We start from the raw sequence: 69,179 nt of genomic DNA, 5'->3' as shown, positions 1-69,179 counted from the left end.
AGGAACTACCCGTTTGACTACGGCAGATTCAGGCTACTGAAACATCACACTTCTAAACGTAGGTACCTGGGATCCATAAAGAACCGAATTTGGTTAATATTGTAGCTGCTTGAAACTCGTATGACAAACTTAATATCACCTGGTAGAAACAGGTGCCGAAACATGTCGAGATCTAGCCTACATTTGACTACATTCAACTCGCAACGAGTGAAATGGCGAACGCGTCTTCCAGGTGAAACAAAGTAATAGTTAGTCACCTACCATTTTACAAATATAACCGCGATCCGAACGACGTCCTCCGGAGCTAAATATTGTTTTGCGAAATGTATTATAAACCTCTTCGCATTTCGCACAGGTCTGGTAACACGTACGAGGGCATAGTTGCCCTTCCCAGAATCCACTTAACAGAAAGTTATGGAACCTCCTTCTCGCTAAGATCCACAGGGAAATTGCACGGCTTACGTCACGGACTTCCAGTCCCTGGATTGGTCGTGCACCTGTAGAGCAAGGTGTCTCTCGCTTGCCAGGTAGCGGTATCACCGACAATTTTTCGCCCTGTGTTTTGGGCCCAGAGAACCGAACCAGAAGCAGTTGAATCCAAATCTTAGCTACAAATATTTATGTCAAATAGCCGATTAGGGCAATGACACATGTATATCGAGATGCTTTATTGGAGTTAGGTACATTACATTACATTACATTGTAATGTAATGTAAAGGTAATTAGCAATGGTTGTACTAGTTACATCACAAACGAAGTGTACTTGCCTATTCCGAATTATATAACTTACCAGTGTGGTTTCGTCTGAAATTGAAGCAGATTTTATTATTTAGTTATTTTCCTCGAAATATAACAACTTACTAGGTGCCGTCAGATAAATAAATCTCTCTGAAAAGCACAAGCAGTGAGAGGATGTGCTAAGTAAAAGACAATCGAGGTCGCAAGGATCAATTGCGAACCCAGATTTTTTTTGGGTTGTGTAAAACTATATTGATGGTTTTGTGCGGCGCATGAATGTGCCGTGACGTATGCTGTGCTTCTTATGGTCGCTAGATGGCAGCACGCGCCATCCAAATATCGACACGTGACTGGTGGAGAAGCGAGAGAAAAAGGCTGAAGTGTTTGTGGGTGTGCAATGTCTCTTTACAGGAATATAATCAGTTTTTTTAAAGGAATTCATGAATATACAAGGTAAATGAGTTAACCATCCACCTAAGGCGCATTCTTCACTCTTCGTTTCGACCCGGAGTTGCTCTTGTTCTGTAATTGGTAAACTTCATAAAAATGTCTGAGAGCTAGTGCTGTTAGCAAATAAAACTAACGAAGAAAAAGTGCAGAACTTCGGTGTTGCTCTAGTATTTTATTGTTCTAGCACAGTTTCAATCTACAACTTTTGGATCAAAATGTGCTGATGGTGTTTAGAATGAGCAGTCTTACAACGTAAACCAAATAAAATAGCTCATAGCTACAGTTTGGCAAACAAATCAAACATTTCACCAAACGTAGTATAATTATACCCAGTGGCATTTCGATTAGAATTAAGATCAGCGAAACGACACTTAATAACCGGGCTGCTCTACATAACAGCACAAAGAGTGTTTGTATTTAACTAAGAATAATCCACTGGTTGCATTATGAACAGGCGAATGAAATTAGGCAGGGCATTTTGTTTTGTGTGCCAAGTCGATGTGACCTCAAAGAAAAGTGAAACAGAACTCAAAAAGGCAAACTTCACAGAAATAGCATACATCAGTCCGTGTAATTGTCCAGCTATGGGCGAGATGTCGTCAGTCTTCGAATGGAGGCTATCGCGTGAATCGCAAAGCTCTGACATCCTGTCACGCTTGGACCATTCTGCATAACCTCGGATCGACGGCTGTCCTCACTGATTCGCAGAATCAGACGAGGAATTCGCATTCCTCGTCTAGGAATGAGGTCCCCTCTACTGTCTAAGTCTCGGCCGTCATAACTTCCCGAACCGAATAGTAATCATAATGCATGCTCGTTATTTTCGAGTCACAAAACTGAAACCAGTTGGGAGATCCAGGTAAAGTAAAAAAAAAACAACAACTAGAGTGGACAATATCCTTGGCAGTCGCTTTGTTCTTACAAGGAGATCTATGCTGTCTTTACCTCTGATAGTACAAAATCTGGTGAATGCATTTGGTTCTAGTTTGTGTACATTGTCAGTCTGCTGTTTTTTTGGACATCCCCTCGTACAAAGTGTGTCCCCTTCCAGTTTAGGCAGGTATTTGAGGCTTTCTGGTTGCAGGAATGGCTTTGAGACGGCTTCCGCACACTTTGTGGACAGTGACCTGGACGTCTCTGTGGTGGGGAGGTCCTTCATGATCACCGGGGCCAACAGCGGAATCGGAAAGGCCGCGGCTATCGCCATCGCCAAGAGAGGTCTGGGGGTCAGAGGTCACGCTGGGCAGAATGCATGCTGGGGATTGTAGTTGAGGAGCTTGCAGTCATGTGACGTAACTCTTCAGTTCAATTCAACTGTGTTTGTGTAGCGCTTTTTTGAAAAAAATGTTTTACAGAGACTGTCACAAAGATGTTTTACAAACAAACTGCCAAAGCCCCCAACACAGCTATCAGCTACATCAGTTTAAATTCTGCTTTTTGGCATTGTGACATGAAATCATAATAAATTGTTGGCGGTCTGTGTTCTCCCCCCTCCTCCCCCACATCTTCCAGGCGGTACGGTCCACATGGTGTGCAGGAACTGGGAGAGAGCGGAGCAGGCCAGAGAGGATATTTGCCGGGAGACCGGGAACAAAGTCAGTGCAGGGAATTGCCATGGACACACAGGGGTGTTCCCGATTGGCTGAAAGTTGTGCTTTGTTTTCAGGAGGTTTACGTCCATCTCCTGGACATGTCAGAGGCTCAGAAGGTCTGGGAATTTGCCGAGTTGTTCAAGAAGAGGTACAGGTCGCTGAACGTCCTGGTGAGCATCATCGCATAGCACTCCCGTCCTCGGTAAGGAAGGGGTTTCTGGGACATTCTGTCCAGCGTCATGTGACATGCCTAACATAAGAAGTAATGGTAGCTTAAATTATGCAAAAAGTACTGTGCTGTCAGATTGGACTCCCGTGAGTCCCCTTCACAGTTTTCACAAACCATCTCTGACTGAATATGTGTGGGGATTCAGTTCATAATGGGATTCACCTTTCTCTCCCTCTCTTTCTCTCTGTCCTTCTCCCTGCCCATCTCCCTCTCTTTATCTCTGTTCTTCTCCCTCTCTTTATCTCTGTTCTTCTCCCTCTCTTTATCTCTGTTCTTCTCCCTCTCTTTCTCCCTGCCCATCTCCCTCTCTTTCTCTCTGTCCTTCTCCCTCTCTATCTCTGTCCTTCTCCCTCTCTATCTCTGTCCTTCTCCCTCTCTATCTCTGTCCTTCTCTCTTTATCTCTGTCCTTCTCTCTTTATCTCTGTCCTTCTCCCTCTCTCGCTCTCTCTCTCTCTCTCTCTCTCCCTCTCCCTCTCCCTCTCTCTCCCTCTCCCTCTCCCTCCCTCTCTCTCTCTCTCTCCCTCTCTCTCTCTCTCCCTCTCTCTATCCCTCTCCCTCTCCGTATGCTGTGACAGATTAATAATGCCGGCTGTATGGTCACCAGTAGAGAAGTGAGCACTGAGGGCTTTGAGAAGAACTTTGCCACCAACACTCTGGGTAAGCAGCCAGGTCCAGCTTGCCCGTACATGGTCTGAGGCAGGGATGTTGTAAGCAGCCAGGTCCAGCTTGCCCGTACATGGTCTGAGGCAGGGATGTTGTAAGCAGCCAGGTCCAGCTTGCCCGTACATGGTCTGAGGCAGGGATGTTGTAAGCAGCCAGGTCCAGCTTGTCCGTACAGGGCCTGAGGGGATGCTGAAATCTGATGCTTTTCATTCTTCCCTGTTTTGAACCCGACTCACCAGGTTGGTTCAGACCCTGTGACATAAATCTGTGGCATTAATCAATCAATAAAAAAAAATTGCGATTGTGATTCTGTAATTTTATGCTGCTATTTGACCCTATCTTGGCTAGGTCTCATTTGTAAAAAATAAAATAAAAAAATAATAAAAAAGGTGTTAATCACAATGTGACTTCCTAGTCAAATAGAGGTTTATATAAAATGTATTTGTCCTGTGCAAAGATCAACAGTGCAAAAACAGTGTAATGAAAATCACATTTTCCGAGTCTCCCTACAATGTAAAAACTTACAGTCAATAGAAAATGAATACAATACATAAAATGCAAACAATCCATAAAATATGAATACATCAATGAAATGATCTGCATTCCGCCAATGTTGTGGCTGAGTGATGATTGGCTGTGTAACGGCAGCTGTTTGCTGGCTTTGTGAGACTGTGATTGGCTTGTTTCTCCTCAGGGGTATACATTCTGACCAAGGGCCTGTTCCCTTTACTGGAGAGGAGCAGCAACCCCAGGGTGGTGCGTACCCCAAAACTGCTGTTCCACTGCACCCCAACACCACCCACCCCCGAGGTGTCTGTACCCCAACACCACCCACCCCCGAGGTGCCTGTACCCCAACACCACCCACCCCCGAGGTGTCTGTACCCCAAAACTGCTGTTCCACTGCAGGCCAACACCACCCACCCCCGAGGTGTCTGTACCCCAACACCACCCACCCCCGAGGTGTCTGTACCCCAACACCACCCATCCCGCGGTGTCTGTACCCCAACACCACCCATCCCCGCGGTGTCTGTACCCCAACACCACCCACCCCCGAGGTGCCTGTACCCCAACACCACCCACCCCCGAGGTGTCTGTACCCCAAAACTGCTGTTCCACTGCAGGCCAACACCACCCACCCCCGAGGTGTCTGTACCCCAACACCACCCACCCCCGAGGTGCCTGTACCCCAACACCACCCACCCCCGAGGTGTCTGTACCCCAAAACTGCTGTTCCACTGCAGGCCAACACCACCCACCCCCGAGGTGCCTGTACCCCAACACCACCCACCCCCGAGGTGTCTGTACCCCAACACCACCCATCCCCGCGGTGTCTGTACCCCAACACCACCCACACCGAGGTGTCTGTACCCCAACACCACCCAGCCCCGAGGTGTCTGTACCCCAACACCACCCACCGCCGAGGTGTCTGTACCCCAACACCACCCACACCGAGGTGTCTGTACCCCAACACCGCCCACACCGAGGTGTCTGTACCCCAACACCGCCCACACCGAGATGTCTGTACCCCAACACCACCCACACCGAGGTGTCTGTACCCCAACACCACCCAGCCCCGAGGTGTCTGTACCCCAACACCACCCACCGCCGAGGTGTCTGTACCCCAACACCACCCACCGCCGAGGTGTCTGTACCCCAACACCGCCCACACCGAGGTGTCTGTACCCCAACACCACCCACCGCCGAGGTGTCTGTACCCCAACACCACCCACCGCCGAGGTGTCTGTACCCCAACACCACCCACCCCCGAGGTGTCTGTACCCCAAAACGTCTCCCCTTCCAGCTGCTGCCACTGTTTACTTGACCAAATACACAATAATTTGATTGACAGAGAATAGGTTAGACTGTAGTTAAGGTACTGTAAGGTAAGGTACTGAGAATGGCACCAGAGCTGACTTTCCTGATAGTCTGGCTCTTCCCAATTCTCCTGTCCCCCCTCCCCCCAGATCACGGTGTCTGCCGGGGACATGTTGCTTCAGAAGCTGAGAACCACGGACCTCCAGTCAGAAAAGGGTCCCTATGATGCACCCATGGTGTACGCCCAGAATAAGGTAATGGATGAGCACGGTGTGTTTTGCAGTGTGTTTTGGTGGTGTGTTGGTGTGTTTTGCGGTGTGTGTGTTTTGGGGGGGGTGTGTGTGTGTGTTTTGCGGTGTGTGTGTTGTGGCGGTGTGATGGTGTGTTTTGTGGTGTGTTGGTGTGTTTTGCAGTGTGTGTTGGTGTTTTGTGGTGTGTTGGTGTGTTTTGGTGGTGTGTTGGTATGTTTTGGCGGTTGTGTGTGTTTTGAGGTGTGTTGGTGTGTTGTGGCTGTTGGTGTTTTGTGGTGTGTGTGTTTTTGTGGTGTGTTGGTGTGTTGTGGCTGTTGGTGTGTTGTGGTGTGTTGGTGTGTTTTTGTGGTGTGTTGGTATGTTTTGGCGGTTGTGTGTGTTTTGAGGTGTGTGTGTTTTTGTGGTGTGTTGGTGTGTTGTGGCTGTTGGTGTGTTGTGGTGTGTTGGTGTGTTTTGCGGTGTGTGTGTTTTTGTGGTGTGTTGGTGTGTTATGGCTGTTGGTGTGTTGGTGTGTTTTGCGGTGTGTGTTGGTGTGTTGTGGCTGTTGGTGTGTTGGTGTGTGTTGTGGTGTGTGTTGGTGTGTTGGTGTGTTTTGCAGTGTGTGAGTGCTTGGGCCTGACTACCCCCCCCCCTCCCTGGCGCAGAGGCAGCAGGTGGTGATGACGCAGGAGTGGGGCAAAGACCACGCCGGCGTCCATTTCGCCTCCGCCCACCCGGGATGGGCCGACACGGCAGGTACTGCGTCACCGCGGCAACGTAGCGGCACTCAGATTGATAAACGTCGTCTCAGGAAAGCCCCGCTGCACTGCGAATGCCAAAGAATAACAAGCGTCTCTTAGTCTTATGCTGAGATGAGAGATGAGGATATTGAGCGTGTGCGGTCAGGCGGCTGTAATGATCGGCACACGCTGCAGTGACGTGTCTCGTTCCCTCGTTCCCTCTCTCCCTCCCTCCCTCGCTCCGCGGCCAGCGGTCGCCGCGACGACGCCGCGGTTCCACCGCCTGATGCAGGGGAGGCTGCGTACGGCGGAGCAGGGCGCCGACACGCTGGTCTGGCTCGCCGTGTCCAACTCCGCCGGCGCCACGCCCAGCGGGCTGTTCTTCCAGGGTGAGGGAGTGGCCAGGGGGGCTGTGGGAGGGGCCAGGGGGCTGTGGGAGGGGCCATGGGGCTGTGGGAGGGGCCAGGTGTGTCTCGGGAAGGGCCAGGGGGGCTGTGGGAGGGGCCAAGGGGGCTGTGGGAGGGGCCGGGGGTGTGTGGGAGGGGCCGGGGGTGTGTGGGAGGGGCCAGGAGGGCTGTGGGAGGGGCCAGGTGTGTCTGGGGGAGGGGCCAGGGGGGCTGTGGGAGGGGCCGGGGGGGCTGTGGGAGGGGCCAGGGGGCTGTGTGAGGGGCCAGGTGTGTCTGGAGGAGGGGCCAGGGGGGCTGTGGGAGGGGCTAGGTGTGCCTGGGGAAGGGGCCAGGGGGCTGTGGGAGGGACCAGTGGGGATAAAGGGAGGGGCCTGGAGCCTGTGGTTGTGCTGCATCTGCGGTTCTAGCCGTTTCTGTGGTTCTGCTTTTCAGATCGGCAGGCCGTCCCGGCCCACTTGCCCCTGGCCTGGACCCACAGCCCTGCTGAGGAGGAGCTGGCCTTCATGGGTCTGCTGGACGAGCTGGCCGCGTCCTCCCGGCCTCCCGCGGCGGGTCGCTTCAGGCTGTCCGGGCAGTCCGTCGCCCAATCCAGCGTCTGAGCCCGGGCCCCGCCTGACCCGGCATCCAGAGCTCCAAACCCGCATCCCGCGCTCCAAACCCGCATCCCGCGCTCCAAACCCGCATCCAGAGCTCCAAACCCGCATCCAGAGCTCCAAACCCGCATCCAGAGCTCCAAACCCGCATCCCGCGCTCCAAACCCGCATCCAGAGCTCCAAACCCGCATCCCGCGCTCCAAACCCGCATCCAGAGCTCCAAACCCGCATCCCGCGCTCCAAACCCGCATCCAGAGCTCCAAACCCGCATCCAGAGCTCCAAACCCGCATCCAGAGCTCCAAACCCGCATCCCGCGCTCCAAACCCGCATCCCGCGCTCCAAACCCGCATCCAGAGCTCCAAACCCGCATCCAGAGCTCCAAACCCGCATCCCGCGCTCCAAACCCGCATCCAGAGCTCCAAACCCGCATCCCGCGCTCCAAACCCGCATCCAGAGCTCCAAACCCGCATCCAGAGCTCCAAACCCGCATCCAGAGCTCCAAACCCGCATCCCGCGCTCCAAACCCGCATCCCGCGCTCCAAACCCGCATCCCGCGCTCCAAACCCGCATCCCGCACTCCAAACCCGGAGCCAGAGCTCCAAACCCGCATCCCGTGCTCCAAACCCGCAACCCGCGCTCCAAACCCACATCCCGCGCTCCAAACCCACATCCCACGCTCCAAACCCACATCCCGCGCTCCAAAACCGCATCCCGCACTCCAAACCCGTATCCCGCACTCCAAACCCGCATCCAGAGCTCCAAACCCGCATCCAGAGCTCCAAACCCACATCCAGAGCTCCAAACCCGCATCCCGCACTCCAAACCCGTATCCCGCACTCCAAACCCGCATCCAGAGCTCCAAACCCGCATCCAGAGCTCCAAACCCACATCCCGCGCTCCAAACCCGCATCGCGCGCTCCAAACCCGCATCCCGCGCTCCAAACCCGCATCCCGCGCTCCAAACCCGCATCCCGCACTCCAAACCCGCACTGGCACCTACCTCACCCGTTACACACCCGCTGCACTGCAAAAGAAGTCTGTCTGAACGAGAGATTCCAGTCTTGTAATGAGACTTAACATTTTTTCCTTCAAAATATTACCTTGTTACTGTCTGCCTGACGAGTGAAATGTTCTCTTCCCATCTTGAAATGAGTCTGAACTTTCTCACCACATTTCCTAAATAAGAGTGACTATATGACTAAGATACTTGACTAGTTTTTTGTTTTTTTGCAGTGTAAATAACTATTCCAATTCAACTGGCTAAAGGCTAATGCTACACCTTAGAATGGGAGAATTTGCGATTAGAATGTTCTTCTCTCAGCATTCTGATGTTGATGTAACAGTCACTACTAGCAATGGGAAGCTTCCGTCTGCCTTGCCAGTTAAACAGTCAGTGTTAAGCGTGTCGGATTTCAACGGCGAGATGCTAATTGCTTTGGGATTTGTGAAACTACCTACTGCACCGCATTTCCTGGACTAAAATGTTATTTAAAAATGTATTTATAAAAAAATAAAAATAAAAACCAATTCAAAAATACGCCTATCTGTGTTTCCTACTGAGGTGTCATGAGTGGAAAGTAGTGTAACATTACATTACATTACATTACGTGGCATTTAGCAGACGCTCTTATCCAGAGCGACGTACAACAAAGTGCAGATCAAACACAAGTACAAGTGCGAAAGTGGACCTGAGAGGAAATACAGAAATTCAGAACCCTTGAAGAGTACAATCAACTTTCAAACTAGCATACCACAGTTGGCAGCTAGAATACAACAATACAACAGCCAATAAAAACAACAATAGCTATACAAGTAACGATATCTATACATAAGTGCCATTACGGTCTAACACGCAGTGGCTTGCTACCCATAGAGCAGGGGTCGGCAACCCTGGTCCTGGAGAGCCGCAGGGTGTGCTGGTTTTTGTTTTCGCCTTTATACCAGCAACTGCTTCATACCCAAGAAACCAGGTGAGGCCAATTAACTGAGTAATCGACTGCTTTAATTGATCAATTCAGGGCTGAGTAACAACAAAAGCTAGCACACCCTGTGGCTCTCCAGGATCAGGGTTGCTGACCCCTGCCCTAGGGCTTTCTGGCAAGACTAGGTTTGAGGTGAAGTGCTCAACCATGATTCAGATTACACACAATCTGTAAGCTCCATTTTAGGAGCATTTGTTACTGGAAACATAGTTTTTGCTAATTGGGATGAATTGGTGTGCTCCTAAGTAAAATATAAAAAATGTGAAAAGATACGCTAGCATAGGACCCTGTATGTAGAAACAGAAACAAACACGGAACGTCCTGCTGGACACTTTTTACCAGCCTTTAAGTAGTGAGGTCGCATACGTGATAAGAATGTTCTTAAATAAACATTCTAATGCTGATGTCACAATCACTCCTGGATTCCAAAAACAATGAAAAAAGGGTTGGATCCACGGTGAAAGCACAGGAAAGCAGGCTAGTGGGGTGCAGGAGGGTGCCTTAAAAAAGAACCATCTGATACTCTGTCCCTGACATAAACAAGGAATTTCAAAATGCCTTGAAAAAAATAGTAATAATAAATTTATTATTATTAGCATAGTGTAGCATAGTGGTTAAGGTAAATAACTGGGACACCCAAGGTCGGTGGTTCTAATCCCGGTGTAGCCGCAATAAGATCCGCACAGTCCTTGGGCCCTTGAGCAAGGCCCATAACCCTGCATTGCTCCAGGGGAGGATTGTCTCCTGCTTAGTCTCATCAACTGTACGTCGCTCTGGATAAGGGCGTCTGCCAAATGCCTGTAATGTAATGTGCGACTGCATCTGTCTGTTTGTCTGTCTGAAAGAGCAGTGGAGAGCGCAGACTGAAGACGCACCTCTTCAAGCAGCACCTCTCCCCGTCCCTCCCTACCTGTCAACCTTAATTGCTGTCTTTGTGATTTACGTTGTGTTTCGGTAGTTTTAGTTGGCTAGGTAAGCAGTATTTGGATAGTTAAGTTTGGTTACTTTTGCTTTGTTGTTTCTTTGTTTATTTGTTGTTTAAAAAAAAAAAAATAGGCCCTGGTCCTTATCTTTGTTGTACGGGTAGCAGTTGAAATTGTACTTCCCTCTAGGGTCTTTCAGCCAACTTATCCCTGGTTATGGGTATGCACTTTGTTGTACGTCGCTCTGGATAAGAGCGTCTGCCAAATGCCAATAATGTAATGTAATGTAGAGGTGGCAGTGCCAGTCTGTACAGGACGCGTCTCCTGCACTGGAGCTCAGGGCTTGTTGGTCTGACCCATCAACAGAGGAGTCCCTACGAGGCAAGAGGGAGTTTTAATGTTCGGCTGAAAGCATTCGGTTACCGCCGGTACCGCCAGGATTTATCAATTTGGCGTCCCGGAAAGCGGTCTGATGCCAGGCACAAATTGCACACACGGCAGGCACCAGGTTCTCGTTTTTGTCCTTTTGAGAAGGAGATCTGTGGGGCGTATCACACCGCAAGATCACTGGGTTAGCTGGATGAGTTCACCAAGTAAAACCCGGAAAGGCTGTTCTTACTTCAGTCCGTGTTCCAGTTTTGAGTTCCACGTTCCAGGTTTACTCTGTGAACTTATCCAGCTAACTCACTTATCCCGCTTCGTGGTATATCCCCCTGATTGGCTGTGCTTTGTGTGATGTCAAATGGAGTTTTCAGTAACTAGGCGACACAGGGTGTGCCATTTTCTCAGCAGGTGAACGGTGAAGACACAGCCTAGCTGTCACAATATGTCACGACAGATTGAAACCGCAGGTGGTGTCTAGTCATGACATAGAAGAGATAGTCACTGTGATAGTCACTCTCGCCCAGAACATCCCTGTAAATATTAGATACACATGGAGGGAGATGCACAAGCCACACAAGTGAGCAACTGTAACCAAGAGTTCTGACCTGACCTGACACAATGCGTTTGTCTGTATGATTGCATGCGTATTACATGTGTGTACACGATATGAGTGTGTGCGTATTACATGTGTGTACACTATATGAGTGTGTGTTGCACAGTGCGTTTGTCTGTATGATTGTGTGCGTATTACATGTGTGTTACTATAAGGGTGTGTGTTGCTATATGACATGAGAATATACATGATCCATTAGGAACATTTTTACTTTGTTACACCAACTTATTCCTGCGATTATCTAATCAGCCAATCGTGTGGCAGCAGTGCAATGCATGCAATCATGTAGATGCGGGTGAGGAGCTTCAGTTAATGTTCACATCAACCATCAGAATGGGGAGAAAATGTGAGCTAAGTGACATTGTCTGTGGAATGATTGTTGGTGGCAGACTGGATGGTTTGAATATCTCAGAAACTGCAGATCTGCTGGGATTTCCATGCACACCAGTCTCTAGAGTTGCAAAGAATGGTGAAGAGAAAAAAAATCCAGTGAGCAGCAGTTCTGCAGACAGAAATGCCTTGTTAGTGAGAGAGGTCAGAGGACAATGGCCAGACTGGCCAAAGCTGACAGGAAGGTGACAGTAACGCAAATAACCACACATTACAACAGTGGTATGCAGACAAGCATCTCGAAACGCACAACGCATCATAACTCTAAGTGGATGGGCTACAGCAGCAGAAGTCTAAAGATACATAATGAATTGCTCGGTGAGTGTGTTTAACATGAGTGTGTGTATATAACACGAGTGTGACTGTGTCATGAGTGTAATTCATGTCCAGAGATCAGGATCAGGAGACAAGATCAGGCAGATTTGCCGTCGCATTCTTCAATTTCCGCTCAGCTGACCAATCGTATAAGATCCGCACAGCCGTTGGGCCCTTGAGCAATGCCCCTTAACCCTGCATTGCTCCAGGGGAGGATTGTCTCCTGCTTAGTCTAATCAACTGTATGTCGCTCTGGATAAGAGCGTCTGCCAAATGCCATCAATTATGAATGAAGCTGATCACAATTTTTTGATCTCCATGGCATGAAACTGGTTGTATCGATAGAAGTCATAAAAATCCTAGAAATATACAATGAACACAAAAGATGGTTTGGTATTGTCCTGTTTTGAATTGGATTGAAACCACTCCAATATGACACTGATTGATTTTACGTTACCTTTGAGTGACATTCACACTGTACTACAGCTGCTGTCTCCATGGCGATGGCCTTTTATGTGTTACCACGACCCTGCTTAAGACACAACCACACGTCACTGCTTATGATGATGGTTCTGTGTTTCTCAACTGATCTCAGATCAGCTCAAGTGAGTGTGGAATGAACCCAAACCCAGCGTATGAGGGGCGTATTTGTCTCTGTCTGCGTTCATACTGCACCGGAGAGAGAGACTTACCTCATCACACACCTGGGAGACACACTGGTGACGGGTCAGGAAAAGAGCAGCACTCTGGAGTGATTCCACTGGTGTATTTATTACACCCCAACTCATTACACACACACACACCAGTGTACTTACAATACCACCATATACCACAGGAATAACTCATTACACACACACACACACACACACACACACACACACACACCAGTGTACTTACAATACCACCATATACCACAGGAATGACTCATTACACACACACCAGTGTACTTACAATACCACCATATACCACAGGAATTACTCAGTAATAACATTCTGAGGTTATATCAGAGAGATTACACATTTCTCATCAAGCACAATACAATGTTTGTATTTACATTTAAAATAATAGATAATATTTTGTAATAATGTGTTTTTGTTTATAAAATTTGGAGTTAATCTGCACTGAGTTGATCAAATACAGTCCTTTGACTTCAAGTGATGTTTACAAACAATGCCACAGTGCTATTTTACACTTACAGACACCTTCAGTGGGCAGATCCGCACAGTCCCCACAAAGAATGGAAACAGTCTCTCAGTGAAGGAGTGTTTAAAAGTGTAGAGAGGAGTGTTGTCACTGGGGTCAGAGAATGACACCTCCCCCCTGTCCCAGTCCAGCTGCACTCTGACCCTCTGGAGGTCCCTCTGCACAGTGAGGAGTGTGAGTGGGGAGGTCAGGGCACTGTATTTCCCATCGCGCAGGACTATACTCCACACTCCTCCTGCTAGGCTCGCATCCACACCCCCTTTCCTGCTGAAGGACTCTTTAACCACACCCACCAGCCAGGCCACACCCCCCACTTCTACATCCCAGCAGTGTCTCCCTGAGCTGAATCCCTCAGAGCCCAGCACACACCACCCCCAATCAAATCTCTCTGGATTATCAGGAACCTGCTGTCCCTCATCACTGCGTCTCACACTGGTCAGATCCTCAGACAGTGAGTAGTTGGGATGTACTGTGTTTGGGTCCAGAGTCACAGGAGCTGAAGGGACAGAGAATGAGACGTCAGCACTCAGCTGCACAAAGGGAAACCGTCAGTCACAATGGGGTCCTCATGATATAAACTGGGTTTCACAAGAACAACCATTATAACCTCAGATACATGTGTGAGAGAAGCAGCAGAACCAAAAGACAATAATATTTCTGAGAGTCACAAGGATAGTATAATCGTTGTAAGAAGGAGCAAACCCTGTCAGTGTTTCTGTAGCCCCTTAAATACAGCATCACTCTTAAAGCAGCATTTTATTATGAGCATCAGTGAGATTAAGGACTGGTGCTCAGTCTCTTCACTCCAGGGCTCTCACACAGACAGGACCAATATGACTCTGACTGGCTTCATCAGCTTGTGGAAAGGATGCTGAAGATTCCCCCTGTACAGTGACAATGTGGAGCTCCCTGCCCCCAGTACTCACTGTATTGAACAGTCCCCAGCATCTTCTCCCACACTCTGTACTTCAGATTGCCCAGGTGCTTGGCCACATCAATCAGCGCTCCTGAGACCGTCTCTGGATCCCCCAGGGTGCACTGGGCTCTGCAATAATATTCAGGAGTCACTTGTGCTGTGGGCGAGGCTTCATTACCATAGAAGATTATCAGCAGCAACATCAGATCTTCATTCTGTAAGAAAATGGCTCCATCCCTCCCAGCGTTCTGCCACACAGCCCCACTGAGAGACACACACTCACAGCCCCACTGAGAGACACACACTCACAGCCCCAGTGAGAGACACACACTCACAGCCCCACTGAGAAACACACACTCACAGCCCCACTGAGAGACACACACTCACAGCCCCACTGAGAGACACACACTAACAGCCCCACTGAGAGACACACACCCACAGCCCCACTGAGAGACACACACTCACAGCCCCACTGAGAAACACACACTCACAGCCCCACTGAGAAACACACACTCACAGCCCCTCTGAGAGACACTCACAGCCCCACTGAGAAACACACACTCACAGCCCCACTGAGGGACACACACTCACAGCCCCACTGAGGGACACACACTCACAGCCCCACTGAGAGACACACACTCACAGGAGCGTGGGAGGGGGTAAGGGAGGGTATTTATATTTGAGGCAAATAATATTGTAAATACTTTCATATTTTTTAATGTTGCTCCTTAGTCATTATCAAAACTGCAGTATTTATTAGAGAGAGGCATTTCAAACACATTCCACAGTAGCTCACTGATAGAACACTGCAGAGCTAATAAACTACTCTTGATATTTAACCTGATGAGAGAGGATGGAGTTTGTTTACCTGTTTTGTGTGTCCTTGTAGCTCTGAAATAAAGAGAGTGAATTATTATCACCATGTTAGAAACCTCATTAATATCTTTAAATAACTTTAGATATTTTTGACATAGAAAATTAAATTTGCTGCTTGTATGTTGCATGATAAAGTTGATTTAAAAAAACTTTCAATGCTTTCAATAATTCTGCTTGATTAAGTTTTGAGGAGATTGAATGACTTTTGCAAGAATAGAGAATACTATATTGTATAAATGAATGTGTGTGAGCATTAACAGCAGTGTACACAGAGTCCTACAGACACAGAGTGAACAGGTCTTACCTGCAGGAATGAGATGTCTTCAGCTCCCAGCTCCTGTTCTAAGGCTCTGATCTGTTCTGAAAGTGATGATATCTCTTCTGTCATCTTTTCAATCTTCTCCTTCATCATCCGACTCTTCTGCTCCTCTTCCTCCCTCAGTGCAGTGATCCTGGCTGCCTCTTCATCTTTTAGGAACTGCTGAAGTTTCTCAAACTCCATCTTTATCTGTCTCTCTGTGCGCTGGGCCTGGCTCTGGAATAAACATTATTCACCATCATTTCAGCACAATCCAGTGCTGCATTTTCAACACTGTGATTTAAAGGCCTCAGTACAGTACCTTGATGTGCTCTGCTGTTTGATCACAGATTAGCTTCACTGCATTAAAGGCTTCTAGCTTCTCCTGCAGTGGAGCCAGTGCAGTCCTGAGTTTCTCCTGGAAAGAAATGACACAGTCCACACTTTACTGAGGAAACAGACAGACAGTAAACTTCACTGCCTACGGACAGAATGGCTCTATTCTGTTTTCACAGACAAAATTAAATATCCATCCATCCAGCCATCCATTATCTTAACCCGCTTGTTCTGAACAGGGTCACAGGGGGGCTGGAGCCTACCCCAGCATACATTGGGCGAAAAGCCGGAATACACCCTGGACAGGTCGCCAGTCCATTGCAGGGCACACACACCATTCACTCACACACTTATAACCACGGGCGATTTAGACTCTCCAATCAGCCTAAGCTGCATGTCTTTGGACTGTGGGAGGAAAGCGGAGTACCCGGAGGAAACCCACACAAACACGGGGAGAACATGCAAATTCCACACAGAGGCCCCGGCCGACCAGTATTCCAACCCAGGCATTCAATATCCAGAAGTTTTAAAATGAAAATATCCCACAATGTGTACTTAGTCTCTCATGACACATTAACAGTGATCTTCCATCTGAGACCAGATTTATTTGAGCATGAACTTTGACCCCGACTGTCCCATGCTGAGCACTGCTCCCAAACATAGCTCTGAGAACGTCTCCACACTCCTGCCCCTCCCTCCTGTCTCTCTCTGTCAGTCATGTGACACGTAGTGAGGAGCTCCACCTGCAGTCAGGCCTGAGAACTAAAATGGCTCCTTTTGGAGATCATTTCACTTTGGAAATACAATAAATACTTGCATTAGAATGTGAAATCATGTCACATTTTAATATTCAATGTTAATTTTACTTCTGTTTTCAGTTATAGTGATAACCTTCACCAAGGGCTCAGTAAATGACATCAAAACAAATCATTTTTAATCGCCAAGAATTCTCTGATGAAATTAGTGAAATATAAAGTTAATAAAATAAATTATGAATCTGTAAATTGTGTTATAACCAGTTACCTTATACTCTTCTGCAGCCTCCTGAACTGGTCGCACTTTGTGGTTTTCATGTTTTTTTGAAGTCTGACAGATAACACAGATGGGTATTTGATCATCCAAACAGAAGAGTTTGAGTTTCTCACTGTGCAGACTGCAGAGCACTTCAGATCCTGCTTTAGCTCTCTGACTTCTCTCCTTTAAGAACACCTCACAGGTATTTCTCAGAGACAGGTTACTGGGAGGTTGTTCCTTTGAAGATCTTCTCCTGCAAACTGGGCACTCCAGAGATCCCTTCTGATCCCAGTACTGCTGCAGACAGGCCTTACAGAAGCTGTGACTGCAACTCAGGAGAACAGGATCCCTGAAGATTTCAGAGCACACAGGACAGGAGAGCTCCTCTTCCAGGAGAGAAGGAGATCCAGACGCCATTCTGTCTCCGTCTGTTCTGAGCTCAGTAATGGCTTCTGCTAAATCTGCAGTTTAGTTTCACTTTTACTTACTGCTGTAACTGCAGGTAAACTTAATAAATCTATTTAAATGTCTGCTTCTCAGTCTGTTTTTGTTTCTCTACCTTTAGAAATTCCTTAATTTCTGAAGAATATGCAGTGAGATCATATCCTGAGATTCCCAGTGTAACTGAAGCGTCTCTGTGTGTGAGAAACTTGTATTTCGCTCTTCCTTGTAGACACACCTGGTTATCAGAGACACTTCCTGCAGGGGGCAGCATTGTGCCACTGAGATTTGAGTGACTGATCTGCCTGTAGATTTACACCAGTGTCACGAAGTAATAACACATTATTTGATGAAAGTCACTTCCCCAACACTGCAAGAGAGGGAAGGTTCATCAATGTTAGAAAGCCATCGTAGGGCAGCATTTTCTTCCTTATTAAGGTTGATCCTCTGGGAATTACACTGATTTTTAAATAGAAAGTTTATTTTGACATAGAATCTCTCAGTAAAAGTTATTACGAGTAAGAGAAAATGTATATTTAGGCCTAAAACGACTAGCAGAACTAATATAAAGTACAGAATGATGTGTTGTTCCCGAAAGTACATCATAAGGGTTCTGATTGTACGAAACCTTTCGATGTAAACCTCTATAAAATATAAATTAGTGGTTTACATCTTAGTCTATCCATTCAGACGAAGAGATAAAAAGGAGATATAAAGGTTAATATAAATAAATTGAGCTTTTGCAAAGCTCTAACAGGTACACAGCAGCAATGGTGTAGGTAGTAAATTGCTCCACCTTCACCTGACTCCGTTTGCTTTGCACAGAATTTGACGTACGTGCGCAGGTCGGTGAAATCCTATCCACTGAATTCACCCGATTCAACTAAATAACTTACGGTCTTCAGTAAAGATGTAGAGTTTAATCCGGCGTTTTCACACTGCGTTCTCTGTGGTGGCTAACCCCACATTTACCCTGACATTTTGGTATATATACATTTGTGCAAATATTCCAGTGGATGTGCTGCACGGGCTGGCGTTGCTCTGTGGTGTTGCCGGTCACACGTAATTGGCTGCAGTGTCGCCCGGGGCGACCGTGTCTCGTTGCTCTCCGTCGCCCTCTGCAGGTCAGTCGGGTGTTCACGGCCTGGTCACTCAAGCTACGCCAGACGCGTCTTTGCCCGACTCGTCTCAGGTCGTCTCAGGACCGCACACATCTCCAGAAGCAGCAGCAGCTTGACGCTTCGTGTTGGGCCTGCAGAGGGCGCTGCTGCACGTCTATGGTCCGTACAGCAGAAAACCCGTTTACAGTGAACCCACAATTTCGACACAGCAGACAGTGGTGTTAGGGAACTACAGAAAAACGAACCTGCCCTTTAAAAGAAGGGAAATCACAAACAAAAAAACAACCAAGGAGCACTCTTATGCAACCGCAAGAAAATCAACAATAAAATAAAAAAATTAATAAAATCAAAGGAGCGATTTAATTTCCTTTTGTTATATTCACAGTGACCTTCGTGTGGAAGACGCAAATATTTAAAAAAGGAAGAGAAATGTTTTGGGGCTGACCGACTGTACAAGTCACACACACAAGAAATAAAATAAATAAAAAAATTAAATCTATAGCTTTTCCAGAATGATTCCAAATCCAACCAACAACAGTAACTAGCGCATTTACCCCTGCGAAACGGCAAAAAAAACTTTTTATTTCTCTTTTGTATTATTAAAAATAGGACCTTTTTGATGGTAAATTGATCGGTCCACTGATAATATTGTTTAAAAAGTGCACCACTGGGTCTGGGGTTAAAAAAAAAAAAAAATCACTCGTTACCATGACAACACAGTCCGAAATCTGCTTTAGATTTAGGACGTGGAAAGTAGGATATCTAGAGAATTTACAACCTTGCAACAAATGAGGGGTTAAACAACTACATTTTGTAAATTTGCAGTTCTCCAGGGACCAATGAGACACAGTAAGGTAGAATAAGGGGTAATCAGACCTGGGTCAAACACACAACTGTTTCGGATTCAAATACTTATCTACGCTTTACTGAGTTTGTACGGTAAAGACATACTCTCAAAACGGGCAAACCCCACCTTCTGGTGGATCTGGATCAATGGAGCGCAGAACAGCATTTGAATTTAAGAACAATTACCCCTCCGATCGCTCCTGTTCCAGCGGAGCTAGCATGGCGCAACAAATCCTTTTCACATCAGCAGTAGAAGTAGGGGAAAGAGGGGGCGGCCATTTTTAAATTTGTCTACAGAAATCCATGTTTGGCATTTACATTTTTATTCACCTTTTTATTTTCCTGTTTTTTCCTTTTTTATTTTATACAGTATTGAAAACAACAACAAAAAAAAAGAGAAATGCGGAGCGTTCACAGTTTTCCCGAGGAATTCTCTCTGAAGTGGATCTCTACGGGGGCGCCACACTCCGTCCTCCGCTCAGAATCTGCGCTGGGAGTCCATTTTTAAATAATCTACAACACTTCATGGATTGTTTTTTTTACATTTTACATTTATTTTTCATTTTCTTTTGCGTTTTTTTGTTTGTTCTTAATGGAAGGAAGAGTCGGTTTCCCGGTGTTTATAGGTAAAAGGGACTACCCAGTCCATGCGCAAAGCAGTCCAAAGGGATTATTTTTTCCGTTCTTTTTCCCCTTCTCTCTCTCTCTCTCTGCCGGTCCTTCACTCGCTCCGTTCGAGGTGTTCCTTTACGCTACGTAGGTGTAAACTTTGGTCCTCGGGCGTTCGTGCCAAGTATTCTCTCTCTATGAGTCCTTCAATGCGCTTTTTAATGACCACAGGACTGGGGAGGAACCTGGCCCTCAGCTGCTGAGTCACCTGGGAAGACACAAAAGACCTAAATCACAACGTGCACTACTCTCCCATTACAGCCCTGTCAGGTGTGAGGTCACACATAGGCCATTAGCATGTTCTCAGCTGAACATTCTCATGCTGATGTCACAATCACTAACTCATTTGAATAAATTAAGACCTAAATCACAACGTGCACTACTCAACCAATCAGACGCGGGCCTGCCCTAGTTAGGGGCAGACCCAACTGTGGCTGCCACTTGACATTATATGACAAATAATAATTACCTTCGGCTTCCCAGAGATATTACAACAACTTACAAACGATAACATCCTGGTCACTTTGAATTACAAACGAGAGGTACGGTCAAAGAGGCACCCGAATTTAACTTCAGAATTTCACAAGAAGGCAAACTGCCAGCCGTTACCTCCAACTCACACAAGCTTTCACAAACTAGCATGACACTTCAGGTGAGCGATTATGAGGCGAGAAGGGGATCTTCCACCAGTGTTTAGGAGTGTGGGCCCGGGCTACGCCGCTAGGCCTCACCTCTGCTACGAGAACGTTGTGCTGCATCATCTTCCTGGACTTCCTGATGCGGAGGATGGGCGCCTCTATCTCGTGCTTCCGGTCATTGTCCACCTTCTGACGTGTCTCCTTCCTCTCGGGGTCCGACTCGTCCTGTTTAGCAGCTACTGTGTGTGTGTGTGTGTGGGGGGGCAGGCAGGTTAGCAATGGGCAGGCAGCAGATTTAAGCGGTTTTGAAAGACTTCAAATCCTTTACCTTTTTACTAAATGAGACAACAAAAAAAGACAAAAAAAAAAACTCTCAATGGCGAGAGAAGATTTCACTTGTGAAGCAAACAGTGACTACATTACATTACATGAATGGCATTTTGCTGATGCTCTTATCCAGAGCAACGTACAGTTGATTAGACTAAGCAGGAGACAATATTCCCCTGGAGCAATGCAGGGTTAAGAGCCTTGCTCAAAGGCCCAATGGCTGTGCGGATCTTATTGGGGCTACACCGGGGATTGAACCACCGACCTTGCCTGTCATGTCCCAGTCCCAGTGTGCATCGTACAGACAAGCCACTAGCACTAGCTGGTTAACCAGCTACCAGCTCAGACAAATCTGCTGGCTGAGGTCATGGCTGGAAGAAACAAAATGGCAGTACGCCTGGACTTTCCACCTCTGTTCCACACTCAGTGCCAACAAACAGCAGCACACTCTGCGGCTGTCCTGGAGCACAGTCGCAGAGCCCTCTCAAAGGGAAGCCACCTCACCTGTGGCAACTGATGCTTTGGCTCCCTCTTCACTGACCTCCATCTTGGCTCTCTGTAGAGCCTTGGAGACATACAGTGGCTCTAAGCCCAGGGAATAGGAGGAAACCATAGTTAACTGTTACATAATAACGCAGTCTTTGAATTAATTCAAGTGTGCTTGCTGATAGGAGTAATACTTCCATTTAACTTTTCTGCCATGAGGGGGCGCTGGAGTGTCATTTTCATTGCAAAGAGCCAATGAATCAGGACAGGATTTGTAGCAGTGGCTGTTTTTTGAGTTTTTTTTACAAGGTGTAAATTTGATTGATGGATTCTTCACCAGCTTCATCTGCAGTTGAGGGTGTTGGGGCTGGTTCCATGAGAGACATTTCACATTTTTATTGTACCCCTGTATTCATCGCTAGAATGTTTTATTTAACACTTTTTTTTAAGCTCCAATAAAAACACTAAGGACGCACAGACAGAGCTGTGGAACACACAGCACAGGTGTGCAAACTGTGCCTCGGTGAGAGGTGCGTTTCTCACACACGTGTCTGAAGTCGGCTCTGCGTCTGTGGAACATGTCGCTGACACCCCAAGTTAAGAGAGAGGCCGTTTCATGTGGAGCTCTGCCTCGACAGAAAACCTGCAGCACCCGTGCACAGACACGGCGGGAGAGACGCCAGGCAGCGAGGGACACTTCCACATTACACCACCAGGGGGCAGTACAGCAGCTCACAGATCTGTGTGTGATTACACCAACAGGGGGCAGTACAGCAGCTCACAGATCTGCATGTGATTACACCAACAGGGGGCAGTACAGCAGCTCACAGATCTGCATGTGATTACACCAACAGGGGGCAGCACAGCAGCTCACAGATCTGCATGTGATTACACCAACAGGGGGCAGCACAGCAGCTCACAGATCTGTGTGTGATTACACCAACAGGGGGCAGTACAGCAGCTCACAGATCTGCATGTGATTACACCAACAGGGGGCAGCAGCTCACAGATCTGCATGTGATTACACCAACAGGGGGCAGTACAGCAGCTCACAGATCTGCATGTGATTACACCAACAGGGGGCAGCACAGCAGCTCACAGATCTGTGTGTGATTACACCAACAGGGGGCAGCACAGTGTTCCTGAGCTGGAACAGCCTGCTTGTTACACAAAGAAGGACGGCCTGTAGCATAGTGCTTAAGGTAAATGACTGGGACCCACAAGGTCTGTGGTTCTAATCCCAGTATAGCCACAATAAGATCCGCACAGCCGTTGAGCCCTTGAGCAATGCCCCTTAACCCTGCATTGCTCCAGGGGAGGATTGTCTCCTGCTTAGTCTAATCAACTGTATGTCGCTCTGGATAAGAGCGTCTGCCAAATGCCATCAATTATGAATGAAGCTGATCACAATTTTTTGATCTCCATGGCATGAAACTGGTTGTATCGATAGAAGTCATAAAAATCCTAGAAATATACAATGAACACAAAAGATGGTTTGGTATTGTCCTGTTTTGAATTGGATTGAAACCACTCCAATATGACTGATTGATTTTACGTTACCTTTGAGTGACATTCACACTGTACTACAGCTGCTGTCTCCATGGCGATGGCCTTTTATGTGTTACCATGACCCTGCTTAAGACACAACCACACGTCTTTGCTCCTGACGATGGCTCTGTGTTTCTCAACTGATCTCAGATCAGCTCAAGTGAGTGTGGAATGAACCCAAACCCAGCGTATGAGGGGCGTATTTGTCTCTGTCTGCGTTCATACTGCACCGGAGAGAGAGAGACTTACCTCATCACACACCTGGGAGACACACTGGTGACGGGTCAGGAAAAGAGCAGCACTCTGGAGTGATTCCACGGCTGTATTTATTACACCTAAACTCATTACACACACACCAGTGTACTTACAATACCACCATATACCACAGGAATAACTCATTACACACACACCAGTGTACTTACAATACCACCATATACCACAGGAATTACTCCGTAATAACATTCTGAGGTTATATCAGAGAGATTAGACATTTCTCATCAAGCACAATACAATGTTTCTATTTACATATAAAATAATACACAATATTTTGTTGTAAAACCCCACAGCTAACCCAATGACGGAATTTAGCGGGGGCCGAAGGGGATTTTGTGTGCTTGTCCTTCTGGCGTTGCTGGGAGAACATTAGTTGGGTTAATTATTATCCTCCGTACAAGAACAGAGCACAATTATGTTTAAGAATATACTGGGTCCGTTGCCATGGGTCGGATATGGATTGACCTGCCCCATATCCCGCTTATAGCTGGCCAGAAACGGATCAGTACAATTCTTAATATTCTCCGTTCTCAAACGGGGCCGTATTGTACGCTTAGTGGTTACTATAGTTTTACTCGTTTATCTGACTCCATTTAAAATATAATTTAGAAATTTGGTTTTGCAACTTACGCGGACCTCGGGAGTGATTACATTCGACTTGTACCTGCGCCACCATTACTCAATAGATGCTCCCGGGATTAGCATTACTGCTGAAATCTCAGTTCGGTGGAGAACTCAGAGGCTGCGGGTCCAGTCAACACAATACATGCAAACCTGCCATGATAGTTGCGAGCCCAGGGTGGCGTAGCATTAACTGGGCTCCTTAGAGCTAATTTGGCAGGAACCAGCGCCGTAACGCCCAAGGGTTCCCTTCGCACCAAATCACAAGAGCCGTGCGTCACCCGACCCTTTAAGGGACAGAAATTGCTGGCCACACAGCTTAGAACTACCACAGGTATACCGCCCCGCCGATCGGTCGGTCTTTGGCCACCATTTCCCCCTGAGTATTTCAGTTGTAACTTAGGCTGAAAAGGTACAAGATGAATTAGAGTCATGGAGATCACGCAAGTTCCAAACAAAATAGTTTATTCGCAGACAGGTAGGTTATTAGCTTTAGAATATCACAATCAAGTTTAAAATACACAAATTAAGAATAGAGATAGAGTAAATAATCATACCTAGCCTGCTTGGACTACACACAAACACAGAGTATAGAATATGCCGTATGGAAAGTCGAATACGATCTTCCTGATACTTACATGCACGTACAATATGCTGTGTGGGAAGTCGAATACGATCTTCCACTGCTACACATACATACATACATACATACACAAGACATGTTGTGTGGGAAGTCGAATACGATCTTCCCAGATTGGTCTGTCTCCCTTGCTTTTATGCCAAATCATACGTTTGAAACCAGGCGGCAGTGCCATAAATCAACCTGGAGGGGTGGTCAAATCTGGAATTTAGACCCCCACCCTTGGGGGTTGTTGAGTAGGGAAAATGAGATGATTACCAAGAGAGGATGTGTAGGTTTTCCGTTGGGATACTGAAACTATAGTTTATTAAATTCCATTTGGTATGAAATGTATCTCATCCGATTCCTTGATTTTATCAGATCACATCCATACCAAACAGATTACCCTCATGTTTTATTATGTTGCAGTTATCATGAAACTTCCCTCCTGATTATCCATTTTACATGCAATTCCTGTTACCATTACATAAGACTTAATGCAATAATACAAGGATCACATGGGCAATGTTTTCAAGGTGTTACCGGGTCTATTTACTATCTTAATAGCAGTTCTGAATATTTAATCCAAGAGAGCAGTCACCGGTGTAATGACAGCAGTGCCCAAATGAGGGCACTGTGGCATTGTCCGGAGTCTTCCCCCTTGGAAGTGACCAGGTATGGGGTCACAGGGAGGTCACCAATGTTCGGGAGGATTCTTTTCCCATGACCCAACTGGCCTTGGACCACTCATACATCTTAACTCCCCAACAGGTAGTCTAAACAACATTGGAACCCCAGCTCTCAGGCCCCTCACACATGGCAGCCCTTCCTGACCTTAACCACCATGCTACAGGCCGCCCCATCATACCTATGAATGCTGTAGTTGGGAGTTTTCATGATAACTGCATTATGCTGTAAATATGTCTTTGTGCCTCTCATGGTAATATACCTTTTGGATAAACCTGATTTGGGTGAATGAAAGGAAAGGAGACATCCCAGACTTTTTGGTTTCTTCTCCTTATCTCCGAAATCCAGGCCTTAGTTCTTGACTCTAAAAGTGAGTCACCCATCTATAATTTACAGCCAGGCCCACCAGGCAGGGGGCTAAAACACATGGCTTCTACAGAGACAGCTTTTGCCCAGTTTCCCTGAATGGTTATATCAATGGTAGACTGTTACAAAAACTAGACCATTACACCAGTCACACTGAACCAATCAGAATAACACCAAACATCACTATATTCTGACCTGGGATTATCATGAAACATCTTTATACCATCTCCAATATTCCTGTTCTGGAATGTGAGAAAAGGGGGCCCCCAGGGCCCAAGAAGGCACCTCTAAGAATCCTTCTCTAGCTCTCCCCCACAGGCATGTGTGCCAACGGTGGGGGCTAACAATGTATGCTCCAGGAGAGGGAAGTCAGCAAGCTGACCCGCGCATGAGACCAAATGTTACTTATGACTGGCTTACATTGTCATGATGTGTTTTTGTTTCTAACACTTGTAGTAAACCTGCTCTGAGTTGATTAAATACAGTCCTTTGACTTCAACTGATATTTACAAACAGTGCCACAGTGCTATTCTACACTTACAGACAGCTTCACTGTGCAGATCCGCAAAGTCTCCACAGAACTAAAGAATGGAAACAGTCTCTCATTGAAGGAGTGTTTAAAAGTGGAGAGAGGAGTGTTGTCACTGGGGTCAGAGAATGACACCTCCCCCCTGTCCCAGTCCAGCTGCACTCTGACCCTCTGGAGGTCCCCCTGCACAGTGAGGTCTGTAGATGGGGAGGTCAGGGCTGTGTATTTCCCATCACGCAGCCCTATACCCCACACTCCTCCTGCTGGGCTCATATCCACACGCACTTCCCTGCTGATGGACTCTTTAACCACACCCACCCGCCAGAACTCACCCCCCACTTCTACATCCCAGCAGTGTCTCCCTGAGCTGAATCCCTCAGAGCCCAGCACCCAACACCACCCATTAAATCTCTCTGGATTATCAGGAACCTGCTGTCCCTCATCACTGCATCTCACACTGGTCAGATCCTCAGACAGTGAGAGTTTGGGATATGCTGTGTTTGGGTCCAGAGTCACAGGAGCTGAAGGGACAGAGAATGAGACGTCAGCACTGAGCTGCACAAAGGGAAACCGTCAGACACAATGGGGTCCTCATGATATAAACTGGGTTTCACAACAACAACCATTATAGCCTCAGATACATGTGTGAGCATCAGTGAGATTAAGGACTGGTGCTCAGTCTCTTCACTCCAGGGCTCTTACACAGACAGGACCAATATGACTCTGACTGGCTTCATCAGCTTGTGGAAAGGACGCTGAAGATTCCCCCTGTACAGTGACAATGTGGAGCTCCCTGCCCCCAGTACTCACTGTCTTGAACAGTCCCCAGCATCTTCTCCCACACTCTGTACTTCAGATTGCCCAGGTGCTTGGCCACATCAATCAGCGCTCCTGAGACCTTCTCTGGATCCCCCAGGGTGCACTGGGCTCTGCAATAATATTCAGGAGTCACTTGTGCTGTGGGCGGGACTTCATTACCATAGAAGATTATCAGCAGCAACATCAGATCTTCATTCTGTAAGAAAATGGCTCCATCCCTCCCAGCATTCTGCCACACAGCCCCACTGAGAGACACACACTCACAGCCCCACTGAGAAACACACACTCACAGCCCCACTGAGAGACACAAACTCACAGCCCCACTGAGAGACACACACTCACAGCCCCACTGAGAGACACACACTCACAGTCCCACTGAGAGACACACACTCACAGCCCCACTGAGAGACACACACTCACAGGAGTGTGGGAGGGGGGAAGGGCGGTATTTATGTTATAGGTAATTAATATTGTAAATACTTCAATATTTTTAAATGTTCCTCCATCATCATTATTAAAGCTGCAGTAATTATTACAGAGAGAAAGTCATTTCAAACACATTCCACAGTAGCTCAGTGATAGAACACTGCAGAGATAATAAACTACTCTTGATATTTAATCTGATGAGAGAGGATGGAGTTTGTTTTGTCTGTTTTGTATGTCCTTGTAGCTCTGAAATAAAGAGAGTGAATTATTATCACTGTAGCCAATACTCTGTCCATTAACACCATGTTAGAAACCACATTAATATCTTTAAATAACTTTTAATATTACATGACCTAGACAATTAAATGTGCTACTTTAACACTTTTATACATGTGTACAGTGTATGTTGCATGATAACGTTGATTTAAAACACTTTCGCTGTGAGACAATAAATCTTTTGAGGAGATTGAATGACTTTTGTCAGAATAGAGAATACTATATTGTATAAATGAATGTGTGTGAGCATTAACAGCAGTGTACATAGAGTCCTACAGACACAGAGTGAACAGGTCTTACCTGCAGGAATGAGATGTCTTCAGCTCCCAGCTCCTGTTCTATGGCTCTGATCTGTTCTGAAAGGGATGATATCTCTTCTGTCATCTTCTCAATCTTCTCCTTCATCATCTGACTCTTTTGCTCCTCTTCCTCCCTCAGTACAGTGATCCTGGCTGCCTCTTCATCTTTTAGGAACTGCTGAAGTTTCTCAAACTCCATCTTTATCTGTCTCTCTGTGCACTGGGCCTGGCTCTGGAATAAACATTATTCACCATCATTTCAGCATAATCCAGTGCTGCATTTTCAACACTGTGATTTAAAGGACTCAGTTCAGTACCTTGATGTGCTCTGCTGTTTGATCACAGATTAGCTTCACTGTATTAAAGGCTTTTAGCTTCTTCTGCAGTGGAGCCAGTGCAGTCCTGAGTTTCTCCTGGAAAGAAATGACAGAGTCCACACTTTACTGAGGAAACGGACAGACAGTAAACTTCACTGCCTACAGACAGCACAAGAGTCCCTGCTCAGACAGAGGGGAGACAGAATGGCTTTTCACAGGCAAAATTCAATATCCATCCATCCATCCATCTATTATCTTAACCCGCTTATCCTGAACAGGGTCGCAGGGGGGGCTGGAGCCTATCCCAGCATACATTGGGTGAAAGGCAGGAATACACCCTGGACAGGTCGCCAGTCCATCGCAGGGCACACACACCATTCACTCACACACTCATACCCACAGGCAATTTAGACTCTCCAATCAGCCTAACATGCATGTCTTTGGACTGTGGGAGGAAACCGGAGTACCCGGAGGAAACCCACACAAACACGGGGAGAACATGCAAACTCCACACAGAGAGGCCCCAGCCGACGGGGATTCAAAGTCACCTCCTTGCTGTGAGGCATTCAATACCCAGATGTTTTCAAATGAAAATATCCTACGATGTATGCTTAGTCTCTCATGACACATTAACAGTGATCTTCCATCTTAGACCACATTGTGTCAGACACATTTATCTGAGCATGAACTTTGACCCCGACTGTCCCATGCTGAGCACTGCTCCCTAACACAGCTCTGAGAACGTCTCCACACTCCTGCCCCTCCCTCCTGTCTCTCTCTGTCAGTCATGTGAAAAGTAGTGAGGAGCTCCAACTGCAGTCAGGCCTGAGAACTAAAATGGCTCCTTTTGCAGATCATTTCACTTTGGAAATACAATAAATACTTACATTAGAATGTGAAATAATGTCAATTGTTTATATTTAAATGTTAATTATACTTCTGTTTTCAGTCTGATAACCTTCACCAAGGGCTCAGTAAAACAAATCATTTTTAATGATCAAGAATTTTCTGATGAAATTAGTAAAATATGAAGTTAATAAAATAAATTATGAATGTGTAAATTGCGTTATAACCAGTTACCTTATACTCTTCTGCAGCCTCCTGAACTGGTCGCATTTTGTGGTTTTCATGTTTTTTGGAAATTTGACAGATAACACAGATGAGTATTTGGTCATCCAAACAGAAGACTTTGAGTTTCTCACTGTGCAGACTGCAGAGCACTTCAGATCCTGCTTTAGCTCTCTGACTTCTCTCCTTTAAGAACGCCTCACAGGTATTCTTCAGAGACAGGTTAATGGGAGGATGTTTCTTCGAAGATCTCCTGCAAAGTGGGCACTCCCGAGATCCCTTCTGAACCCAGTACTGCTGCAGACAGGCCTTACAGAAGCTGTGACTGCAACTCAGGACAACAGGATCCCTGAAGATTTCAGAGCACACAGGACAGGAGAGCTCCTCTTCCAGGAGAGAAGGAGATCCAGACGCCATTCTGTCTCCGTCTGTTCTGAGCTCAGTAATGGCTTCTGCTAAATCTGCAGTTTAGTTTCACTTTTACTTACTGCTGTAACTGCAGGTAAACTTAATAAATCTTTTTAAATGTCTGCTTCTCAATCTATTTTTGTTTCTCTGTCTTTAGAAGTTCCTTAATTTCTGAAGAATATGCAGTGAGATCATATCCAGAGATTCCCAGGGTAAGTGAAGCGTCTCTATGCGTGAGAAACTTGTGCTTTGATCTTCCGGGAAGACACACCTGGTTATCAGAGACACTTCCTGCAGGGGGCAGCATTGTGCCACTGAGATTTGAGTGGCTGATCTGCCTGCAGATTTACACCAGTGTCACAAAATAATAACACATTATTTGTTGAAAATAACTTCCCCAACACTGCAAGAGTGGGAAGGTTCATCAATGTTAGAAAGCCATCGTAGGGCAGCATTTTCTTCTTATTAAGGTTGATGATCCGGGAATTACATTGGTTTTTAAAGAGAAAGTTTCTTATTAGGTAGAATCTCAAAGTAAAAGTTATTACGAGGAAGAGAAAATGTAAATTTAGGCCTAAAACGACTAACAGAACAGAACCCCATAATGACAACATGAAAGAAGTTTTTTTGAAATTTTTGCACATTTATTAAAAATAAAAAACGAAGAAATCACTTGTACATAAGTATTCACAACCTTTGCCAGGAAGCTCGAAATTGAGCTCAGGTGCATCCTGTTTCCACTGATCAACCTTGAGATGTTTCTACAGCTTAATTGGAGTCCATCTGTGGTAAATTCAGTTGATTGGACATGATTTAGACACACCTGTCTATATAAGGTCCCACAGTTGACAGTGCATGTCGGAGCACCTTCCAGAAGGACAACCATCTCTGCAGCAATCCACCAATCAGGCCTGGATGGTAGAGTGGCCACACGGAAGCCACTCCTTAGTAAAAGGCACATGGCAGCCCGCCTGGAGTTTGCCAAAAGGCACCTGAAGGACTCTCAGACCATGAGAAACAAAATTTTCTGGTCTGATGAGACAAAGATTGAACTCTTTGGCGGGAATGCCAGATGTCATGTTTGGAGGAAACCAGGCACCACTCATCACCTTGCCAATACCATCCCTACAGTGAAGCATGGTGGTGGCAGCATCATGCTGTGGGGATGTTTTTCAGCAGCAGGAACTGGGAGACTAGTCAGGATTGAGGGAAAGATGAATGCAGCAATGTACAGAGACATCCTGGATGAAAACCTGCTCCAGAGCGCTCTTGACCTCAGACTGGGGCGACGGTTCATCTTTCAGCAGGACAACGACCCTAAGCTCACAGCCAAGATATCAAAAGAGTGGTTTCAGGACAACTCTGTGAATGTCCTTGAGTGGCCCAGCCAGAGCCCAGACTTGAATCCGATTGAACATCTCTGGAGAGATCTGAAAATGGCTGTGCACCGACGCTCCCCATCCAACCTGATGGAGCTTGAGAGGTGCTGCAAAGAGGAATGGGCGAAACTGCCCAAAGATAGGTGTGCCATGCTTGTGGCATTATATTCAAAAAGACTTGAGGCTGTAATTGCTGCCAAACAAAATATTGAGCAAAGGCTGTGAATACTTATGTACATGTGATTTCTTTTTTTTCTTTTTTTATAAATTTGCAAAAATTTCAAAAAAACTTCTTTCATGTTGTCATTATGGGGTGTTGCGTGTAGAATTTTGAGGAAAAAAAAGAATTTATTCCATTTTGGAATAAGGCTGTAACAAAACAAAATGTGGGAAAAGTGAAGCGCTGTGAATACTTTCCGGATGCACTGTAATCAGCCAATTGTGTGGCAGCAGTGCAATGCATGCAATCATGTAGATGCGGGTCAGGAGCTTCAACCATCAGAATGGGGAGAAAACGTGAGCTAAGTGACATTGTCCGTGGAATGATTGTTGCTGGCCATCTGCGAACACACAACGCATCATAACTCTAAGTGGATAGGCTACAGCAGTAGAAGTCTAAAAATACATAATGAATTGCTCGGTGAGTGTGTTTAACATGAGTGTGTGTATAGAACACGAGTGTGACTGTGTCATGAGTGTAATTCATGTCCAGAGATCAGGATCAGGAAACAAGATCAGGCAGATTTGCCGTCGCGTTCTTCAATTTCCGCTTAGCTGACCAATCGTGAGCTGAGAATTACAAAGTCATTATAACTATAAGCGCATTCACTTTGGGATCTTTGAAGCTCAATAACTCAAAACAAGATAGAACAGAAAGAGCCTTCAAATACTCACGCAATGCAGTGGCCTAAAACAACCTCACAACACATGGCAAGTGGTGAGCAGTGAACCCATTGCGGACATTTTCATGGAAAGGAAAGGAACGCACGCCCACGTCACGTGGCATATTAGACACGTACATAACAGCCAAACGCACTGGGATCGCCGCAGAACTTTATGAGACAGCCTCAAAACTCGTGGGTCTCCTTTCGCCAGTGTCCGAGAGGAACTCACGCTCACGACTACTGTCTGTTCTGGCTCCACGGTGGTGGAACGAACTCCCCGTTGAGGTCAGAACTATAGAATCTCTCCCCACCTTCAAGCGCAAGCTGAAGACACACCTCTTCAAGCAGCACCTCTCCCCATCCCTCCCTACCTCCCTGTGAACCTTAATTGTTGTCTCTGTGACTTGCTTTGTGTATCGGTATTTTTAGTTGGCTAGGTAAGCAGTGTTTGGATAGTTAACTTTGGTCACTTTTGCTCTGTTTGTTTGTTTGTTTGTTCAAAAAAAAAAAAAAAAAAAAAGGCCCTGGTCCTTATCTTTGTGCAGGTAGCAGTTGAAATTGTACTTCGCTCTAGGGTCTTTTCAGCGAACTTATCCCTGGTTATGGGTATGCACTTTGTTGTACGTCGCTCTGGATAAGAGCGTCTGCCAAATGCCAATAATGTAATGTAATGTAATGTAATGTAACTCTGTGGAACAGTTTTGGCACGACGCGTCCTCTCCTGTCTTTGGATTACAAAAGGTCGACCCAACTCCCAGCCGCCTTTCATGTTTAGTAGTGTACTTCAAGCTCGAGTCAAACTAACAACACATTACAATGACCTTGAGAAGATATAAGCACTATTCTCTTGGTCGGCTTTTATGCGCCTTGTTCCCAGACAACCTTTCACTGATACGAGCAAACAAAAAGAAAAACAATGCTATCCGTCACGCTGTGTCCTGGAACGTGTAAATAGACGCTCAAAGACTTGTCTGCGATCAGTTTGGGTCGTATTAGTGCGATAATAAAATTCATGTTTCAGAGTACCGTCAAGGTCGGCCCTCGCTTTTGGATGGGATGTCTCGCTGTCATTAATGGACCTCACGCTTTAGACGGTTTCAGTCTTGTTTTGGGCATTAGCTTTATGAAGCCGATTTGTATTGCAGTTCTAGGTTTCCATAGGTTAATTTGCATTAAGTGCTTTATTGATTTTGCACTTGAGCGGACTGGTCTGGAGGATGTTATTAGCTGGGTTATTAGCAATTCTGAAGGTGCTGATGTGACTGTAGCTTCACCCATCTCTAGCTCGGTGGTTACTTACCATGTTACCATTTCCATATGACAGGTTTCTGCTCATTTGTATACTGTAATGGTATTGTATAATGGATGTCAGTTTGATTTAAAGTCTTTGTACGCACTAAAGCCGCTGTCTTGGTTATGTCAAGGGACTTCCTGGTTAAATAAATGTTAGAGGGAAATTAAGTCTTTGCTCTATTAGTTAAGCAGCGGCTGTAGTTAGTAAAGTGCTCCACCTTAACCTGACTCCACCTTTGCTCAGTACGCAGGGCGACCGTGTCTCGCTGCTCTCTGGCGCCCTCTGCAGAAACAACTTCCCATCGCTGCTGAAAAACCAGCTCAATCCAGGTCTTCAAACAACTGGTGGCTGGTTGACCAGTACAGACCAGCTCAAGCTATATTTTAAAACAGCTGGTATTGGTATTTTAAGCTGGTCATTTATCCATAGTTTAGCCCACAGACTGCTGTTGTGCTTCCTGTGCTAAGAGTTTAGCCCACAGACTGCTGTTGTGCTACCTGTGTTAAGAGTTTAGCCCACATAGACTGCTGTTGTGCTACCTGTGCTAAGAGTTTAGCCCACAGACTGCTGTTGTGCTTCCTGTGCTAAGAGTTTTGAAAAAGCGTACTCGGTACTGGGACATGGGTATAACCAATTGTAAAAATAATAATAATAATAATAAGATTCCAAGTATTGTATTGCCAAAAGGGCTAGAATAAACATATTGACCGTTTTCAACAGGAAACCCAAAAACCGACAGATGGCCTGTAGTGTAGTGGTTAAGGTAAATGACTGGGACACACAAAGTCTGTGGTTCTAATCCCGGTGTAGCCACAATAAGACCCGCAAAGCCATTGGGCCCTTGAGCAAGGCCCTTAACCCTGCATTGCTCCAGGGGAGGATTGTCTCCTGCTTAGTCTAATCAACTGTACGTCGCTCTGGATCAGAGCATCTGCCAAATGCCATCAATTATGAATGAATCACAATTTCTTGCTCTCCATGCCGTGAAACTGGTTGTAACAATAGATGTCATAAAAATCCTAGAAATATACAATGAACACAAAAGATGGTTTGCTATTGTCCTGTTTTGAATTGGATTGAAACCACTCCAATTTGACACTGATTGATTTTATGTTACCTTTGAGTGACATTCACACTGTACTACAGCTGCTGTCTCCATGGCGATGGCCTTTCATGTGTTACCATGACCCTGCTTAAGACACAACCACACGTCACTGCTTATGATGATGGCTCTGTGTTTCTCAACTGATCTCAGATCAGCTCAAGTGAGTGTGGAATGAACCCAAACCCAGCGTATGAGGGGCGTATTTGTCTCTGTCTGCGTTCATACCGCACCGGAGAGAGAGACTTACTGTCACGTTTCAGGTCTGTCTCGCCTTGTTTTATGTTTATTCATTTTGTATTAGTCTTGTATTGTCTTATCATGTATTATGTTAGTCTAGGTTCGTCATGTTGTTTAGTTATGTTTCGTTACGATTAATTTTCTTGTCATGTTTAGTTATGTCTCGTTACGATTTATTTTCTTGTCATGTCTAGTTATGTTTCGTACTATTATATTACCTTGTTATGTTGAGTGATTATCGTCTTAGTTTCGCTTTATGTCATGTTTTGATTCATGTTTATTGTTATGTTATGCATACACTTTTACATGTTTTTCCGCAAACCTTGGGTTCCGCCTTTTCTCTCTCTCTCTTTCTGTCATTCACTCCCTAATTGTTTCCTATTGTCTATTTACTAAAACTACTTACGCTAGTTCAGGATTGGGTAGAAACTAACAAACTAATCATGTGTTCATGTTACCTTACGTTTCTCGTGCATGTCATTTACTAATTTACTAATGCTAGGGCAGGATAGGTTTATTACTAAGGATTACTAATCTCCTTGTTAAACTTGTCATCCTTCGCACCTGTTTTCCATTTCCTTGCTACGCTCTAACTAATTGTCTGCACCTGTCTACACCCACATTTTTAGCCCAGTCGCGCAACTGCTCACTACGAAATTGTCAGCCTCTGTTTACCACGCAACTCTTGAGCATTTACCACTATTGATTACACGTTACGATCCAAGCCTGTTACCGACCATTGTTTATTGATTTCTGTTTTGTGACCATCGTTTGTTTTTTGACTACGTCCTCGCCTACCGTTTTGTACTTTTGCTTCGCTGATTGTTTCATGGTTTCGACTCCCGCTTCGTCCACGACTACGCCTCTGCCTGCCGTCCGTCTGTTCATCTGCCCCGCTGACAGCTCTCCTGCTACCGGACCTCCCTGCACGCCTACCGACTACGAGATTGCCTCTTCCCTCGGCACCGTGCTTTTTGTTTGTTTTGTATTTGTTTGGCTGGATCTACGTGTATGGACTTTGCTTGTGTTGACTACTCTCCTGGGATTCGTCCCGAATAAAGCCCTGAGGGGTCTTTATATTACTATTGTTTCTGAGTCGTGCATTTTGGGTCCAACCCCCACGCACCCGTCTCACTTACCTCATCACACACCTGGGAGACACACTGGTGACGGGTCAGGAAAACAGCAGCACTCTGGAGTGATTCCACTGGTGTATTTATTACACCCAACTCATTACACACACACCAGTGTACTTACAATACCACCATGTACCACAGGAATTACTCAGCAATACCATTCTGAGGTTATATCAGAGAGATTAGACATTTCTCATCAAGGACAATACAATGTTTGTATTTACATTTAAAAAAATAGACAATATTTTGTTATGTGTTTTTTTCACGACATTTATAGTAAACCTGCTCTGAGTTGATTATACAGTCCTTTGACTTCAACTGATGTTTACAAACAATCCCACAGTGCTATTCTACACTTACAGACACCTTCAGTGGACAGATCCGCACAGTCCCCAGAGTACTAAAGATTGGAAACAGTCTCTCAGTGAAGGAGTGTTTAAAAGTGTAGAGAAGAGTGTTGTCACTGGGGTCAGAGAATGACACCTCCCCCCTGTCCCAGTCCAGCTGCACTCTGACCCTCTGGAGGTTCCTCTGGACAGTGAGGACTGTACGTGGGGAGGTCAGGGCTCTGTTTTCCCCATCGTACAGCTCTATACCCCACACTCCTCCTGCTGGGCTCACATTCACACCCCCTTTCCTGCTGATGGACTCTTTAACCACACCCACCCGCCAGTGCTCACCCCCCACATCTACATCCCAGCAGTGTCTCCCTGAGCTGAATCCCTCAGAGCCCAGCACCCACCACCCCGTATCAACTCTCTCTGGATTATCAGGAACCTGCTGTCCCTCACCACTGCGTCTCACACTGGTCAGATCCTCAGACAGTGAGATGATGGGATGTGCTGTGTTTGGGTCCAGAGTCACAGGAGCTGAAGGGACAGAGAATGAGACGTCAGCACTGAGCTGCACAAAGGGAAACCGTCAGACACAATGGGGTCCTCTTGATCCGAACTGGGTTTCACAACAACAACCATTATAGCCTCAGATACATGTGTGGGAGAAGCACCAGAACCAAAAGACAATAATATTTCTTAAGTCACAAGGATAGTATAATCGCTGTAAGAGGGAGAAAACCCTGTCAGTGTTTCTGTAGCCCCTTAAATACAGTATCACTTAAAGCAGCATTTTATTATGAGCATCAGTGAGATTAAGGACTGGTGCTCCGTCTCTTCACTCCAGGGCTCTTACACAGACAGGACCAATATGACTCTGACTGGCTTCATCAGCTTGTGGAAAGGATGCTGAAGATTCCCCCTGTACAGTGACAATGTGGACCTCCCTGCCCCCAGTACTCACTGTATTGAACAGTCCCCAGCATCTTCTCCCACACTCTGTACTTCAGATTGCCCAAGTGCTTGGCCACATCAATCAGCACTCCTGAGACCGTCTCTGGATCCCCCAGGGTGCACTGGGCTCTGCAATAATATTCAGGAGTCACTTGTGCTGTGGGCGAGGCTTCATTACCATAGAAGATTATCAGCAGCAACATCAGATCTTCATTCTGTAAGAAAATGGCTCCATCCCTCCCAGCGTTCTGCCACACAGCCCCACTGAGAGACACACACTCACAGCCCCACTGAGAGACACACACTCACAGCCCCACTGAGAGACACACACTCACAGCCCCACTGAGAGACACACACTCACAGCCCCACTGAGAGACACACACTCACAGCCCCACTGAGAGACACACAATCACAGCCTCACTGAGAGACACACACTCACAGCCCCACTGAGAGACACACACTCACAGCCCCACTGAGAAACACACACTCACAGCCTGACCCCACTGAGAAACACACTCACAGCCCCACTGAGAGACACACACTCACAACCCCACTGAGAAACACACACTCACAGCCCCACTGAGAAACACACACTCAGAACCCCATTGAGAAACACACACTCACAGGAGTGTGGGAGGGGAGAAGGGGGGTATTCATATGAGAGGCAAATAATATTATAAATACTTCAATATTATTATATATATATATATATGTTCCTCCATCGTCATTGTTAAAGCTGCAGTAATTATTACAGAGAGAGAGGCATTTCAAACACATTCCACAGTAGCTCACTGATAGAACACTGCAGAGCTAATAAACTACTCTTGATATTTAACCTGATGAGAGAGGATGGAGTTTGTTTACCTGTTTTGTGTGTCCTTGTAGCTCTGAAATAAAGAGAGTGAATTATTATCACTGTAGTCAATACTCAGTCCATTAATATCTTTAAATAACTTTTGATATTACATGACATAGAAAATTAAATGTGCTGCTTTAACACTGTTATACATGTGTACAGTGTATGTTGCATGATAACATTGATTTAAAACACTTTCCCTGCAAGACAATAATTCTGCTTGATTAAGTTTTGAGGAGATTGAATGACTTTTGCAAGAATAGAGAATACTATATTGTATAAATGAATGTGTGTGAGCATTAACAGCAGTGTACATAGAGTCCTACGGACACAGAGTGAACAGGTCTTACCTGCAGGAATGAGATGTCTTCAGCTCCCAGCTCCTGTTCTAAGGCTCTGATCTGTTCTGAAAGGGATGATATCTCTTCTGTCATCTTCTCAATCTTCTCCTTCATCATGCGACTCTTCTGCTCCTCTTCCTCCCTCAGTGCAGTGATCCTGGCTGCCTCTTCATCTTTTAGGAACTGCTGAAGTTTCTCAAACTCCATCTTTATCTGTCTCTCTGAGTGCTGGGCCTGGCTCTGGAATAAACATTATTCACCATCATTTCAGCATAATCCAGTGCTGCATTTTCAACACTGTGATTTAAAGGCCTCAGTTCAGTACCTTGATGTGCTCTGCTGTTTGATCACAGATTAGTTTCACTGCAATAAAGGCTTTTAGCTTCTCCTGCAGTGGAGCCAGTGCAGACCTGAGTTTCTCCTGGAAAGAAATGACAGAGTCCACACTTTACTGAGGAAACGGACCCACAGTAAACTTCACTGCCTACAGACAGCACAAGAGTCCCTGCTCAGACAGAGGAAAGACAAAATAGCTCTATTCTGTTTTCACTGGCAAAATTCAATATCCAACCATCCATCCATCCACCCATCCATCCATTATCTTAACCCGCTTATCATGAACAGGGTCGCAGGGGGGCTGGAGCCTATCCCAGCATACATTGGGTGAAAGGCAGGAATACACCCTGGACAGGTCGCCGGTCCATCACAAGGCACACACACCATTCACTCACACCTCATACCTACGGGCAATTTAGACTCTCCAATCAGCCTAACCTTCATGTCTTTGGACTGTGGGAGGAAACCCACGCAAACACGGGGAGAACATGCAAACTCCAAGGAGAGAGGCCCCGGCCGACAGGGATTCGAAGCCAGAACCTCCTTGCTGTGAGGCATTCAATATCCAGATGTTTTAAAATGAAAATATCCTACGATGTATACTTAGTCTCTCATGACACATTAACAGTGATCTTCCATCTTAGACCACATTGTGTCAGACACATGTATTTGAGCATGAACTGTTTTTTTTATTAATTTTTTTTAATCCGATTTTTTCCCCTTTTTCTCCCAATTTGGTAGCCAATTGGACCCCGTCTGATTCAATTAGAGCTAGTATTAGATACACCGCACCCACACCCCGTCCCTCCGCGGCCAACGGGAGAGCAACACGCCTTCTTCAAGCCGTCACGCCTCTCAAGCTGTAACCGTGATTCCAAGGCGCCCAAGGTGCTTGTATTTTTGCAGCGATCAACTAACCCTGCCAAGTCCCTCCCTCTGAAGCAGTGAGCCAATTATTGCTGCTCCACGTGAGCCGGCCAAATTTGGCTTTTGGCAGGACCGAGAATCGAACCCCGGTCCCCGGTGTGCAACTGCAGCAAACTGCAACCGCAAGTCTGCTGAGCATGAACTTTGACCCCGACTGTCCCATGCTGAGCACTGCTCCCTAACACAGCTCTGAGAACGTCTCCACACTCCTGCCCCTCCCTCCTGTCTCTCTCTGTCAGTCATGTGACATGTAGTGAGGAGCTCCAACTGCAGTCAGGCCTGAGAACTAAAACGGCTCCTTTTGCAGATCATTTCACTTTGGAAATACAGTAAATACTTACATTAGAATGTGAAATAATGAAACATTTTAATATTCAATGTTAATTATACTTCTGTTTTCAGTCTGATAACCTTCACCAAGGGCTCAGTAGATGACAGCAAAACAAATCATTTTCAATCATCAAGAATTTCCTTATGAAATTAGTAAAATATAAAGTTAATAAAATAAATTATGAATGTGTAAATTGTGTTATAACCAGTTACCTTATACTCTTCTGCAGCCTCCTGAACTGGTCGCACTTTGTGGTTTTCATGTTTTTTTGAAGTTTGACAGATAACACAGATGGGTATTTGATCCTCCAAACAGAAGAGTTTGAGTTTCTCACTGTGCAGACTGCAGAACACTTCAGATCCTGCTTTAGCTCTCTGACTTCTCTCCTTTATGAACGCCTCACAGGTATTCCTCAGAGACAGGTTAATGGGACGAAGTTCCTTTGAAGATCTTCTCCTGCAAACTGGGCACTCCAGAGATCCCTTCTGATCCCAGTACTGCTGCAGACAGGCCTTACAGAAGCTGTGACTGCAACTCAGGACAACAGGATCCCTGAAGATTTCAGAGCACACAGCACAGGAGAGCTCCTCTTCCAGGAGAGAAGGAGATCCAGACGCCATTCTGTCTCCGTCTGTTCTGAGCTCAGTAATGGCTTCTGCTAAATCTGCAGTTTAGTTTCACTCTTACTTACTGCTGTAACTGCAGGTAAACTTAATACATCTCTTTAAATGTCTGCTTCTCAGTCTGTTTTTGTTTCTCTATCTTTAGAAGTTCCTTAATTTCTGAAGAATATGCAGTGAGATCATATCCTGAGATTTCCAGTGTAACTGAAGTGTCTCTGTGTGTGAGAAACTTGTACTTTGCTCTTCCTGGTAGACATGCCTGGTTATCAGAGACAATTCCTGCAGGGGGCAGCATTGTGCCACTGAGATTTGAGTGGCTGATCTGCCTGCAGTTTTTCACCACAAAAAAAGAATTCATTATTTGTTGAGAAAAACTTCCCCAACACTGCAAGAGAGGGAAGGTTCATCAATGTTAGAAAGCCATCGTAGGGCAGCATTTTCTTCCTTATTAAGGTTGATCCTCTGGGAATTACATTGATTTTTAAATAAAGATTCTACATCATGAGACACTTTCTAAGTAAAAGTTATTACGAGTAAGAGAAAATGTATATTTAGGCCTAAAACGACTAACAGAACTTATATAAAGTACAGAAAGATGTGTAGTTCCTGAAAGTACATTATAAGAGTTCTGATTGTATGAAACCCTTCGATGTAAACCTCTATAAAATATAAAATAAAGGTTTAGGCCTACATCTTAGTCTATACATTCAGACTAGAGTAGGAGATAAAAAGGAGATATAAAGGTTAATATAAATAAATTAAGCTTGAGCAAAGCTCTAACAGTTACACAGCAGCAATGCTGTAGTTAGTAAATTGCTCCACCTTCACCTGACTCCACGTTTGCTTTGTACAGAGTTTGAGGTACGTGCGCAGGGTGGTAAAATCCTACCCACTTCTTTTGCGATCACAGAATTCACCCGATTCAACGAAATAACTTACAGTCTTCAGGCCAGATGTAGAGGAGTTTAATCCGGCGTTTTCACACTGCGTTCTCTATGGTGGCTAACCCGACATTTAGCCTGACATTTTGGCTTCCCTGTGCTGCAGTATTTATCGTAAATGCTAAATGGTTGGCAATTATATAGCGCCTTTATCCAAAGCGCTGTACAATTGATGCTTCTCATTCACCCATTCATACATACACTCACACACCAACGGTGATATCCTGCCATGCAGGGCGCCAACCAGCTCGTCAGGAGCATTTGGGGGTTAGGTGTCTTGCTCAGGGACACTTCGACACAGCCCGGGCGGGGGGTCGAACCGGCAACCCTCCGACTGCCAGGTGACTGCTCTTACTGCCTGTGCCATGTTGCCCCCGTGGCTCAGGCAGTAAGGAGCATAAGAGTAAAACTCTTGGCCGCGTTGCTCTGTGGTGTTGCCGGTCACACGTAATTGGCTGCAGTGTCGCCCGGGGCGACCGTGTCTCGTTGCTCTCCGTCGCCCTCTGCAGGTCAGTCGGGTGTTCACGGCCTGGTCGCTCAAGCTACGCCAGACGCGTCTTTGCCCGACTCGTCTCAGGTCGTCTCAGGACCGCACACATCTCCAGAAGCAGCAGCAGCTTGACGCTTCGTGTTGGGCCTGCAGGGGGCGCTGTTGCACGTCTATGGTCCGTACAGCAGAAGAGCGCCATTCGGTGTACGGCTGGTATGATACGCTATTCTAAATAATGTCATGAAAGACAATTCAAAGGGAGCGTTTATTACACAAGGGACATGCACACCAACAGACGCACTACAATTCCAAGGCTCAAACGAAAAAGACGAAACCCGTTTACGGTGAACCCAAAATTTGGACACAGCACACAGCAGACAGTGGTGTTAGGGAACTTCAGAAAAACAAACCTGCCCTTTAAAAGAAGGGAAATCACAAACAAAAAAAACAACCAAGGAGCACTCTTATGCAACCGCAAGAAAATCAACAATAAAATAAAAAAATAAATAAAATCAAAGGAGCGATTTAATTTCCTTTTGTTATATTCACAGTGACCAGCGTGTGGAAGACGCAAATATTTATAAAAGGAAGAGAAATGTTTTGGGGCTGACCGACTGTACAAGTCACACACACAATAAAATCTATAGCTTTTCCAGAATGATTCCAAATCCAACCAACAACAGTAACTAGCGCAAAAAAAAATTTCTTTCTGTTTCTCTTTTTTATTATTAAAAAGAGGACCTTTTTGATGGTAAATTGATCGGTCCACTGATAATATTGTTTAAAAAGTGCACCACTGGGTCTGGGGTTAAAAAAAAAAATCACTCGTTACCATGACAACACAGTCCGAAATCTGCTTTAGATTTAGGACGTGGAAAGTAGGATATCTAGAGAATTTACAGCCTTGCAACCAATGAGGGGTTAAAGAACTACATTTTGTAAATTTGCAGTTCTCCAGGGACCTATGAGACACAGTAAGGTAGAATAAGGGGTAATCAGACCTGGGTCAAACACACAACTGTTTTGGATTCAAATACTTATCTACGCTTTACTGAGTTTGTACAGTAAAGACATACTCTCAAAACGTGCAAACCCCTCCTTCTGGTGGATCTGGATCAATCGAGCGCAGAACAGCATTTGAATTTAAAAACAATTACCCCTCCGATCGCTCCTGTTCCAGCGGAGCTAGCATGGCGCAACAAATCCTTTTCACATCAGCAGTGAAAGTAGGGGAAAGAGGGGACGGCCATTTTTAAATTTGTCTACAGAAATCCATGTTTGGCATTTACATTTTTATTCAGCTTTTTATTTTCCTGTTTTTTCCTTTTTTATTTTATACAGTATTGAAAACAACAACAAAAAAAAAGAGAAATGCGGAGCGTTCACAGTTTTCACAGGAGCATTTGGGGGTTGGGTGCCTTGCTCAGGGACACTTCAACACAGCCCAGGCGGGGGATCGAACCAGCAACCCTCCAACTGCCAGACGACTGCTCTTACTACCCCCCTCTACTCTACAGTACGACTCTCCCATAACAACCCTGTCAGGTGTGAGGTCACACATACGCCATTAGCATGTTCTCAGCTGAGCATTCTAATGCTGATGTCACAATCACTAACTCATTTGAATAAATTAAGACCTAAATCACAACGTGCACTACTCAACCAATCAGACCCAGGCCTGCCCTAGTTAGGGGCAGACCCAACTGTGGCTGCCACTTGACATTATATGACAAATAATAATTACCTTCGGCTTACCAGAGATATTACACAATTTACAAACGGTAACAACCTGGTCACTTTGAATTACATACGAGAGGCACGGTCAAAGAGGCACCCGAATTTAACGTCAGAATTTCACAAGAAGGCAAACTGCCAGCTGTTACCTCCAACTCACACAAGCTTTCACAAACTAGCATGACGCTTCAGGTGAGCGATTATGAGGCGAGAAGGGGATCTTCCACCAGTGTTTAGGAGTGTGGGCCCGGGCTACACCGCTAGGCCTCACCTCTGCTACGAGAACGTTGTGCTGCATCTCATGCTAGCCCTGGACTTTCCACCTCTGTTCCACACTCAGTGCCAACAAACAGCAGCACACTCTGCGGCTGTCCTGGACCACAGTCAAAGCCCCCTCACCTGTGGCAACTGATGCTTTGGCTCCCTCTTCACTGAACTCCATCTTGGCTCTCTGTAGAGCCTTGGAGACATACAGTGGCTCTAAGCCCAGGGAATAGGAGGAAACCATAGTTAACTGTTACATAATAACACAGTCTTTGAATTAATTCAAGTGTGCTTGCTGATAGGAGTAATACTGCCATTTTGCTTTTCTGCCATGAGGGGGCGCTGGAGTGTCATTTTCATTGCAAAGAGCCAATGAATCAGGACAGGATTTGTAGCAGTGGCTGTTTTTTGAGTTTTTGTTACAAGGTGTAAATTTGATTGATGGATTCTTCACCAGCTTCATCTGCAGTTGAGGGTGTTGGGGCTGGTTCCATGAGAGACATTTCACATTTTTATTGTACCCCTGTATTCATGGCCAGAATGTTTTATTGAACACTTTTTTTTAAGCTCCAATAAAAACACTAAGGACGCACAGACAGAGCTGTGGAACACACAGCACAGGTGTGCAAACTGTGCCTCGGTGAGAGGGGCGTTTCTCACACACGTGTCTGAAGTCGGCTCTGCGTCTGTGGAACATGTCGCTGACACCCCAAGCTAAGAGAGGCCGTCTCATGAAGGACGGCCTGTAGTGTAGTGGTGAAGGTAAATGACTGAGACTCGCAAGGTCTGTGGTTCTAATCCCAGTATAGCCGCAATAAGACCCGCACAGCCGTTGGGCCCTTGAGCAAGGCCCTTAACCCCGCATTGCTCCAGGGGAGGATTGTCTCCTGCTTAGTCTAATCAACTGTATGTCGCTCTGGATAAGAGCGTCTGCCAAATGCCATCAATTATGAATGAAGCTGATCACAATTTTTTGCGCTCCATGACGTGAAACTGGTTGTAATGATAGAAGTCATAAAAATCCTAGAAATATTCAATGAACACAAAAGATGGTTTGGTATTGTCCTGTTTTGAATTGGATTGAAACCACTCCAATATGACTGATTGATTTTACGTTACATTTGAGTGACATTCACACTGTACTACAGCTGCTGTCTCCATGGCGATGGCCTTTTATGTGTTACCATGACCCTGCTTAAGACACAACCACACGTCTTTGCTTATGACGATGGCTCTGTGTTTCTCAACTGATCTCAGATCAGCTCAAGTGAGTGTGGAATGAACCCAAACCCAGCGTATGAGGGGCGTATTTGTCTCTGTCTGCGTTCATACTGCACCGGAGAGAGAGACTTACCTCATCACACACCTGGGAGACACACTGGTGACGGGTCAGGAAAAGAGCAGCACTCTGGAGTGATTCCACTGGTGTATTTATTACACCCCAACTCATTACACACACACCAGTGTACTTACAATACCACCATATACCACAGAAATTACTCAGTAATAACATTCTGAGGTTATATCACAGAGATTTGACATTTCTCATCAAGCACAATACAAAGTTTGTATTTACATTTAAAATTATCCACAATATTTTGTAATGATGTGATTTTGTTTATAACATTTGTAGTAAACCTGCTCTGAGTTGATCAAATACAGTCCTTTGACATCAACTGATGTTTACAAACAATCCCACCGTGCTATTCTACACTTAGAGACACCTTCAGTGGGCAGATCCGCACAGTCCCCAGAGTACCAAAGACTGGAAACAGTCTCTCAGTGAAGGAGTGTTTAAAAGTGTAGAGAGGAGTGTTGTTACTGGGGTCAGAGAATGACACCTCCCCTCTGTCCCAGTCCAGCTGCACTCTGACCCTCTGGAGGTCCCTCTGCACAGTGAGGTGTGTAGGTAGGGAGGTCATGGCTCTGTATTTCCCATCACACACCATTACACTCCACACTCCTCCTGCTGGGCTCACATCCACATCCCCTTTCCTGCTGATGGACTCTTTAACCACACCCACCCGCCAGTCCTCACCCCCCACTTCTACATCCCAGCAGTGTCTCCCTGAGCTGAATCCCTCAGAGCCCAGCACCCAACACCACCACCCATCAAATCTCTCTGGATTACCAGGAACCTGCTGTCTCTCATCACTGCGTCTCACACTGGTCAGATCCTCAAACAGTGAGAGTTCGGGATGTGCTGTGTTTGGGTCCAGAGTCACAGGAGCTGAAGGGACAGAGAATGAGACGTCAGCACTGAGCTGCACAAAGGGAAACCGTCAGACACAATGGGGTCCTCATGATATAAACTGGGTCTCACAAGCACAACCATTATAAACTCAGATACATGTGTGAGAGAAGCAGCAGAACTAAAACACAATAATATTTCTTAAGTCACAAGGATAATATAATCGTTGTAAGAAAGAGCAAAGCCTGTCAGTGTTTCTGTAGCCCCTTAAATACAGCATCACTCTTAAAGCAGCATTTTATTATGATCATCAGTAGGATTAAGGACTGGTGCTCAGTCTCTTCACTCCAGGGCTCTCACAGAGACAGGACCAATATGACTCTGACTGGCTTCATCAGCTTGTGGAAAGGATGCTGAAGATTCCCCCTGTACAGTGACAATGTGGAGCTCCCTGCCCCCAGTACTCACTGTATTGAACAGTCCCCAGCATCTTCTCCCACACTCTGTACTTCAGATTGCCCAGGTGCTTAGCCACATCAATCAGCGCTCCTGAGACCTTCTCTGGATCCCCCAGGGTGCACTGGGCTCTGCAATAATATTCAGGAGTCACTTGTGCTGTGGGCGGGGCTTCATTGCCATAGAAGATTATCAGCAGCAACATCAGATCTTCATTCTGTAAGAAATTGGCTCCATCCCTCCCAGCGTTCTGCTACACAGCCCCACTGAGAGACACACACTCACAGCCCCACTGAGAGACAAACACTCACAGCCCCACTGAGAGACACACACTCACAGCCCCACTGAGAAACACACACTCACAGCCCCACTGAGAGACACACACTCACAGCCCTACTGAGAGACACACACTCACAGCCCCACTGAGAGACACACGGTCACAGCCCCACTGAGAAACACACACTCACAGCCCCACTGAGAAACACACACTCACTGCCTGACCACACTGAGAAACACACACTCACAGCCCCACTGAGAGACACACACTGACAGCCCCACCCCACAGAAGGAGGGGGTATTTAGGGGTATAGGAGCCACAGTAAGATGTGTTTTGAATTAGGTAAGCATATGAGAACGTTTTATTTAGCTCAGAGCTCATAATAGAATATTAGGGCTACCGTCACTTTAAGAAGAACGCACCTTTCTGTAATCATGTTCAGGAGCGGCTAGGTTTGTCAGTGTAGAGTCGGCGGTGACTTGGGAGACTGAAGCTAAACAGTTTTTTTTACCGTAGCTGTTAGTTACGTGGCATAAAGAGCCAGCCTAAGTTATAGTTTTGGAAAGTCCTATTTTGAATACTCCTGTATGAAGATTTCGCGGTGGAACGTGAATAAATATTCGTTTGTTATCTGTTTACACCGGAGTCCCGTTGGGTTTTTCCTTGCTAACAAGAACGTAACGTTACTGTGCGCGAGTAGTTAACTTTAGCCTTGGAACGTCGGCCCTCACAAGGGGGGTATTTATATTAGCAGCAAATAATATTGTAAATACTTCAATATTTTTAAATGTTCCTCCATAGTAATTATTAAAGCTGCAGTAATTATTAGAGAGAGAGAGGCATTTCAAACACATTCCACAGTAGCTCACTGAACACTGCAGAGCTAATAAACTACTCTTGATATTTACCCTGATGAGAGAAGATGAAGTTTGTTTACCTGTTTTGTATGTCCTTGTAGCACTGAAATTAAGGGAGTGAATTATTATCACTGCAGCCAATACTCAGTCTATTAACACCATGTTAGGAACCACATTAATATCTTTACATAACCTTTGATATTACATGACATTGGAAATTAAATGTGCTGCTTTAACAATTTGATACATGTGTAGTGTATGTTGCATGATAACATTGATTTAAAACACTTTCCCTGTGAGACAATGAATCTGCTTGATTAAGTTTTGAGGAGATTCAATGACTTTTGCAAGAATATAGAATACTATATTGTATAAATGAATGTGTGTGAGCATTAACAGCAGTGTACATGGAGTCCTACAGACACAGAGTGAACAGGTCTTACCTGCAGGAATGAGATGTCTTCAGCTCCCAGCTCCTGTTCTAAGGCTCTGATCTGTTCTGAAAGGGATGATATCTCTTCTGTCATCTTCTCAATCTTCTCCTTCATCATCCAACTCTTCTGCTCCTCTTCCTCCCTCAGTGCAGTGATCCTGGCTGCCTCTTCATCTTTTAGGAACTGCTGAAGTTTCTCAAACTCCATCTTTATCTGTCTCTCTGTGTGCTGGGCCTGGCTCTGGAATAAACATTATTCACCATCATTTCAGCACAATCCAGTGCTGCATTTTCAACACTGTGATTTAAAGGCCTCAGTTCAGTACCTTGATGTGCTCTGCTGTTTGATCACAGATTAGCTTCACTGCATTAAAGGCTTTTAGCTTCTCCTGCAGTGGAGCCAGTGCAGTCCTGAGTTTCTCCTGGAAAGAAATGACAGAGTCCACACTTTACTGAGGAAACGGACCTACAGTAAACTTCACTGCCTACACAGACAGCATAAGAGTCCCTACTCAGACAGAGGGGAGACAGAGTGGCTCTGTTCTGTTTTCACAGGCAAAATTCAATATCCATCCATCCATCCACCCATCCATCCATTATCTTAACCCACCTATCCTGAACAGGGTCACAGGGGGGCTGGAGCCTATCCCAGCATACATTGGGTCGCCAGTCCATCGCAGGGCACACACACCATTCACTCACACACTCATACCTATGGGCAATTTAGACTCTCCAATCATCCTAATATGCATGTCTTTGGACTGTGGGAGGAAACCGGAGTACCCAGAGGAAACCCACGCACGGGGAGAACATGCAAACTCTGCACAGAGAGGCCCCGGCCGACTGGGATTCGAACCCAGAACCTCCTTGCTGTGAGGCATTCAATATCCAGATGTTTTAAAATGAAAATATCCTACAATGTATACTTTGTCTCTCATGACACATTAACAGTGATCTTCCATCTGAGACCACATTGTGTCAGACACATTTATCTGAGCATGAACTTTGACCCCGACTGTCCCATGCTGAGCACTGCTCCCTAACACAGCTCTGAGAACGTCTCCACACTCCTGCCCCTCCCTCCTGTCTCTCTCTGTCAGTCATGTGACACATAGTGAGGAGCTCCAACTGCAGTCAGGCCTGAGAACTAAAATGGCTCCTTTTGCAGATCATTTCACTTTGGAAATACAATAAATGCTTACATTAGAATGTGAAATAATTAAACATTTTTTATATTTAATGTTAATTATACTTCTGTTTTCAGTTCTACTGATAACCGTCACCAAGGGCTCAGTAGATGACAGCAAAACCAATCATTTTCAATCCCCAAGAATTTTCTGATGAAATTTGTAAAATATAAAGTTCATAAAAGAAATGTTGAATGTGTAAATTGCGTTATAACCAGTTACCTTATACTCTTCTGCAGCCTCCTGAACTGGTCGCATTTTGTGGTTTTCATGTTTTTTGGAAATTTGACAGATAACACAGATGGGTATTTGATCATCCAAACAGAAGACTTTGAGTTTTTCACTGTGCAGACTGCAGAACACTTCAGATCCTGCTTTAGCTCTCTGACTTCTCTCCTTTAAGAATGCCTCACAGGTATTCCTCAGAGACAGGTTACTGGGAGGTTGTTCCTTTGAAGATCTTCTCCTGCAAACTGGGCACTCCAGAGATCCCTTCTGATCCCAGTACTGCTGCAGACAGGCCTTACAGAAGCTGTGACTGCAACTCAGGACAACAGGATCCCTGAAGATTTCAGAGCACACAGGACAGGAGAGCTCCTCTTCCAGGAGAGAAGGAGATCCAGACGCCATTCTGTCTCCGTCTGTTCTGAGCTCAGTAATGGCTTCTGCTAAATCTGCAGTTTAGTTTCACTCTTACTTACTGCTGTAACTGCAGGTAAACTTAAAACATCTCTTTAAATTTCTGCTTCTCAGTCTGTTTTTGTTTCTCCATCTTTAGAAGTTCCTTAATTTCTGAAGAATATGCAGTGAGATCATATCCTGAGATTCCCAGTGTAACTGAAGCGTCTCTGTGTGTGAGAAACTTATACTTCCTGGTAGACACGCCTGGTTATCAGAGACACTTCCTGCATAAAATAACTTCACCAACACTGCAAGAGAGGGAAGGTTCATCAATGTTAGAAAGCCATCGTAGGGCAGCATTTTCTTCCTTATTAAGGTTGATCCTCTGGGAATTACATTGATTTTTAAATAGAGATTCTATGCCTGAAGAAACTTTCTTAGTAAAAGCTATGATGGACTACTTGTTATTACGAGTAGGAGAAAATGTAGATTTAGGACTAAAACGACCTACAGAACTCATGTAAAGGACAGAATGATGTGTAGTTCCCGAAGGTACATTATAAGGGTTCTGACTGTACGAAACCCTTAGATGTAACCTGTAATAAACCTGTTTGTTTTTTCTAAAAAGGATGAGAGTTCTTCTGGTTTCAACACATGTCTTTATTGACCATGTGCTCTCTTAACACCCGTCTCAGCAACAACCCTGCAAGTCACTTCCTGCCTCACACGACCGTAATTGTCGCAACATATATCATAAAACATGTCGTAAAGCATCCCTTGACATCTCCCCCTTTTAAACATCCTTGCTCATTTTTAGAAACATTAATTCTTCAGTGTAAATAACAGCAACTGCCCTTCTATGGTCTAGGAATAATTATCAACCAGCCATTAAGTACCTTATCAGAAAACAAACTTTAAATTTGTACCTTTTTCTTTTTTTTCAAAACAACCACATTTTTTTTTTCTTGAACAAACACTTCCCTTTTACAGAACACAAAGTTATTCACTGGATTGTTTTTTTTCTGGTGTGTTGTCAAGGTCTCGGGAGTTCATCAGTGGAATCAGGGGTTTGTGGTCAGTGATCAGGTTGAATGCAGGCAGGCCGTACAGGTATTTCTCAAATCTCTCACATGCCCACACGGATGCTAGGCACTCCTTTTCTATTTGGGCGTATCTTGGCTGCCTGCTGCACAGGACCCCACATCCAAACTGATTTTGATCTTAGCAGTTCATACAGTGGTTGACCCACTGTGGCGAGGTCAGGAATATATTTCCCTAGGTAGTTTATCATGCCAAGGGCTCTCCTTAGCTCTTGGACGTTTTCAGGTGGGGTGAGCTTGTTTAACTGGGTCGGGTCGCACGCCATCTTTGTTGATCACCTGGCCCAGGCAGTGTAACTCAGTCGGTCTCAGTTTGCACTTCTCTGTGTTTAACTTCAGGCCCGCTGATTCTAGACGCTCCATGACTTTCTGCAGCCGCTCATTGTGCTCACCTATATTCCTGCCGAAGATGATAATGTCATCCATATAGGCTGCAACTCCCTGAAGCCCTTCCAGAGTCTCCCCCATTTCCCTTTGAAAGATTTCTGGGGCGCTGGTGATCCCAAAAGGGAGACGTTTGAAGCAGTACCTTCCATAAGGTGTTATGAAGGCGGTTAGCCTCTGGCTATCCTCATCCAGCGGGATTTGCCAGAATCCCGAAGCTGCGTCCAGAGAAGAGAAAACTGTGGAGCCACTGAGCTGAGCTAACATCTCTTCAGATGTCGGCAGAATGAACCTCTCTCTCTTGACAGCTTTGTTCCGTCTCTTTGGGTCGACACAGATGCGTGCTTTTCCATTCTTTTTGGGGACAGGCACCATCGGCACACACCCCTCAGTTGGTTCTGTGATCGGCTCGATGATATCGTTGGCGTCCATCCGGTCCAGCTCCTCCTTCAGCGCTGTTAACAGGGGTATGGGGACTCGGCGAGCCGTGGCCACCGCATAGGGCTGAGCGTTTTCTTGTAGTGCGATTTTCACAGGCTGTGTTGTCAGTAGGCCGAACTCCTGTCCGCTGGTGCTGATCTCGTACACTCGCTTCATTAGCCCCATTGCTAGAGATGTTGGCCGGCTGAGCAAGTTGTTTACACTTTCACCTCAAACTACACAGACCCTGAATGTGTATGTTTTGCCCTTGTATACGGTCTGTGTGATAAACTGCCCCAAACTGTTCAACCCACCCCCTGGACCCTTCAGTACTTTCTTTGCCTTTTGTAGAACTCTCTTTGGCTCAAGTGTTTTATATGTAGCCTCACTCAAAACACTACAATCAGCCTGATTGTGATTGGCTGCAGTGTCGCCCGGGTCGACCGTGTCTCGCTGCTCTCTGGCTCCCTCTGCAGGTCAGTAGGATGTTCACAGCCTGATTGCTCGAGCTTCCCCAGACACGTGACGTTTTCACCCGACTCGTCTCAGGTTGTTGGACCGTATTCAACTCCAGAAGCAGCAGCACCTTGACGTTTCGCTTTGTACCTGCAGAGGGCGCTCAAATTCGAAACGGAGCGTTTCTTACACGAGGGAAATCCACAGCAACAGACGCTACTACAATTCCATGGCTCAAACGAAAAAAACAAAAATGATTTTGGTGAAGCCAACATGTGTGCACAGCACTCATTCCGGTTGGAGATTCACAGCTAACGGACATGGCGGCCATTATGTTTGAGAATTACAGGAAGACAAACCTGCCCTTTAAAAGGGACAATGCCAACAAAAAAACAACGGAAGAGCAACAAAAATGAAAATAAAAGCAAGGATTGTGTTTTATTTTTCCTTCTTTTATCTACTGTGGTGCCTCGGGGTGGATCCTGAGGGCAGTGGGTGGGCCCAGCTGGAAACCAGACACAGGAGTCAGCAATATTCAGAAAAAATTTATCTTTTAAAAGGGCCGTTCAGGCAAAAATAACTTATGCTTTTCCCAGACCGGGGTATTCTTCAGGGCCTCCTTCCTCATTCCCTCCTGGGCCACGTCAGGGCTGGGGGACGCACACAGGGAGAGGGTAAGTGAAGGTGCTTTATTATCCTCACATGTCCTTCGGTAAAGGTGGGGTCTCCTTTAGGATCAATCCTCCTTGTCAGTACAGCAGGGCGCAGACGGTCCTTCCTCTCTCTGCCTCTTCCTTCCTCAGAATAGACTGACTCTGTTTGCAGCCTCGACCGCGCCTTAAATCCTCCCCTCCTCGTTTTAGAAAAAGGGCTGCAGCTGAGTTAGTGCTTTTCCACAGTGTTCACTCACGTGTGCTGTCCGGGGTCCTGGACTGCAGGTAGAGGTGTCTCTCTCCATGGTGCTGATCGCCCCATCACCTCTCTAGGGAAATACACTCCTTCGCATACCTCTCCCAATGTGCGTGGCTGAGTGGTGCGGGTTCTTCGGGGGTTTTCCACCCACGTGTATATATATTTCAATATGGTATTATGGTGGACATGTCAAATTGCTGTCTAACTCAATTGCATTATGTTTTGAACAGTTTTTAAAACATTACCTTCACCTGTCCAAAAGGTGCTGTCGATACACAGAATTTTAGTGGTGTTTGTGTTGTGTTGACACTGAATGCATTTTGTTTGAAAGCAATGAAAAATGATCCAGTTAGACTGCTGTTGTGCTACCTGTGTTAAGAGTTTAGCCCACATAGACTGCTGTTGTGCTACCTGTGTTAAGACTTTAGCCAACATAGACTGCTGTTGTGCTACCTGTGTAAAGACTTTAGCCAACATAGACTGCTGTTATGCTACCTGTGTTAAGAGTTTTGAAAAAGTGTACTCAGTACTGGGACATGGGTATAAGCAATTGTAAAAAAAATTAAGATCCCTCAACTATTCTATTGCCTAAAGGGCTGGAAGAAACATATCGACTGTGTTTTCAACAGGAAATCCAAAAGATATGAGGAAATGCTTAGTCACACTGCTATTTCTAAATGACATGTTAATTCTGAATGTTGAAGAAACCAGACCTCTAAAATCACGTGCTGAAGATGCCTGACATCCTTGGAAGGATGAGTCCCACGTGTGCTGGTCTACAGGGCAGTAATGGCCCATGTGTGCTGGTCTACAGGGCAGTAATGGCCCATGTGTGCTGTTCTACAGGGCAGTAATGGCCCATGTGTGCTGGTCTACAGGGCAGTAATGGCCCATGTGTGCTGGTCTACAGGGCAGTAATGGCCCATGTGTGCTGGTCTACAGGGCAGTAATGGCCCATGTGTGCTGGTCTACAGGGCAGTAATGGCCCATGTGTGCTGTTCTACAGGGCAGTAATGGCCCATGTGTGCTGGTCTACAGGGCAGTAATGGCCCATGTGTGCTGGTCTACAGGGCAGTATTGGCCCATGTGTGCTGGTCTACAGGGCAGTAATGGCCCATGTGTGCTGGTCTACAGGGCAGTAATGGCCCATGTGTGCTGGTCTACAGGGCAGTAATGGCCCATGTGTGCTGGTCTACAGGGCAGTAATGGCCCATGTGTGCTGTTCTACAGGGCAGTAATGGCCCATGTGTGCTGGTCTACAGGGCAGTAATGGCCCATGTGTGCTGGTCTACAGGGCAGTATTGGCCCATGTGTGCTGGTCTACAGGGCAGTAATGGCCCATGTGTGCTGGTCTACAGGGCAGTAATGGCCCATGTGTGCTGGTCTACAGGGCAGTAATGGCCCATGTGTGCTGGTCTACAGGGCAGTAATGGCCCATGTGTGCTGGTCTACAGGGCAGTAATGGCCCATGTGTGCTGGTCTACAGGGCAGTAATGGCCCATGTGTGCTGGTCTACAGGGCAGTAATGGCCCATGTGTGCTGTTCTACAGGGCAGTAATGGCCCATGTGTGCTGGTCTACAGGGCAGTAATGGCCCATGTGTGCTGGTCTACAGGGCAGTATTGGCCCATGTGTGCTGGTCTACAGGGCAGTAATGGCCCATGTGTGCTGGTCTACAGGGCAGTAATGGCCCATGTGTGCTGGTCTACAGGGCAGTAATGGCCGCTTGCCTGTCTTACTGTATGTCAGCGTTAGCAGCAGGCAGTGCAGCTGTGGCACAAGTCAGATTGCAGATTGATGGAGCAGCACAGTTTAAGAATGAAGCTGATCACAATTTGTTGCTCTCCATGACGTGAAACTGGTTGTAACGATAGAAGTCATAAAAATCCTAGAAATACGCAGTGAATCACAAAAGATGGTTTGGCATTGTGCTTTTTGAATTAGATTGAGTGACATTCACACTGTACTACAGCTGCTGTCTCCATGGTGATGGCCTTTTATGTGTTACCACGACCCTGCTTAAGACACAACCACACGTCACTGCTTATGATGATGGTTCTGTGTTTCTCAACTGATCTCAGATCAGCTCAAGTGAGTGTGGAATGAACCCAAACCCAGCGTATGAGGGGCGTATTTGTCTCTGTCTGCGTTCATACTGCACCGGAGAGAGAGACTTACCTCATCACACACCTGGGAGACACACTGGTGACGGGTCAGGAAAAGAGCAGCACTCTGGAGTGATTCTACTGCTGTATTTATTACACCTCAATTCATTACACACATACCAGTGGACTTACAATACCACCATATACCACAGGAATTACTCAGTAATAACATTCTGAGGTTATATCAGAGAGATTAGCCATTTCTCATCAAGCACAATACAATGTTTCTCTTTACATTTCAAATAATAGACAATATTTTGTAATGATGTGTTTTTGTTCATGAAATTTGGAGTAAACCTGCTCTGAGTTGATTAAATACAGTCCTTTGACAAAAATGCCACAGTGCTATTTTACACTTACAGACACCTTCAGTGGGCAGATCCGCACAGTCCCCCGAATACCAAAGACTGGAAACAGTCTCTCATTGAAGGAGTGTTTAAAAGTGTAGAGAGGAGTGTTGTTACTGGGGTCAGAGAATGACACCTCCCCCCTGTCCCAGTCCAGCTGCACTCTGACCCTCTGGAGGTCCCTCTGCACAGTGAGGTGTGTAGGTGGGGAGGTCAGGGCTCTGTATTTCCCATCGTGCAGGACTATACCCCACACTCCTGCTGCTGGGCTCACATCCACACCCCCTTTCCTGTTGATGGACTCTTTAACCACACCCACCCACCAGGTCTCACCCCCCACTTCTACATCCCAGCAGTGTCTCCCTGAGCTGAATCCCTCAGAGCCCAGCACACAACCCCCCCAATCAAATCTCTCTGGATTACCAGGAACCTGCTGTCTCTCACCACTGCGTCTCATACTGGTCAGATCCTCAGACAGTGAGAGTTCAGGATGTGCTGTGTTTGGGTCCAGAGTCACAGGAGCTGAAGGGACAGAGAATGAGACGTCAGCACTGAGCTGCACAAAGGGAAACCGTCAGACACAATGGGGTCCTCATGATATAAACTGGGTTTCACAAGAACAACATTATAGCCTCAGATACATGTGTGAGAGAAGCAGCAGAACTAAAAGACAATAATATTTCTTAAGTCACAAGGATAATATAATCCTCGTAAGAAGGAGCAAAGCCTGTCAGTGTTTCTGTAGCCCCTTAAATACAGTATCACTCTTAAAGCAGCATTTTATTATGAGCATCAGTGAGATTAAGGACTGGTGCTCAGTCTCTTCACTTCAGGGCTCTTACACAGACAGGAACAATATGACTCTGACTGGCTTCATCAGCTTGTGGAAAGGATGCTGAAGATTCCCCCTGTACAGTGACAATGTGGAGCTCCCTGCCCCCAGTACTCACTGTATTGAACAGTCCCCAGCATCTTCTCCCACACTCTGTACTTCAGATTTCCCAGGTGCTTGGCCAGATCAATCAGCGCTCCTGAGACCTTCTCTGGATCCCCCAGGGTGCCCTGGGCTCTGTAATAATATTCAGGAGACACTTGTGCTGTGGGCGGGGCTTCATTACCATAGAAGATTATCAGCAGCAACATCAGATCTTCATTCTGTAAGAAAATGGCTCCATTCCTCCCAGCGTTCTGCCACACAGCCCCACTGAGAAACACACACTCACAGCCCCACTGAGAAACACACACTCACAGCCCCACTGAGAGACACACACACACAGCTCCACTGAGAGACACACAGTCACAGCCCCACTGAGAGATTCACACTCACAGCCCCACTGAGAAGCACACACTCACAGCCCCACTGAGAAACACACACTCACAGGAGTGTGGGAGGGGGGAAGGAGGGTATTTATATTTGAGGCAAATAATATTGTAAATACTTCAATATTTGTAAATGTTCCTCCATAGTCATTATTAAAGCTGCAGTAATTATTACAGAGAGAGAGGCATTTCAAACACATTCCACAGTAGCTCACTGATGGAACACTGCAGGCTAATAAACTACTCTTGATATTTAACCTGATGAGAGAGGATGGAGTTTGTTTACCTGTTTTGTGTGTCCTTGTAGCTCTAAAATAAAGAGAGTGAATTATTATCAGCCAATACTCAGTCCATTAACACCATAAATGAACCACATGAATATCTCTAAATACCTTTTGATATTATATGACATAGAAAAATAAATGTGCTGCTTTAACACTGTTATACATGTGTACAGTGTATGTTGCATGATAACGTTGATTTAAAACACTTTCCCGGCAAGACAATAATTCTGCTTGATTAAGTTTTGAGGAGATTGAATGACTTTTGCAAGAATAGAGAATACTATATTGTATAAATGAATGTGTGTGAGCATTAACAGCAGTGTACATAGAGTCCTACAGACACAGAGTGAACAGGTCTTACCTGCAGGAATGAGACGTCTTCAGCTCCCAGCTCCTGTTCTAAGGCTCTGATCTGTTCTGAAAGGGATGATATCTCTTCTGTCATCTTTTCAATCTTCTCCTTCATCATCCGACTCTTCTGCTCCTCTTCCTCCCTCAGTGCAGTGATCCTGGCTGCCTCTTCATCTTTTAGGAACTGCTGAAGTTTCTCAAACTCCATCTTTATCTGTCTCTCTGTGTGCTGGGCCTGGCTCTGGAATAAACATTATTCACCATCATTTCAGAACAATCCAGTGCTGCATTTTCAACACTGTGATTTAAAGGCCTCAGTTCAGTACCTTGATGTGCTCTGCTGTTTGATCACAGATTAGCTTCACTGCATTAAAGGCTTCTAGCTTCTCCTGCAGTGGAGCCAGTGCAGTCTTGAGTTTCTCCTGGAAAGAAATGACAGAGTCCACACTTTACTGAGGAAACGGACCCATAGTGAACTTCACTGCCTACACATGCAGCACAAGAGTCCCTGCTCAGACAGAGGGGAGACAGAATGGCTCTATTCTGTTTTCACAGACAAAATTCAATATCCATCCATTAACAGTGATCTTCCATCTTAGACCACATTGTGTCAGACACATTTATCTGAGCACACAACTTTGACCCCGACTGTCCCATGCTGAGCACTGCTCCCAAACAAAGCTCTGAGAACGTCTCCACACTCCTGCCCCTCCCTCCTGTCTCTCTCTGTCAGTCATGTGACACGTAGTGAGGAGCTCCAACTGCAGTCAGGCCTGAGGACTAAAATGGCTCCTTTTGCAGATCATTTCACTTTGGAAATACAGTAAATACTGACATTAGAATGTGAAATAATGAAACATTTTAATATTCAATGTTAATTATCAGTCATACTGATAACGTTCACCATAGGCTCAGTAGATGGCAGCAAAACAAATCATTTTTAATCGCCAAGAATTCTCTGATGAAATTAGTAAAATATAAAGTTAATAAAATAAATTATGAATGTGTAAATTGCGTTATAACCAGTTACCTTATACTCTTCTGCAGCCTCCTGAACTGGTCGCACTTTGTGGTTTTCATGTTTTTTTGAAGTTTGACAGATAACACAGATGGGTATTTGATCATCCAAACAGAAGAGTTTGAGTTTCTCACTGTGCAGACTGCAGAGCACTTCAGATCCTGCTTTAGCTCTGTGACTTCTCGCCTCACAGGTATTCCTCAGAGACAGGTTACAGGGAGGAAGCTCCTTCGAAGATCTTCTCCTGCAAACTGGGCACTCCAGAGATCCTTTCTGATCCCAGTACTGCTGCAGACAGGCCTTACAGAAACTGTGACTGCAACTCAGGACAACAGGATCCCTGAAGAGTTCAGAGCACACAGGACAGGAGAGCTCCTCTTCCAGGAGAGAAGGAGATCCAGACGCCATTCTGTCTCCCTCTGTTCTGAGCTCAGTAATGGCTTCTGCTAAATCTGCAGTTTAGTTTCACTTTTACTTACTGCTGTTACTGCAGGTAAACTTAATACATCTATTTAAATGTCTACTTGTCAGTCTGCTTTTGTTTCCCTATATTTAGAGGTTCCTTAATTTCTGAAGTATATGCAGTGAGATCATATCCTGAGATTCCCAGTGTAACTGAAGCGTCTGTGTGTGAGAAACTTGTTCTTTGCTCTTCCTGGTAGACACGCCTGGTTATCTGAGACACTTCCTGCAGGGGGCAGCATTGTGCCACTGAGATTTGAGTGACTGATCTGCCTGCAGATTTGCACCAGTGTCACGAAGTAATAACACATTATTTGATGAAAGTCACTTCCCCAACAGTGCATTTAAAAATTTAAAAATACCACAAACAGGACCGGTGACAAGGGGCAACCTTGGCGGAGTCCAACACCCACCGGAAACGTGCTTGACTTTGTGCCGAGAATGCGGACACAGCTCTCACTTTGGTTATACAGGGACCTGATGGCTCATAACAACGGCCCCGGTACCCCATACTCCCGCAGTACACCCCACAGGGTTCCCCGGGGGACACGGTCGAAAGCCTTCTCCAAGTCCACAAAGCACATGTGGACTGGATGGGCAAACTCCCATGACCCCGCCAGCAACCCTGCCAAGGTAAAGAGCTGGTCCACTGTTCCACGGCCAGGACGGAAGCCACATTGCTCCTCCTGAATCCGAGGTTCGACCGTCGGTCGGAGCCTCCTTTCCAGTACCCTAGAGTAAGCTTTCCCAGGGAGGCTGAGGAGTGTGATACCCCGGTAATTGGAGCACACCCTCCGGTCCCCCTTCTTGAAAATGGGGACCACCACCTCGGTCTGCCACTCTACAGGTACTGTCCCCGACCTCCACGCGACACTGAAGAGGCGTGTCAGCCAAGACAGCCCAACAATGTCCAGAGCCTTCAGCATCTCAGGGCGAATCTCATCTACACCCGGCGACTTGCCACTGAGGAGCTTTTTGACTACCTCAGCAACTTCCGCCAGGGATATAGGTGCAGATTCCCCCGAGTCTTCAGGCTCTGCCTCTTCCACAGAGGACGTGTTGATCAGGTTCAGGAGCTCCTCGAAGTGCTCTTTCCACTGCCCGACAATATCCCCAGTCCGGGTCAGCAGTTCTCCTCCCCTGCTGAAAACAGCCTGAGACAAGCCCTGCTTTCCCTTTCTGAGTCGTCGGATGGTTTGCCAGAACTTCCTCGAGGCCAACCAAAAGTCCTTCGCTATAGCCTCCCCGAACTCCTCCCATACCCGGGTTTTTGCTTCAGCGACTGCCGAAGCCGCAGCCCTTCTGGCCACCCCGTACCTGTCTGCTGCTTCAGGGGACCCCTGGGCCAACCAAGCCCGGAAGGCCTCCTTCTTCAGCTTGACGGCCTCCCTCACCGCTGGTGTCCACCAGCGGGTTCTTGGGTTGCCGCCCCGACAGGCACCGATGACCTTCTGGCCACAGCTCCTGCTTGCTGCCTCTGCAATGGAGGCTTTGAACATGGCCCACTCGGACTCCATGTCCCCAGCTTCCCCCGGGATGCGTGAGAAGTTCTTCCGGAGGTGGGAGTTGAAGACCTCGCGAACAGGGGCCTCCGCCAGATGTTCCCAGTTCACCCTCACTACACGTTTGGGTTTACCGGGTCTGTCCGGCAGCCTCCCCGGCCACTTGATCCAACTCACCACCAGGTGGTGATCAGTTGACAGCTCTGCTCTTCACCCGAGTGTCCAAGACATACGGCCGCAGGTCTGATGATACGACCACAAAGTCGATCATCGATCTTTGGCCTAAGGTGCTCTGGTACCAAGTACACTTATGAGCTACCCTATGCTCGAACATGGTGTTTGTTATCGACAATCCATGACCAGCACAGAAGTCCAATAACAAAACACCGCTTGGGTTCAGATCAGGCAGGCCGTTCCTCCCAATCACCCCCCTCCAGGTTTCTCCGTCATTGCCCACGTGAGCGTTGAAGTCGCCCAGCAGAACTATGGAGTCTCCGGGTGGCACCCTTTCCAGGATGCCGCCCAGTGACTCCAAGAAGGCCGGATACTCTGAACTGCCATTTGGTGCATAAGCACAAATGACAGTCAGAGCTTTCCCCCCAGCGACACGTAGTCGCAGAGAGGCGACCCTCTCGTTCCCCGGGTGGAACTCCAACACAGTGGCGCTCAGCCGGTGGCTTGTGAGTATCCCCACACCCGCCCGGCGCCTCTCACCTTGAGCAACTCCAGAAAAGAACAGAGTCCAGCCCCTCTCCAGGAGTTTGGTTCCGGAACCAGTACTGTGCGTGGAGGTGAGCCCAACTATATCTAGTTGGTACCGCTCCGCCTCCCGCACTAGCTCCGGTTCCCCAGAACCAGTCTGCGACGCCGAGGATCAGCACGCCCGGATCCCCGCCTTTGCCTACTGCCCGTTGGACAAAGCACCCGACTCCGATGCCGACCCCTGCAGGTGGTGAGCCCACAGGGCGGCGACCCCACGTGACCAGTTCGGGCTGTGCCCGGCCGGGCCCCATGGGATAAGGCCCAGCCACCAGACGCTCGCCGACGAGCTCCCCTCCCGGGTCTGGCTCCAGCAGGGGGCCCCGGTTTCCCTTTTCCGGGCGAGGTAACTGGGTCGTTGTGTGGCCGTATCATGGGAGTCTTTGAATCGCTCTTAGTCCGGCCCCTCCCCCGGGACCAATTTGCCTTGGGAGACCCTACTGGGGGCTAACAGTGCCCCCGACAACCTAGCTCCCAGGATCACCGGGACACACAAACCCCTCTACCACGTTAAGGTGGCGATTCCTCGGAGGGGTGCGAACACACAACGCATCATAACTCTAAGTGGATAGGCTACAGCAGTAGAAGTCTAAAAATACATAATGAATTGCTCGGTGAGTGTGTTTAACATGAGTGTGTGTATATAACACGAGTGTGACTGTGTCATGAGTGTAATTCATGTCCAGAGGTCAGGATCAGGAAACAAGAGTGGTGAGCAGTGAACCCATTGCGGACATTTTCATGGAAAGGAAAGGAACGCACGCCCACGTCACGTGGCATATTAGACACGTACATAACAGCCAAACGCACTGGGATCGCCGCAGAACTTCATGAGACAGCCTCAAAACTCGTGGGTCTCCTTTCGCCAGTGTCCGAGAGGAACTCTGTGGAACAGTTTTGGCACGACGCGTCCTCTCCTGTCTTTGGATTACAAAAGGTCTACCCAACTCCCAGCCGCCTTTCATGTTTAGTAGTGTACTTCAAGCTCGAGTCAAACTAACAACACATTACAACGACCTTGAGACGATATAAGCACTATTCTCTTGGTCGGCTTTTATGCGCCTTGTTCCCAGACAACCTTTCACTGATACGAGCAAACAAAAACAAAAACAATGCTATCCGTCACGCTGTGTCCTGGAACATGTAAATAGACGCTCAAAGACTCGTCTGCGATCAGTTTGGGTCGTATAAGTGCGATAATAAAATTCATGTTTCAGAGTACCGTCAAGGTCGGCCCTCGCTTTTGGATGGGATGTCTCGCTGTCATTAATGGACCTCACGCTTTAGACGGTTTCCGTCTTGTTTTGGGCATTAGCTATATGAAGCAGATTTGTATTGCAGTTCTAGGTTTCCATAGGTTAATTTGCATTAAGTGCTTTATTGATTTTGCACTTTAGTGGACTGGTCTGGGGGACGTTATTAGCTGGGTTATTAGCATTTCTGAAGGTGCTGATGTGACTGTAGCTTCACCCATCTCTAGCTCGGTGGTTACTTACCATGTTACCGTTTCCATATGACAGATTTCTGCTCATTTGTATACTGTAATGGTATTGTATAATGGATGTCACTTTGATTTAAAGTTTTTGTACGCACTAAAGCCGCCGTTAATGATAATAATTTCAAAATAAAATGCTATGGCAAGATTTTATGTTTGAAACCTTTCAAATAAACCAATTTTACAAGTACCAATAGTTTTAAAGCTATTGAGATAATTGGAAAACTTTTGTCCGGCATTTGTATGTTCTCAAATGTCAGTTATACTTGAGTGAAAAGTGTTGATAAAAATAGCTAGTTTTAATACGTAGGTAGGCTGGCAACACTTTCCATGTCAGGTGGTACAACCAGTGTAAAACTAGGAAAATGTTATTTCCTCACAAAACTCTTTATTACATTTTTTTATTATATGTATGAATTTGATAGCAATGGCAAAAGCTACTGCAGGCGTCCAAGTAGAAGCCTGTTTAATTTGAAATTAGTTGCAAAAGTCAGGTGGCGCAACCAATAAGTCAGGTGGCGCAACTGCCGGGAATCTCATTATATGAAATAAATAATGTTCTTAAAAGCTCTAAGATTATCTATTACATTACTAACAAATGTTTATCAGTTTTAAGTTAAAGATATTATACACTTTCAAACCTTGCAATTATTCAACATAGTTCCTGTCATTACTAATGTTGTCAGGTGGCACAACTGAAAATCGTCAGGTGGTGCGACCAGGTAAAATATATATTTAAACCAATAAATAATAGGTTAACATGAACAAATGGTTGATAACTATGATGTGAATAGCTATTGTATTTAATGCATTCATTCGTATATTTTAGAAATTATTCTTTTGTCTTTAAATGTAAAATAGGATGCTAAAGATACCAAATACCTGGCTACTAGAATGCAATAGTCTATTATAAATACAAAACACAATCACAAAAGAATAATGTGTTCGGCACTGTAGACACTCTAAAGGATACTTGCCAAAGTTTTACTTAAAATAAATAGTGGGACAATATATTGACAAATATTTGGTTGTGCCGCCTGACATTTTTTGGACGGTGAAGTTAAAAATACAATTCAAAAAATTATTTAAACATTTTGAAATGTTATACAAGTGAGACTTGTTTAGACACATGTTCCAGATTCAAAAATATGCATTACATCCATTTTGAACAAACTTTTTAGAAGCTTTATTCGTCATTGACCCATACATACATTGTATACATGTTCATAAAACATTGTCAGCTAAACCACAAAATAAACCCAATGAGCCCAGGAGCCAAGAACCAAACAAAAGCAATACATAATCCCCTGAGGTCCACGGACTCGCCGGCACGTACAAGTTATATTTCTATTAATAATGGCGCGAGTAATCATGGTTTCCCTCAACACAACGTAGCTTACAGTTAAAGACCTGACGGGGCAAGTTAGCTAACTGGCTAGCTAAATAGCTAACGAACTTTTCCGGTTCGACAAAATAATCTGCTGGACTTTAAGACCCAGTAGTTCGTAACGTATAAGTTAAATATGTATACATATGGTTCATGTATCATTTTACCGTGCTTGGTGACTTTACATACCTGTTTTAAACAGAGAAAATGATAAAACAGGAGATATTGGTTACTCCTTGAACAGGCTGTAGACGTCTGACGGCACGAGCCTACTGCAACGGACTTCTAGAAACCGTTTTCTAACAAGCCACAGCGCCCCCTCGTGACGCGGGGACATTTTACAGCGGCAATACATTAGAAATGTTCAGTCTACATAACATTGAAATGAATCTACCTCCTAATAACAATATATTAAATACAATAAAACTTAAATTGTGACAACACAATTGTGAATGTCACACATGCACAAGCAACGTAAGGTAAACATGAACACATGGTTAGAATGTTAGTATTACCCAATCCTGATCTAACGTTAGTAGATTAGTAAGCAGACACGGGAAAATGAAACAATTAGGGAAGCGTGAGTGACAGAAAGGGAGAGAGAAAAGCATGAATGCAAGGTTTGCAGAAAGACACAAAAAAGTGTATGCTAAACAATGACTGGGAAAACAAAACATGAAAATTAAACAATGACAAAACAAGAAACAAACTATGACATGAATAAACTAAATAACATGTGTGATGTCGGGGATAGGCGGAGAGCCTGTAGCGACTAAGGGAAAACCCTTTGTCCACAAAATCCCGGAAGATAAGGGAACAGGGAGAACACAAATACGGATGGAGATTTCTCCCGGAACAGGGGGAGGAACAGAAAAGAACTTGGAGGCAATCTCCAACCAAATCAGAAGTAAAGCCCAAGAACGGCTATAAGAAAAAACAACAACCCTTAAAAAACAGGGCTAACAAACCCAACCAAAATAAGAGCTGAAAGACGAGTATTGAAAACCCCAGACCGGGGATCAAAATAAAAGTACAACCTCGAAAAAACACTTGGCATGAAAATAAAAACCTTGAGACCCAGCTCAGGAAAAAACATAAACCAAAATACAATTATCGGGGACAACGTCCATCACCCATAAGCTCACACAAGCTCGAAAATAAGACAAAAAAAAACGAAGAACCTTTAGGAAGGCATCAGCAGTGTACACAACTGAACACCTTCCTTACCTTTTTCTTTTAAATGAGTAAGAAACCCAAACCAGCACAATACCGGACTCATAAAGTCACTGAGTCTACCGTGTGTTTACCAGCTTTGTGCAAGAGCGAACAGTTGACACCAAAGCATTGAAAGACTGCCAGTAATGGCTTTAAATACTCTCAGGAGGTAGGCTCCCCTGGCACTAATGAGAGCCAGGTGAAAACAATGAGCCCCTGCCCTCTGGTGGCCACAATTGGTCACTACCTCCCACCATGACAACGTGATATGACAATAGAAAATACATTGTAACAAGAACTGAACACGAAAAGTAACAAGACACGAAAATTAAATGTAACAAGAAATAAAATATAAAAAAACGTTGCAACACTAGACTAACATAATACGTGACATGACAATAAAAGAACAAAAGACAATAACTAAACATGACATGGCAAGCATGAAATGTGACAGCTTAGTCACACTGCTATTTGAAAATGTCATTGTAATGATGAATGTTGAAGAAACCAGACCTCTAAAATCACGTGCTGAAGATGCCTGATATCCTTGGAAGGATGAGTCCCACGTGTGCTGGTCTACAGGGCAGTAATGGCCCATGTGTGCTGGTCTACAGGGCAGTAATGGCCCATGTGTGCTGGTCTACAGGGCAGTAATGGCCCATGTGTGCTGGTCTACAGGGCAGTACTGGCCCATGTGTGCTGGTCTACAGGGCAGTAATGGCCCATGTGTGCTGGTCTACAGGGCAGTACTGGCCCATGTGTGCTGGTCTACAGGGCAGTAATGGCCCATGTGTGCGGGTCTACAGGGCAGTAATGGCCCATGTGTGCTGGTCTACAGGGCAGTAATGGCCCATGTGTGCTGGTCTACAGGGCAGTAATGGCCCATGTGTGCTGGTCTACAGGACACTAATGGCCCATGTGTGCTGGTCTACAGGGCAGTAATGGCCCATGTGTGCTGGTCTACAGGGCAGTAATGGCCCATGTGTGCTGGTCTACAGGGCAGTAATGGCCCATGTGTGCTGGTCTACAGGGCAGTAATGGCCCATGTGTGCTGGTCTACAGGGCAGTAATGGCCCATGTGTGCTGGTCTACAGGGCAGTAATGGCCCATGTGTGCTGGTCTACAGGGCAGTAATGGCCCATGTGTGCTGGTCTACAGGGCAGTAATGGCCCATGTGTGCTGGTCTACAGGGCAGTAATGGCCCATGTGTGCTGGTCTACAGGGCAGTAATGGCCCCCGTGTGCTGGTCTACAGGGCAGTAATGGCCCATGTGTGCTGGTCTACAGGGCAGTAATGGCCCATGTGTGCTGTTCTACAGGGCAGTAATGGCCGCTTGCCTGTCTTCACATTGTACTACAGCTGCTGTCTCCATGGTGATGGCCTTTTATGTGTTACCACGACCCTGCTTAAGACACAACCACACGTCTTTGATTATGATGATGGCTCTGTGTTTCTCAACTGATCTCAGATCAGCTCAAGTGAGTGTGGAATGAACCCAAACCCAGCGTATGAGGAGCGTATTTGTCTCTGTCTGCGTTCATACTGCACTGGAGAGAGAGACTTACCTCATCACACACCTGGGAGACACACTGGTGACGGGAAAAGAGCAGCACTCTGGAGTGATTCCACTGGTGTATTTATTACACCCCAACTCATTACACACACACCAGTGTACTTACAGTACCACCATATACCACAGGAATTACTCAGTAATAACATTCTGAGGTTATATCAGAGAGATTAGACATTTCTCATCAAGCACAATACAATGTTTCTATTTACATTTCAAATAGACAATATTTTGTAATGTTTTTTTGTTTATAACATTTGTAGTAAACCTGCTCTGAGTTGATCAAATACAGTCCTTTGACTGCAACTGATGTTTAGAAACAATCCCACAGTGCTATTTTACACTTACAGAGACAGCCAGTGGACAGATCCGCACAATCCCCATAAAGATTGGAAACAGTCTCTCATTGAAGGAGTGTTTAAAAGTGTAGAGAGGAGTGTTACAGGGGTCAGAGAATGACACCTCCCCCCTGTCCCAGTCCAGCTGCACTCTGACCCTCTGGAGGTCCCTCTGCACTGTGAGGAGTGTAGGAGGGAAGGTCCTGGCATAGTATTTCCCATTGCACAGGACTATACTCCACACTCCTCCTGCTGGGCTCAGATCCACACGCTCTTTCCTGTTGATGGACTCTTTAACCACACCCACCCGCCAGTACTCACCCCCCACTTCTACATCCCAGCAGTGTCTCCCTGAGCTGAATCCCTCAGAGCCCAGCACCCAACCCCAATCAAGTCTCTCTGGATTATCAGGAACCTGCTGTCTCTCACCACTGCCTCTCACACTGGTCAGATCCTCAGACAGTGAGAGGTCGGGATTTGCTGTGTTTGGGTCCAGAGTCACAGGAGCTGAAGGGACAGAGAATGAGACGTCAGCACTGAGCTGCACAAAGGGAAACCATCAGACACAATGGGGTCCTCATGATATAAACTGGGTTTCACAACAACAACCATTATAGCCTCAGATACATGTGAGAGAAGCAGCAGAACCAAAAGACAATAATATTTCTGAGAGTCACAAGGATAATAGGGGGCGACATGGCTGAGGCAGTAAGAGCAGTCGTCTGGCAGTCGGAAGGTTGCCGTTTCGATCCCCCGCCCAGGCTGTGTCGAAGTGTCCCTGAGCAAGTCACCTAACCCCCAAATGCTCCTAACGAGCTGGTAAGGGCCTTGCATGGCAGCCATGGTGTGTGTGTATGAATGGGTGAATGGAGAAGCATCAATTGTACAGCGCTTTGGATAAAGGCGCTATATAAATGCCTGCTATTTACCATTTACCCTTTAGTATAATCGTTGGAAGAAGGAGCAAAGCCTGTCAGTGTTTCTGTAGCCCCTTAAATACAGTATCACTCTTAAAGCAGCATTTTATTATGAGCGTCAGTGAGATTAAGGACTGGTGCTCAGTCTCTTCACTCCAGGGCTCTTACACAGACAGGACCAATATGACTCTGACTGGCTTCATCAGCTTGTGGAAAGGATGCTGAAGATTCCCCCTGTACAGTGACAATGTGGAGCTCCCTGCCCCCAGTACTCACTGTATTGAACAGTCCCCAGCATCTTCTCCCACACTCTGTACTTCAGATTGCCCAGGTGCTTGGCCACATCAATCAGCGCTCCTGAGACCTTCTCTGGATCCCCCAGGATGCACTGGGCTCTGCAATAATATTCAGGAGTCACTTGTGCTGTGGGCGGGGCTTCATTCCCATAGAAGATTATCAGCAGCAACATCAGATCTTCATTCTGTAAGAAAATGGCTCCATCCCTCCCAGCGTTCTGCCACACAGCCCCACTGAGAGACACACACTCACAGCCCCACTAAGAGACACACACTCACAGCCCCACTGAGAAACACACACTCACAGCCCCACTGAGAGACACACACTCACAGCCCCACTGAGAGACACACACTCACAGCCCCACTGAGAGACACACACTCACAGCCCCACTGAGAAACACACACTCACAGCCCCACTGAGAGACACACACTCACAGCCCCAGTGAGAGACAAACACTCACAGCCCCACTGAGAGACACACACTCACAGCCTGACCCCACTGAGAGACACACACTCACAGCCCCACTGAGAGACACACACTCACAGCCCCACTGAGAGACACACACTCACAGCCCCACTGAGAAACACACACTCACAGCCCCAATGAGAAACACACACTCACAGCCCCACTGAGAGACACACACTCACAGCCCCACTGAGAGACACACACTCACAGGAGTGTGGGAGGGGGAAGGGGGGTATTTATATTAGAGGCAAATAATATTGTAAATACTTCAATATTTGTAAATGTTCCTCCATAGTCATTATTAAAGCTAGTGATTATTACAGAGAGAGAGGCAC

General features: G+C 46.1%; 8 protein-coding genes across 13 annotated transcripts in view; 1 reads left to right on the top strand and 7 right to left on the bottom strand.

The window, feature by feature from the left end:
- LOC133128680 (AP-1 complex subunit sigma-3-like) overlaps positions 1-963 on the bottom strand; it is an 8,342-nt gene extending 7,379 nt beyond the window's left edge. Inside the window, exon 1 of one of the 2 annotated variants that reach the window (XM_061242396.1) lies at positions 791-963. Coding sequence is in view for 1 of the 2 variants with exons in the window: in XM_061242395.1 (XP_061098379.1) it covers positions 262-264 (3 nt within the window). In the remaining variant the exon portion in view is untranslated. Of the gene's footprint in view, positions 1-261; positions 428-790 lie in introns of those variants that run through there. The other variant, XM_061242395.1, reaches the window with a different exon arrangement.
- LOC133128678 (dehydrogenase/reductase SDR family member 12-like) overlaps positions 1-7,804 on the top strand; it is a 7,859-nt gene extending 55 nt beyond the window's left edge. Inside the window, exons 1-11 of one of the 5 annotated variants that reach the window (XM_061242392.1) lie at positions 147-527; positions 1,054-2,047; positions 2,273-2,406; positions 2,701-2,783; positions 2,855-2,950; positions 3,586-3,667; positions 4,368-4,429; positions 5,640-5,744; positions 6,386-6,476; positions 6,712-6,849; positions 7,300-7,804. In XM_061242392.1, the coding sequence (XP_061098376.1) occupies positions 1,995-2,047; positions 2,273-2,406; positions 2,701-2,783; positions 2,855-2,950; positions 3,586-3,667; positions 4,368-4,429; positions 5,640-5,744; positions 6,386-6,476; positions 6,712-6,849; positions 7,300-7,466 (1,011 nt within the window). In that variant the 5' untranslated portion in view covers positions 147-527; positions 1,054-1,994 and the 3' untranslated portion in view covers positions 7,467-7,804. The other 4 variants (XM_061242391.1, XM_061242394.1, XM_061242393.1 and 1 more) reach the window with 4 other exon arrangements.
- A 5,000-nt stretch (positions 7,805-12,804) lies between these two features.
- LOC133129833 (E3 ubiquitin-protein ligase TRIM35-like) lies at positions 12,805-17,364 on the bottom strand. Its single transcript, XM_061244178.1, has 5 exons — positions 16,721-17,364; positions 15,684-15,779; positions 15,334-15,598; positions 14,198-14,314; positions 12,805-13,767 (listed from the first exon to the last, which is right to left on the bottom strand). Exons 1-5 carry the CDS (start codon positions 17,126-17,128, stop codon positions 13,250-13,252), a joined length of 1,404 nt encoding a protein of 467 aa, XP_061100162.1. The 5' UTR covers positions 17,129-17,364; the 3' UTR covers positions 12,805-13,249.
- An 8,515-nt stretch (positions 17,365-25,879) lies between these two features.
- On the bottom strand, positions 25,880-26,786 carry LOC133128968 (zinc-binding protein A33-like; the record flags this gene model as incomplete). The annotated part of the gene is made up of 2 exons (XM_061242775.1): positions 25,880-26,403; positions 26,693-26,786. Coding segments are annotated over 2 exons (618 nt in total), but the record flags the coding sequence as incomplete, so codon positions are not given.
- A 9,089-nt stretch (positions 26,787-35,875) lies between these two features.
- LOC133128967 (zinc-binding protein A33-like) lies at positions 35,876-42,853 on the bottom strand. The gene is made up of 3 exons (XM_061242774.1): positions 42,819-42,853; positions 36,827-36,945; positions 35,876-36,399 (listed from the first exon to the last, which is right to left on the bottom strand). The coding sequence occupies exons 1-3, from the start codon at positions 42,851-42,853 to the stop codon at positions 35,876-35,878; spliced, it is 678 nt and encodes a 225-aa protein (XP_061098758.1).
- Positions 42,854-45,362: 2,509 nt separating this feature from the next.
- Positions 45,363-49,690, bottom strand: LOC133127912 (E3 ubiquitin-protein ligase TRIM35-like). The gene is made up of 5 exons (XM_061241032.1): positions 49,283-49,690; positions 48,200-48,295; positions 47,860-48,114; positions 46,319-46,430; positions 45,363-45,889 (listed from the first exon to the last, which is right to left on the bottom strand). Exons 1-5 carry the CDS (start codon positions 49,688-49,690, stop codon positions 45,363-45,365), a joined length of 1,398 nt encoding a protein of 465 aa, XP_061097016.1.
- A 5,772-nt stretch (positions 49,691-55,462) lies between these two features.
- Positions 55,463-58,845, bottom strand: LOC133128966 (E3 ubiquitin-protein ligase TRIM35-like). Its single transcript, XM_061242773.1, has 6 exons — positions 58,450-58,845; positions 57,746-57,841; positions 57,439-57,660; positions 57,071-57,093; positions 56,415-56,533; positions 55,463-55,986 (listed from the first exon to the last, which is right to left on the bottom strand). The coding sequence occupies exons 1-6, from the start codon at positions 58,843-58,845 to the stop codon at positions 55,463-55,465; spliced, it is 1,380 nt and encodes a 459-aa protein (XP_061098757.1).
- Positions 58,846-66,877: 8,032 nt separating this feature from the next.
- Positions 66,878-69,094, bottom strand: LOC133128082 (zinc-binding protein A33-like). The gene is made up of 2 exons (XM_061241326.1): positions 68,359-69,094; positions 66,878-67,672 (listed from the first exon to the last, which is right to left on the bottom strand). Exons 1-2 carry the CDS (start codon positions 68,549-68,551, stop codon positions 67,161-67,163), a joined length of 705 nt encoding a protein of 234 aa, XP_061097310.1. The 5' UTR covers positions 68,552-69,094; the 3' UTR covers positions 66,878-67,160.
- Between the last annotated feature and the right edge of the window lie 85 nt (positions 69,095-69,179).

This window comes from Conger conger, chromosome 5, assembly GCF_963514075.1.
Source record: "Conger conger chromosome 5, fConCon1.1, whole genome shotgun sequence".
Lineage (NCBI taxonomy): Eukaryota > Metazoa > Chordata > Actinopteri > Anguilliformes > Congridae > Conger > Conger conger.
This window is presented reverse-complemented; position numbering and strand designations above follow the sequence as displayed.

What these genes read in the sequence shown, in the direction of transcription:
- LOC133129833 (XM_061244178.1), bottom strand. Translation starts at nt 17,128, where the DNA reads ATGGCGTCTGGATCTCCTTCTCTCCTGGAAGAGGAGCTCTCCTGTCCT. An exon ending in AGGCTGCAGAAGAGTATAAG is followed by an intron (nt 15,780 to 16,720) that starts GTAACTGGTTAT and finishes ATTTCTTTCCAG; the next exon opens with GAGAAACTCAGGACTGCACT. An exon ending in AAACAGCAGAGCACATCAAG is followed by an intron (nt 15,599 to 15,683) that starts GTACTGTACTGA and finishes TGTTTATTCCAG; the next exon opens with AGCCAGGCCCAGCGCACAGA.
- LOC133128967 (XM_061242774.1), bottom strand. Translation starts at nt 42,853, where the DNA reads ATGCTAGCTCCGCTGGAACAGGAGCGATCGGAGGG. An exon ending in GAACAGGAGCGATCGGAGGG is followed by an intron (nt 36,946 to 42,818) that starts GTAATTGTTTTT and finishes ATATTATTGCAG; the next exon opens with AGCCCAGTGCACCCTGGGGG. An exon ending in GCTGGGGACTGTTCAATACA is followed by an intron (nt 36,400 to 36,826) that starts GTGAGTACTGGG and finishes CTGTCCCTTCAG; the next exon opens with CTCCTGTGACTCTGGACCCA.
- LOC133127912 (XM_061241032.1), bottom strand. Translation starts at nt 49,690, where the DNA reads ATGGCGTCTGGATCTCCTTCTCTCCTGGAAGAGGAGCTCTCCTGTCCT. An exon ending in AGGCTGCAGAAGAGTATAAG is followed by an intron (nt 48,296 to 49,282) that starts GTAACTGGTTAT and finishes ATTTCTTTCCAG; the next exon opens with GAGAAACTCAGGACTGCACT. An exon ending in GACCTGTTCACTCTGTGTCT is followed by an intron (nt 46,431 to 47,859) that starts GTAGGACTCCAT and finishes TGCAGAGCCCAG; the next exon opens with TGCACCCTGGGGGATCCAGA.
- LOC133128966 (XM_061242773.1), bottom strand. Translation starts at nt 58,845, where the DNA reads ATGGCGTCTGGATCTCCTTCTCTCCTGGAAGAGGAGCTCTCCTGTCCT. An exon ending in AGGCTGCAGAAGAGTATAAG is followed by an intron (nt 57,842 to 58,449) that starts GTAACTGGTTAT and finishes ATTTCTTTCCAG; the next exon opens with GAGAAACTCAAGACTGCACT. An exon ending in TGGGAGCTGAAGACGTCTCA is followed by an intron (nt 57,094 to 57,438) that starts TTCCTGCAGGTA and finishes TCTTTATTTTAG; the next exon opens with AGCTACAAGGACACACAAAA.
- LOC133128082 (XM_061241326.1), bottom strand. Translation starts at nt 68,551, where the DNA reads ATGTTGCTGCTGATAATCTTCTATGGGAATGAAGCCCCGCCCACAGCA. An exon ending in GCTGGGGACTGTTCAATACA is followed by an intron (nt 67,673 to 68,358) that starts GTGAGTACTGGG and finishes CTGTCCCTTCAG; the next exon opens with CTCCTGTGACTCTGGACCCA.